We start from the raw sequence: 67,791 nt of genomic DNA on the forward strand, positions 1-67,791 counted from the left end.
CAACTTCCTGTTTATTCGTCACTCTGCCCCTTTGCAGCCTGAGTCTGCTGCATCCACAGGTATTTCTTTTTTTTTTTCCGGGGGGAGAGGGGACGGTGGTCACACCAGGTGATGCTCAGGGCTTACTCCTGGCTCTGCCCTCAGCAGGACCATAAGGGATGCTGGGGATCGAGCCTGTGTCAGCCGCGTGTAGGTACACCCTACCCGCTATGCTATCGCTCTGCTCCGGGCCCCTGCTCCTATGTATGTCCATGCATTGATTCTTTGACCCTCTCAACAACGGGGTGACTGTTTCCTCCCGTGGGAGGCTAATTGGCTCAGATTATACACCTTCGCTTTGGTTTTATTTCAGGGGAAGGGACGCCCAAGCTGTGCTCTGGGGGCCTGGGGAGGCCACTCCTGGCAACTGGAGTGATGGTTCATAGTTAGAGGGTCTCTAGGGCTAGACCCAATGGTCTGAAGGTGGGGCGTGGTACTAGGGTTCCACTGACCCCTGAGCTATCTCCCTGACCCCCACAGCGATGGAGACACTAAGTGCCTCAGAGAGGCTGGTGGCTCTTGAATCTATACAATGGAAGAGTGGGAATGATTTATTTCATGGGGAGAGGGCAGAGGTCAGGACAAACTTCAGCATAAAGAATACCTGAGGTTAGTAGCCACGAGATTAGATGTGATGTAATGTAGATGGGAGCCAATCTTGATTAACAAAATATAAACACAGAAGCTTTAACCTAGGGGCTGGAGAGACAGCACAGCGGGTAGGGCGTTTGCTTTGCATGCAGCCAACCCGGGTTCGATTCCCAGCATCCCATATGGTCCCTTGAGCACCGCCAGGAGTAACTCCTGAGTGCAGAGCCAGGAGTAACCCCTGCGCATCGCCAGGTGTGACCCAAAAAGCAAAAAAGAAAGAAAAGAAAAAAGAAGCCTTAACCTATACCATCTTGGTAATCTCTTACACAAGGACTTAATGGCTCCATGGTGACATACAACAATCTTCACTAACCTTCTTCTAAGGAAACAGTTTTTGATCATTCTTTATGCAAATTGTTGATAACAAGAAATATAAAATAAATTATTACTGAGGGCCTGCTGTGGGGGCCGGCGTAAGGGATGGTTGGGAAGATTGGAGACAATGGTGGAGGGAAGATGCGATGGTGTCGGGATTGGTGTTGGAATACTACACTGTAACACTGTCCTCCCTTTGTTCATGGAGTTGCTCGAGTGGGCCCAGTAACGTCTCCAGTGTGACATTTGTTGTTACTTTGTTTGGCATATCGAATATGTCACGGAGAGCTTGCCAGGCTTTGCTGTGCAGGTTGGAATATTGAATGCCTGTTAATAAAACATCATGAGGGGCTGGAGTGATAGTACAGCGGGTAGGGTGTTTGCCTTGCACGCGGCCAACCCGGGTTTGATTCCCAGCATCCCATATACTCCACCGAGCCCTGCCAGGAGTAATTCCTAAGTGCATGAGTCAGGAATAACCCCTGTGCATTGCCGGGTGTGACCCAAAAAGCAAAAACAAACAAATAAATAAAATAAAATAAAAATAAATCATCATGAGCAGCTTTGTAAACCACAGTGTTTATATGAACTGGAAAAGGAAAATAAAATTTAAAAAAATAATAATACCTGATTTAGGTTTGGATTTGTTATGGTTTTTATTGGGGGCCGGGGTATGGGTACTCTGCTGTGTAGGACTCAGGCCTTGTGGTGCCTTAGGTCCACCCGGATCACACCCGACAGTATTCACTGTGCCATGAGATGCCAGGAATCAAACCCAGGGCCTTGTACGACAAGACCTGTTCTCTACCACCAGAGCTACATCCTAGTCTCCCAGATTGGGTTTTGAAGGGTGAATAGGAGTCCGCTACGGGGAAAGGGAACAGGTCTTGATTTGGGTCACCTCTAAGCTGGACCTCACCTGTTGCTACAACAGTATTTCCCAAAGGCCAATAGACAGATCCTGGCAAGGATGTCACGCTGGGGGTGTAGGATGTCTTAGACAGCACCCCACTTCAGCCTGACTCACCCTGGATGAGGCAAGACGGGTCATACACTCCCCAGAACTCCAGAACTTCAGTCCCTGCGTGGGTGAGACAGCACTCCTTTCCCTGGTGCTCTGGGGACTCAGGGCTTACTCCGAAGCCACACCCCATTCCTTAGGGCAGGTGCAGACCTGGGGTGTGGCGGAGAGAGTGGGACTCCCCCAAACCCACACCAGCTAACCTCAGCCAGATTACCCGAGTCAGAAGCTCCCAGCTTTATTTGTTTTTATTATTTATTTATTATTTTTTAAAATTTGGGCCACACCTGGTGGTGTTCAGGGGTTATTGTTGGCTCTGCACTCAGGGATTATTCCCAGCAGGGCTCAGGGGACTGTATGGGGTGTCAGGGATCGAACCTGTAGGATAACATTGGTTTGTCGTTTCTTCCTGGCCGCAGGGAGCTTAGGTTTTTTGGGTTACACCATTTACAGTGGACTGGAGCAATAGCACAGTGGGCAGGGCGTTTGCCTTGCACAGGGCCGACCCAGGTTTCATTCCTCTGTCCCTCTAGGAGAGCCCGGCAAGCTACCGAGAGTATCCCACCCGTACGGCAGAGCCTGGCAAGCTCCCCATGGCATATTCGGTATGCCAAACACAGTAACAAGTCTAACAATGGAGACGTTACTGGTGCCCACTCGAGCAAACTGATGAACATGGGAGGACAGTGCTACAGTGCTACCACTCACAGTGCTCCTGAGGCATTCCCATTCCTCTGTGTTTACCTTTAACATCTCTGTGCTCTTCTTCCCCAACTGGTTAATCACCTTTATTCCCAAAGCAGCACCTGTGACTTGTAAAGTCAAATTCCTCAGAAATCTCTGGATTTCTATTTGTAAGTGAAGTATTGCTTTTCTCCTTCCCTTATGCCCTTTCGCACAGTTTACTTCGAAAGCAATGTCCTTTTTGTATAGACACAGGAAGACAGCTAATGCTATGCTTTTGTAATTTGGGAGTTAAGTGATTCCAAGTAATATTTACTGCTGGGCATCTGTTTTCTTGACTTAAGTCTCAGTTGCCCTTAATTCCTAGCACTCCAAAAGCAGGGTCCCGACGAGGGACTGGATGGACCCAGGGCAAGCTGTGAGTTACCCTGGCATCGAAACAGGCCAGGCCAAAGTGCCATAATACTTAGCTATAAGTTAAGAGCATGGTCATGGACAAATTCTGTCATGACCCAAAGAGTAACAACTGGATTAGGACCCTGCTAGGGTTAGACTAATCTGGCCTGTGCACTGTAGTCTGGGATCTATAGTGAGATGTTCCCAGGAGAACCACCCTACAAGCTTAATGTATCTCTTACTGTGTCCTTACAAAAATGACTAGACAAAAAAAGAAAAGAAAGAAAGAAAAAAAGGGGGGGGGCTGGAGCGATAGCACAGCGGGTAGGGCTTTTGCCTTGCACGCAGCTGACCTGGGTTCGATTCCCAGTATCCCATATGGTCTCCCTAAGCAATGCCAGAAGTAATTCCTGAGTGCAGAGCCAGGAGTAAACCCTGTGCACTGCCAGGTGTGAGTGTGACCCCCCGAATAAAAAGACTAGAAAGATAATTTAGAAGTAAATCTAAGATGATTGTTGGACTAAGGAAAGGAGACATGCACTCCTAGGTGGTATTTGGCCCTTGAGAGGATCTCCTGGCTGCAGGAAGTCTTTATCTTATTTTAGAAAAGCTTCCCTTGGAAGAAAGGGCTTTTATATGCTGATTTTGCTACCAGACCTAGATGTAGCTGCTAGCCCCAGTGCTTGGAGGTTGGGCACCAGACCAAGACTGAGACTGAGTGGGGAGAGACTAGCATGGGGCCAGGAGGAGACAGCAATGAGGGGCAGTGTGAGACAGGAAAGGGAGCCGAGTGAGACTGGAACGGGCATGTGAGCAGAATGGAATAAACGGCAACTGATCACCACCAGCCTGGCGGCTCTGTTCCCTCCTTCATATGTCTTGGTGGCGGCAGCAGGCCGGGGTGGGGAAGAGGCTCATGGCCACTGAATGCACATGGCAGGTAAGGGAGACCATGCCACTGCACCTGCTCACTTATTCTGTGAACATACACAGAACCCAGGCCAGCTGCGTGCAAAGCACGGGCCCTACCCACTGTACTACCCGCCCTAGCCCTTTTCATGAATTAACTTTATATTGTGTGGGTTTCGCATGCATCTAAAATAAGCAAATAAGAATGCGGTTTTGTTTCTTTATTTGGGGGTCACACCCACCACCTGGCCCCCTGGCGCCGTGTAATCCCATCAGCGGCCAAGACTCAGAGACTATAAAATCCAGATCCCGGACGAGAACAGTACAGTCTCTGCCCCCGCGCCTGGGTGTTCCTTCCCGGAGTCCCTTGGAGGGAAGCGGGTTGAGCTTTCCTCCCCGCCCCGACCAGGGCTACGGCAGCCGAAGACCTCCAGGACCAGCCACCACCATGCTGAGACCACTCTCCGCACACATGAAGGTACTGGCAGAGGGACAAAGCCACGCGGGTTCCGGGGCCGAGACCTCCAAGCCTACTCGAATTGGAGTCGAGCATCTTCTACCCAGATCCTCCAAATTCCAGTAGGCGGGGGTCACACCCACCACCTGGCCCCCTGGCGCTGTGTAATCCCATCAGCGGCCAAGACTCAGAGACTATAAAATCCAGATCCCGGAACTGCGCGGCCGCATTTGCGGCCGCGCGACATTTTATCAGAACTTTTCTTTATGACATCTTATTATCTCATTCCTACTTTGGACAAACTTGCAGGCTATCGAATGTAGCCTGCCCACAGGGCAGAGTCTGGCAAACTCCCCGTGGCGTACCAAATATGCCAAATACCAGTAACAATGATGGGTCTCATTCTCCTAAAGAGCCGTGAATATAATCTCAGGGCTAGGATGAAAGAGACGTTACTGGGGCCTGCTCGAGGCAATCGACGATTAACAGGATGATGAAATGAAATGAAATGAAAAAATTTGGGGGGCCATAACTGGCGATGCTCAGGAATTACTCCTGGCGGTGTCCAGGGATCAATCCTGGATTGGCCGAGTGCGTGAGAAGGCCTTACCCACTGTACTACCACTCGCCACTGTTTGTTTTGTTTTTGGTCGTACCCCCGAGTATGGGCTGGAGCGATAGCACAGCGGGTAGGGCGTTTGCCTTGCACGCAGCCAACATGGCCGACCTGAGTTCGATTCCTCCTCCCCTCTCGGAGAGCCCGGCAAGCTACCGAGAGTATCTCACCCGCACGGCAAAGCCTGGCAAGCTATCATGACGTATTCAATATGCTAAACCCAAACACAGTAACAACAAAGTCTCACAATGGAGACGTTACTGGACCCACTAGAGAAAATTGATGAACAACGGGAGAACAGTGACAGTGACCCCCAAGTATGGTGTGTGTGTGTGTGATACACCCCAAGTGTTAGGGGTGCACTCCAGGAGCGCTGCAGGGGATGGACAATTTGTCAGCATCACACTTTTGGGGGGGGGGTTTGGGTCACCCGGAGATGCTCAGGGGTTATTCCTGGCTCTGCACTCAGGAATCACTCCTGGCTGTGCTCAGGGGACCATATGGGATGCCAGGAATCGAAACCGGGTCGACTTCGTGCAAAGGCAAAAGCCCAACCTGCATTCCTATTGCTCCAGCTTGTTGCTGACACTCACATCCCATATTTATCTACTGCTATTTTGGTTTGGGCCCCACCCACCCTGCAAACAACCCCCCCCTCCACTTCCCCTGGACCAGCTGAGGTGTTCCAGTAGCTCAGAGGCTGCTTGGGGGATCAGGAGGTGTCAGGGGTCAAACCCGGGCCGCTTGCGTCCTCAGTGCAATGAGCTCTCTCTCTTCCCCGAGCCCCTTCAGGAGCAATCTCTGAGCACAGAGCCAGGAGTCAGCCCTGAGCACTGCCGGGCGTGTCGCAAGACCAACCAACTGGATGCCAGGAAGCTCATCTGGAAGATTCTGCGGTAGGGGAGGAGCTGGGCAAGGCCTGTCGGGGCAGCGGGCTTGGAAGCCGGGAGAGGAGCTCTGGTCTGGCCCCGGGTAACTGTGTCACTCGGTGCTGCCCCAAGCCAGGCACAGTAGCCTGGGGCCCATCCGCCAGGGCAGGCAGCAGCAGCGAGCGCCCCCTACTGGACACGAGTGCAAGGTGCGCACATGGCAGCCTCTCCCCCTCCCTGGGAGCACCAGCTGGGGTTCCTCTAAGACTCCCTCTCCCTAGGACACCAATCATTGTTTCTTTCTCCTGCCCCCCAAAGCCCTTCTCGGTCTCAGCCAGTCCCGGCTCCCACCTCTGGAGCAGTTCTCAGGTGATGAGCGCGGAGGCTGAGACTCGACCTGAAATCCTGCTCCAGTCTCTGAGCCCTGGCACGACTCAGTTCCTCCTGAGGAAACTATCGCTTAGGGCTGCTTGAAGATGAGGGTCAAAGGTGACGCGTTTCTAGCTCAACAGAGCTAGGGGTCTCGGGGCGTAGACTGCACCTACTGACTCCCCCCAGTCCACCTGGCCGCATCCCTTTTATTCGCTCACTTCTTCATCACGACTGCACCATCTGAGGGCTGACCTCACCCCCTCCTCATCTGGGAGGAAACTGAGGCAGAAGGACCAAGTGACTTGCCGCAGGCTTATGGCCTGTCCTAGGTGGTGAGGCTGGAGTTGAACCCAGGGAGATGTACTCCAGAACCCATAGTTGTTTGTTTTTTCTTTTTTTAAATCAAGTTATGCTTTTTTTTTTCCTTTTTGGGTCATACCCAGCGATGCTCAGGGGTTACTCCTGGCTCTGCACTCAGGAATTACCCCTGGCGGTGCTCGGGAGACCATATGGGATGCTGGGAATCGAACCTAGGTTGGCTGCATGCAAGGCAAACACCCTACCCGCTGTACTATTGTTCCAGCCTCAAGTTATGCTTTTTTTGCGTGGGGGGGCGGGGGGGTGAGTGAGGGTGTGCCCACACCTGGCAGTGCTCAGGTCTCAGTCCTGGTTCTACGCTCAGGGATCATTCCTGGAGGGCTTAGGGACTATGGGGTAAAGGGTCATGGGAGCAGGGAGTTGGAGTTCCGTGCCCCTCTGTGATATGGATCTGACTATGGTGTGGCCAGAAATCCTCCCTGCATCAGGACCACAGACAGGTGAGCCAAGGCCATGATGCACATGGTCTGGCATCAAGGACTGTATCTCTTGACCTTATCCAGTATTAAACCACCGATCCTTTCCTCTGGGAAAGACCCTGTTTGCTTTTTTTTGGGGGGGGGGGGGAACACACATGCAGGTGCTCAGGGCTTACTCTAGGCTCTGAGCTCAGGAATGACTCCTTTGGGTGTGGGCGAACCATCAGCAGTGCTGGGGATTGAATCCAGGCTGGCTGTGTGCAGGGCAAGTGCCCTCCCCATCAGACTATCGTGGGCAAGCCTCTACTTTTATTCATTTATTTATTTATTTATTTATTTATTTAGGCTTTCTGGGCCATACCAGCAATGCCCGCAAGAGCAAATCGATGAACAACGGGAGGACAGTGACAGTGACAGTGACCAGCAATGCTCAGGAATTACTCCTGGCGGTGCTCGGGGGACCCCATGGAATGCCGGGGATCGAACCCAGGTCGGGCGCAAGCAAAACAAACGCCCTCCCTGCTGTACTCTGGCTCCAGCCCCAAGCCCCTTACTTTCGACCACCGCATCTTTGTGGCAAGCTGGGGAAGAGGCAAGTACTGCACACCTCGGAACAGCCGGGGAAACTGAGGCTCCGAGAAGTGAAGTGACGCGTCTAGCCAATTAGATCCCACAGCTTATTAGCCCATGAGCCCCCGCCGGGCCTCACCCCTCCCCTGGCTCCTGCGTTCCTTCCTGTTCCACCGCGATAACCCCACAGGCCTGGGGGCTGCGGGTGACCCAGGAAGCCTGCAGACGCTTGCTCAGGGCTTTGAGCTACTCGGGAGGTTTCCCAGTGGCGGGCAGGGCCCCCAGGCATTCTGCCTGCCGCAGCTGGACCCGCCACCAGCTGGCCACCACCAGCTTTCGGTCTGGCTTCCAGTACTGCCGTCAAGGTTGAGGTCACAAGCTGTCACAGCCTGAGGCCCTGTGTGATTGGGGGTTCTGTTTCTGTTCAGCTGGGGCTGCTGTATGAATGACCCAGGGGGGTGACCGTGCAGCTTGCCGCCTCCGGGGGCCCAGCTCCCACCCCGGACGGATGGGGGAATCAGTCTTTGCAGGCCCCCGAGAGGAGTGGACACAGGCCCCAGCAGCTCTGCGCATGTTCAAGCCTCTTGAGTCTTGGGGGGGAGGTGAAGGCAGTGCTGGGAACTCGGGGTTCCCCGGATGATGTGCTCTCCCGAGTGCCAGACCGAGTGCCTTGGCCTCTTTGCGGGGGCCCACACCCCGTGGGGCACAGTCCTGACTCCTGGCTCTGTGCTGAGGGCTCACTCCTGGCAGAGCCCAGGAGACCATATGGGGTGTCGGGGATAGAACCTGGATCAAAGTATGCAGGGCCAGCGCCCACCCCGCTGTGCTTCCGTCGGGGCGTGGAGTAATTCCTGAGTGCAGAGCCAGGAGTAATCCCTGAGCATCGCCAGATGTGACCCAGAAAGCAAAAAGAAAATAAGGATCACTTCCTCCAGGAAGCCTTCCAGGGCGATGCTCAGAGGTTACCCCTGGTGGTGCTCAGGAGACCATATGGGATGCTGGGAATCGAACTCTGGTCGGCCACGTGCAAGGCAAATGCCCTATCTGCTGTGCTATCGCTCCAGCCCCTTGAGTGATCCTTAAGTGACGTAGAAAGAGGAATTACCTGGATTTGGGAGGCAGCAGAAAGACGCTGGTAACACACATGCTGTGGCCTGCCCTAGGCCCGTCCCAGGTCCAGGCCTGTGTGGGCAAGTGAAGTGTTTTGTTTCCAATCCCTCTTCTGTCCTTGTGCTCCTTACGGCAGCAACTGGGCCTTACAGACCGAGGGCCCTGGGCCCCTTTGCCCATGGGCGTCTGCTGACTCAGGCCAAGAGGACAGAAGCCCTGGGGAGGGTGGGCGGTGGGAGAGCCCCCGTGTGCTTGCAGCTCCTGTCAGAAAGGCCCCCGCTGTCCCCCTGCCTTCCCGGTGGCCAGCGTCTCGCCTTGGGTACCATTCCCTCCCCGCTGTCCCTCTGTTGTTCCGCTGTTCAGTGTCTGGCTCCAGTGCCATCCCCTCCCTGTTTAGCACCAGTCCTTGTGGCTTCCAAAAGATGCTAATCTCAGGTTTGCATCAACTTCCCCTGCTCTTTTTTCCTGCCCACCAAACCGCTATGTTCCACATTAGATTCCCTCCTTCAGAAACATCTGGGTTTGGGGCTGGTGCAATAGTACAGTTGGGGAGGGCACTCGCCTTGCATGTGGCCAACCTGGGTTCAATCCCCGGCATCCCATACGGTCCCCTGAAGATTGCCAGGAGTGATTGCTGAGCGCAGAGCCAGGAGTAAGCCCTGAGCATCGCTGGGTGTGGCCCCCAGATAAACACACAGAAAGAATCATCTGGGTTTTGTTTTCTTGGCTGGGTTTTATTTTCCCGATACCCTCTCTGTTCTTTGTCTAGAAAACGAGGGCTTAGGGACCAGAGAGCTAGCACATGCAAGGTGTTTGCCTTATACACAGCTAACCTGGGTTCGATCCCTAGCACCCCATGTGGTCCCCTGAGCCCGGCCAGGAGTGATTCGTATGTGCAGAGCCTGGAGAAAGCTCTGAGCACTGCCAGGTGTGACCCCCCCTCCCCAAACAAAGACAAACATAAAAAAAGGGCAACTCATTTATCCCACAGCAGGAAGCTAGTATCTACCTGTCAGCACAGATGTGAGCTGGGAACCTGGCAGAGAACAGGACTGAGAACACAGGGAGCGAGAGCAGACGTCTGCGTCACTGTCCCCCGCTGCCCGCTCCTGGGACTGTCAGCCTGTTTCTGGATGCTGGGGTTCTGGTCCTTGAGTCTTTCCCTACGAATTACCCCCCACCCTCCAGGACTGAAAGAAAAAGATTTAGGACAAATGCAAGGAAGCCTTAGTTTACACCGTGGGGAGTCGACTTAAGGGATTCATTATCCCGAGTGGTGGTAGAGTTTTTGGCTATAAATAGGTTTTTAAGAACAGGTTTAGCTAAATCCATAGAAGGCAGCGGCGCCGTGAGAAGCAGGGATGAGCAGGAGGGTAGGCTACCCCCACACGGAGGAAGGCCAAAGGGCAGAGGACGGGCAGTCACAGCATGCGAATCCGGCTCTGCTGAGCGCCAAGTGTCTGACCTTGGTCGAGTCACTTCAAGTACTCTCGGAGTGCCGTTTCCCAGTCGGGATCGTGAGAATATGGAACCTCTAGAGCGTGTTCCTTAACACAGACTGGCCGGAGAGATGGCGTGGCGGGGAGGCTCTTATAGTGCTGGCGTCCAACCCAGGCGGGACTCGGCACTGGAGAGGAATTCTCCATGGTCCCTCTTTAGAAGCATCTGGGTGTGGGGCCAGAGCGATAGAATAGCGGGTAGGGTGTTTGCCTTGCATGAGCCGACCCAGGTTCAATCTCCGGCATCCCATATGGTCCCCCAAGCCAGGAGTAATTCCTGAGTGCAGAGCCAGGACTAACCCCTGAGCATCGCTGGGTGTGACCTCCCCCCCACAAAAAAAAAAGGCAAAAAAAAAAAGGAAGAAACATCTGGGTATGGGGCTGGAGCAGAAACAGCAGGGAGGGCGTTTGCCTTGCACACGACTGACCTGGGTTTAATCTCCGGTATCCCTGGGCACCGTGAGGAGTGATCCCTGAGTGCAGAGCCCTTAGCACAGCTGAGTATGGCCCCCAAACACCAAAAAAGGAAAAAAAAAATTAAAGCAAAGCACACGTGGCCAGAGCCCCGGATGCAGCAAATGTCCGTGGGGTGACCACGTGTGACCAACCTGGTGTGAGCCCCACGGAGCTCTCCCTGAGGGTAGGGAACTTGAGGGGTTCACCTTGTCTCCAGCCATCGGGTGCCTTCAGCACAGGGAAAGGTCCCCAGATGCCCGGTGCAAGGCCCCCACTAGGGAGCAGGTGGCCTGGTTTCTACCCGTCCTCCTCACACCCCACACAGAGCCGGGACGATGGCAACTACCTCACCGGGGGTGATGAGGCCCAAATAAACGAAGGTGAAGTGTCGCGCACGGGACTGATGCTGTTTCTAGGTGTGAGATGACGCAGGGCGTGTCTCCTGGGCGCTGGCATCACATCCAACTGCTTTGTCCTCTTGGCGGGGCGACCCTGGAAAAGTCGCTTTCCCTCTCTGAACCTGGGTCCTCTGCCCTGCCTTGGGAAATGACTTTGACGACGGCTGCTTCCTTAAGATACTAGACTGTGGGGCCTGAGCTATAGTACAGTGGGGAGGGTGTGTGCCTTGCACATGGCTGACCTGGGTTCGATCTCCGGCATCCCATAAAGTCACTCCCCTGAGCACCACCAGGAATAATTCCTGAGTGCAGAGCCAGGGATAACCCCTGAAGTATCGCCAGGTGTGGCCCCCCCAAAAAACAAAACAGGGGCTGGAGCAATAGCACAGAGGGTAGGGAGTTTGCCTTGCACGAGGCCGACCCGGGTTCGATTCCCAGCATCCCATAGGGTCCCCTGAGCACCGCCAGAAGTTCTTCCTGAACCCCTGAGCATTGCCGGATGTGACCCAAAAGGCAAAAATAAAAGATTATCAGGCTACGGGGACATGTCTGGAGGAGTAAGGGGCATGTCTTCCTGCACAGGATCCTGGGGGTGACCTCTGCCCAACCCCCCCCCACCTCACAGCTTACGTCTGTGGCATGTACCCCCACCCTCACAGAAAAAGCACTGTAGCACGGTCCTCCCTTTTTCATAAATTTGCTCAAGCGGGCACCAGTAACGTCTCACAACAAATTGTGAGACTTGTTGTGACTGTGTTTGGCATATCGAATACACCACGGGGAGCTTGCCAGGCTCTGTCGTGTGGGCGAGATACTCTCGGTAGCTTGCTGGGCTCTCCAAGAGGGGTGGAGGAAATCGAATCCGGGTCGGCCGCATCCAAGGCAAATGCCCCACTCACTGTGTGCTTGCTTCGGCAGCACATATACTAGAATTGGAAAAGGAGAAAAAAAAAGGAGAAAAGGAAAAAAAAACCCAAAAAACTATGCCTTTGCTTCACTCCCTGAGGACGGCACGACTGAAGTGCCTTCTGCTCCGCTTCCCTCAACATCCTTCTGACGGGGCCCCTCACTGATTCCAGACGTCTCCCCCATCAAAGGGAGGGCGAGAGCGACACACTGCGCCCACTGGTGAGAACAGATCAGCAGTCTGAGGTCCAGCACTGGTGGCCTTGCCCGTTCATAGGGAGCTCTGCTGTGCTGGACCCCTGGGGCCAAGCTTCCCCCCCTTTCATACGCCCTATTCCCCCCAGCTCCCCTTTGGGACCTCGGGGGGGGGGCCCCTTTTCACTTTCAAGGTGAGGGGGTTACGATGTCCGTCCGCCAAGTTACCCTGTCCGCTGCCGGGCTGGGACTTGCGGAGTCGCAGTGGGGTGGGATGAGCACCCAGACCCAGTGGAGCAGATGTGGTCCGGCAGGACGCAGCCCCCTGGAGTGGCTGGGACTAGGGCCACGCAGGAAGTCCCCTGGGGAGCGTCACATGGATTGCCCCAGAGCTCCGAGGACTCAGCCCGAAGAGGAAGGGCGTTACGCCCATCCAAGGCCTCGTGGCTCCCCCTACTGAAGTGCGCTCCCAAAATAAAGGCCAGAAAACCTCCATCTGTCTCAGGTGCACACGGATTGGACAATTCCCAAGCACCTTGTGGGTGCTCTGGGGTTGCTTTAGCCCCTTCTGTTCTCTTGGCACCCGCCTTGGAGGGTCGCTCCTGGAGGTGCACTGGGTACCAGGTGATGCCTGGAGCCAGCCTGGGCCTTCCGCATGCAAAGCCCGCACTCAGCCCACGCAGTTCTCTCTTTGGTGACACCCTCTGTCATTTTGTTTTTTCTCTCTGTCTCCCTCTTTTTGGGGGTTTTGAACCACACTCAGCAGTGTTCACGCAGTGCCAGGGATCCAATCTGGGCCTTCTGCTCAGCCCACTGTGCCATCTCTGCTTTGGAGTCACACCTGGCGGTGCTCAGGGTTTACTCCTGGCTCTGCATTCAGGAATCAATCCTGGCAGGTCTGGGGGATCGAACCCAGGTCGGTGGCATGCAAGGCAAGCCCCTGACCCGCCGTCCTACCTCTCTGGGCCCTCTGTAGGGAAAGTTGCCAATCCTTCTCCAAACCTGTTTTTTCCCCCCGACCTGTCCCTCTGCTGTTGTTACACTGACCTGCATGGTCACTGGGGTCATCTGTTGACCTGGTCACATGCCTCCTGTCCTTTTGCTGTTTACTGACCTGGGTGGTGCGGGCAGAGCTCAGCACGCTTCCCCCTCCCGGTGTAATGCTGCAGTGTTCCCTGCAGTGTTCCACAAGGGCCCCCAACAGCAGAGCACGGGCAGAGGGTAACACCTGGGATGCAGCTCACGCACCTGGGAAGCAGGTGCCATTGCCACTGAACCATCCCCAAACCGGTTTTACCTTTTTTTGGATTTTGGGCCACATCTGGTGGTGCTCCTGGCGGTGCTTGGGGGACCAAAGGGGATGCTGGGGCTCGAACCCCAGGGCAGCAGTGTGCATGGTTTTTCCATTAAGGACAGTAGCTGCGACAAGGGGCAAAGCTGATACCACACCCACCAAAAAGCTGACCCGGGTCAGGGAGATGCCTTAAGGGGCAGCAAATGTTTAACATGAAGGGAACCCAACGACTCAGGTCGTTGGGTGTGGCCCAAACCCTTTCCCTCAAGGTCATATTCTGCAAGCCTGGCGTGAGTAAGCCTTTTTAAAAAAATTTTATTGAATCACCGTGAGATAGTTACAAGCTTTCATGTTTGGGTGACAATCACACAATGATCAAACATCCATCCCTCCACCAGTGCACATTCCCCACCACCAATATCCCCTCCATGGCAGACATGATTCCCCATAATCGCTCTCTACCTTGGGGCATTATGATTTGCAATGCAGGGACTGAGAAGTTTGTTCCTTCATCTACTTTGGCACACATCTCCCATCCCGACCGGTTCCTCCAGCCATCATTTTCCTAGTGATCCCTTCTGTATTCCAGCTGCCTTCTCCCCTTTGCCCATGAGGCAGACTTCCAGCTATGGAGCAATCTTCCTGAGCCGTGTATCTACCCTCCTTAGGTGTCAGCCTCATGTTATGTTGCTTCATACTCCACAAATGAGTGCAGTCCTTCTCTGTCGGTCCCTCTCTTCCTGGGAGTAAGCCTTTCAAGGACGCTGCTTTACCTTTCAACGCGGAGCAATGGTACAGCGGGAACGATCTCGCAGATCGCCGACACCCCAAGAACCTCCAGGAGTGATCCCCAAGCGCAGAGCCAGGAGTCAGCGCTGAGCATCGCCAGGTGTGGCCCAAAACGCAAGAAAAAATAAGAATAAATGTACCACCAAACAATCCTACCACCTCGCCAGCCGCGGACTACTGCAGACATGCCCAGACACCCCAGCTCCATCCAGGTGCCACGAAGCCCAAGAAGCCCCTTTATTTCACGTGACCCTGGTCCCGGCACCCGCGCCTCTCCGTGTTCTCATCCGTAGGGGGAATCCGACCTCCCCTCCTCCCGGGACAGCAAGCCTCAACGGGACTCGCTTAACCAGGAAGATTCAGAAAGAAAGAAAAAAGAACAATCCCAATGACGAGCCAGGCCCCACGACGACCCGTCGCGGTTCCTCGGGCTCCGGCCCAACGCTCCCACGCCGGCCCGAGCGGTTCCGGGAGGGGCGTGGCCAGGCCCGGAAGTCACGCCCCCGCGGGGGGCGGGCCTTCGCCGCGCCCAACCCCGCGGCCCGGGGAAAGGGACCCAGCGTGACGTCAGCGCCGCCCCCCGCCGAGGGTACTCCGCCGCGGGAGAAAGTAGTCCCCACCCCCGAGGGCGCCCCGCCGCTCCGTCCGGGCGGCAGGTGAAGCCCCCTCCTCTGCCCGCACCCGGGAGGGCCCCGAGGCCCTGGGAAGGCCTTCCGGCACGCGGGGCCCCCCGTCTTTCCCCGGGAGGGCGGCGGAAGTAGTCCCGGCCGCCGGGCGGGGCGGGGGGCGGGCGATGGGTCCCTCCGCGGCGGCGGCGGGGGGAGGATGGCGGCCTCGTCGATGCCGGAGCCGGGCGGGACGGCGGCGGCGGGAGCGTCGGGTGAGTGCCGGGGGCGGCGGCGGCGCGCCCGGGCCGTCCGGCGCGCGGGGCGCGGGCGCGGGGCGGCGCGGCGCGGCGGGGCTGCGGGCGGCGCGGGCGCGGGCGCGGGCCGGCGGGGCTGCCCGGGCGAGGGCCCCGGGGTCCCCGGGCCCTTTAGTCGCTCTCGCACTTGCCTGCGCGGAAACGGGCCCCGCCGCAAGATGGCGCCGGGCGCGGCGCGCAGGCAGCGCCGGGGGCAGCCCCGGCCCGTCAGGCCCCGGCCCCGGCGCCCGGGCGCCGCCGAGCGGGGGGCGCGGGCCGTACCACCCGCCGGGGGCCGCGGGACGGAACCACCCAGCGGGCCGGACGGCGGCGGCGGCGGGGCGCGCGCCAGGCCCGGGGCCCGGGGCCCGCCGAGTCGAGGCCGCCGCGGCGTCCAGGCTGGCCCGCGCCGGCTCTTCTCGAAGCTTCGTCGTCGCCGTCGTCGCCGGAGCGGCTTCCGGGGTGGGGGAGGGGAGCCTCAGTCTTTGCATCTGCACAATGGGCGCAAGGGCCCCGCCGCCGCCGCCGCCGCCGCCGGGTCCCGGGGGGCGGCGGCCCGTGCGTCCCAGCCCCCGTCCCCTCTTCTCGCAGCGTGAAGCCCCCAGACTCTGCTCCCCCCCGCCAGGCGGCCCCCCGCGCCCATGGAGGAGAGCGAGGTGGTGGAGAGCAGCAGCGACGCGGGGCCGGCCCCGGCGCCGTCCTCCGAGAGCGGCCTGGGCGTGGGCACCTCCGAGGCCGTGTCCGCCGACAGCAGCGACGCGGCCAGCGCGCCCGGCCCGGCCGAGGCCGACGATTCCCGCGTGGGCCAGAGCTCGGACCGCGGCCGCAGCAGCCCCCCGGTACGGAGCCGGCGACCCCCCCCTTCCGGGCCCCAGGAGTTGCTGTTGGGCACGTTGGGGCCAGACCCTGGCTGGGGGCTTCCCGCCCCGCACTCTCAGGCTGCCGGTTCTTCATTCATTCATCCGCCCATTCATTCACTCATTCATTCACTCATTCGTTCATTCTCTTTGGGAGGCCCCCGTTAGAGCCAGCGGGGCCAGGCGCCCGCTTGGGCAGGTGCTTGCTCGGGGGTTCCGCCGCCCACCCTGCCATTCACAGGCTGGCCCATGGGGGAGGGATAAGCTCCCACCTCCACGGTCTGTCTCCCGTCCTCCGGGAATGCCACCTCTGGGTGCTTCACCCCACCGAGCCTGCAGGGCCAGCGCCCCGCGGGGAAGCCCCGATCCTCGCTCTCTGCAAGGCACTTTCTGGATGTTACTCTAACTGCACCGTGTCCCCCGCCCCCAGCCCCACCTGGGGGCTCAGGGGGTTATTCATTTAGAGTGGAGGGGTCTGCTGTGGGCCGCCCTGTGTTGGCCGGGCCTCCCGCAGAAAGGCCTGAGAGAGAGAGATGTGACCCTGGCCGCAGCGGGCTGGATCACTGAGGATGGGGTGGCCCCCCTAGGACTGGCCACGGAGTCTTGTCTAATACATGGGGAGCAGTCGGTGCCGGGGAGCTGGGCAGACAGTCCCCCAGAGAACAGTGGCTCCCCCACACACACACACACACATACGCAGGGTAGGGACCGTACAAGCCCTTCTCTAGGATTTGGTTCTTTTTTTGGGGGCGGGGGTAGGGGATCTTACTCACGATGCTCAGGGGTTACTCCTGTCTCTGCACTCAGGAATTACTCCTGGCAGTGCTCAGGGGACCACATGGGATGCTGGGAATTGAACCGGGGTCAGCCGTGTGCAAGGCAAACGCCCCACCCACTGTGCTATTGCATCAGCCCCCTGGGACTTGGTTCTTGGGGGACCCTGTGGCTAGCAGCTGAGAGTGGGGTGAGCTCCCTCACCTCGTCCTTGGCCCGAGCTGACCCCTCCCCGCCTTCTGACTTTTGTCGGTCCCCTAGGAGGTGACCGAGAGCAGCTCGAGCACGGACCCCCTGCCCCAAGGCTACCTCCCCGACTCGTCCTCTGTGTCCCGGGGGCCAGAGGCCGGGGTGACCGCTGGTGCCCCCGCCCTGGTGCACTCCAGCGCCCTTCCTGACCCCAGCATGCTGGTGGCCGACTGCACGGCTTCATCCTCGGACTTGGGCTCGGCCATCGACAAGATCATCGAGTCCACCATCGGGCCTGACCTCATCCAGAGTGAGTCAGGCAGAGGGCGGCCGGAGTTGGCCCTCCCGGGGCTCCCCGCAGGGTCAGCTGGACCACCGGCAACTCGGGCATGTAGCCGACCACACTGGCTCTGTGGCCCAGAAACAGTGACCCTTGCCCCCCGTGGCTAAAGACAGCCGCCTTGAGCGCAGAATTCTCAGCGTAGTTCCTGCCGGGTGCAAAGTGCCCAGTAGGGAACCGGATGCTGGACACCTGCTTCTGCCTGGGGTGTTCTAAGCCCCTTCGTGGGTTGGCCCACTTAGTCCTCTAGTAACCCCCAAAGGCCAGAGCATCCACACCGATGAGGGTCTGTAGCCAGCGGTAGTAGGGATTTACCCTGTGTCACCAGCAAGCGGCAGGCAGAAGCTCAGTGACTGCCCCGGGTTCCTGCCCGGCCATGAGCTTCCAGGCCGGCCCCTTTACTGCACGTGGACACGCTGTGGGGTCACAGTCCACACTGAGGGTGGCGCGGCCCAGGCTCTCCAGCTCAGTGTCGGTGGGGTGGGGTGGTTCAGCGGGTGGCCAGGGCAGCTGTGAGAGCCACCGGTCATCCCCTTGGAGAGGTGGGCAGGGACGGTTCTCCTGGTCAGCTGGGAATAATCGCCCCCTTCCCCATCCACTCAGGCTGCATCACCGTGACCAGTGCCGAGGATGGTGGGGCAGAGACCACGCGCTACCTCATCCTGCAGGGCCCCGACGACGGTAAGGCCAGCCGGACGCCGGAAACTCGCTCCTGTGTCCCGCATGGGGCCTGCCCTCACAGTCTGGGTGGGTGCTGGCGGGCGGGTGGGAGGCAGCACCCACCCACCGCCCCCCCTTCTCTCGCCTCCCCCGGCCCCAGGGGCGCCCATGGCCTCGCCCATGTCCAGCTCCACCCTGGCTCACAGCCTGGCCACCATCGAGGCCCTCGCCGACGGCCCCACCTCCACGTGTCTGGAGCCCCCCGAGGAGGCGCGGGCCGGGCCAGGCTCCCCCACTCAGCTGCCGCTGGGCGCCGAGGAGCCGGACCTGCAGAGCCTGGAGGCCATGATGGAGGTGGTGGTGGTGCAGCAGTTCAAGTGCAAGACGTGCCAGTACCGCAGCGGCACCAAGGCCACGCTGCTGCGCCACATGCGGGAGCGACACTTCCGGCCCGGTGTGTCCCCCTGCCCCGGGCCGCGCCGGGGGTGTGGTGGGGCCGGGCCCAGGCCTGGCTGCGAGCTCCTCTTCCTACCACAGCGGCGGCGGCAACGGCAGCAGCGGCGGTGGCTGGCAAGAAGGGGCGTGTGCGCAAGTGGGGCCCCTCGGCCAAAGCCCAGGAGGAGGAGGGCCCGGAGGAGGAGGAGGAGGACGACATCGTGGACGCCGGTGCCATCGATGACCTGGAAGGTAGGTCCCGAGGCTCCGGGGGGGCGGCAGGGGGAGGCCGGCGGCCGGCACGTGTCCCCACACCCCTCGCTGTTCCCGCAGAGGACAGTGACTACAACCCGGCCGAGGACGAGCCCCGCAGCCGGCAGCTGCGGCCTCCGCGCCCCGCCCCCAGCACGGCGAGACCCCGGAGGAGGCCCGGCCGCCCCCGGAAGCTGCCCCGGCTGGACCCCGCGGACCTCCCGCAAGGTGAGCTGCGTCCACAGGAGGGCTGGTGCCCTGCTGGCCTCTCTGGGGCCCATGAGACTGAGAGCCCCAGTGTGGGAGCACAGTCTAGGTGGGGGACCCCCATCCCGCCCCACCCCGGCCACACCTCAGAAGCCACCCTGGGTGCTCCTTATTTTTTTTTTTTGCTTTCTGGGTCACACCCGCACAGGGGTTCCTCCTGGCTCTGCACTCAGGAATTACTCCTGGCGGTGCTCAGGAGACCACATGGGATGTTGGGAATCGAACCCAAGTAGGCCGCGTGCAAGGCAGACACCCTACCCGCTGTGCTATCTCTCCAGCCCCATATTTTTTGCTTTGCGGGTCACACCCGGCGATGCACAGGGGTTCCTCCTGGCTCATGCACTTAGAATTACTCCTGGCGGTGCTCGGGGGACCCTATGGGATGCTGGGAATCGAACCCGGGTCAGCCACGTGCAAGGCAAATGCCCTACCCGTTGTGCTAGGGCTCCAGCCCCGCCCTGGGTGCTCCTTGACGAGTCCTAGCTGTGGTCAGCTGTCACGGTTTGGGGAAGTTTGGGCCTGAAGGACTGACCCTGTAGTGGAGTTGAAAGGATGACGCCTCGGGGGCCCGACTCTGTCCTGCGCCTGCACTCCGGGCTGGGCACAGTGGGCAGTGCCCAGGCCTGGGCTCAAATGTCCCCTCCAACCCCCCTCGCTGGGTGCCTGGCTGAGTCTCCGGTTCCCAGCCACGTGAGATGGCAGGTGCCGCTGCAACTTCAGGGGGCCCAGAGACGTCCCCAGGCTGGTCCTGCGCGGGCAGGCCCCAGGGGGCTGGGGCCTGTGTCCTCTCTGAAGTCACATGACCGAGGCGGTGGTCCCTTGAGGGGTGTACACAAAGTGAGCACTCTCAGATGTTCCCTAGATGAGCACACCTGGCCAGGGGGGCCCCAAGCCTTGTCTGCATCGTTTCTAGAACCTGCTGGAATCTCGGAGTGGGCAGTGTGTTCGAGTCCTTCGGGCCTCACGCTGGTGTTCTTAGTGGTGGTGGTGGGGTGTGTGTGTGTGTGTGTGTGTGTGTGTGTGTGTGTGCGTGTGTGTGTGCGTGTGTGTGTGCGCGCGCGCGCGCTGGGGGTCCAACCCAGGTGTCCCACTTACGCCGTGCCACTGAGCTCTTCCCCCGCCTGTTGAAGGGGCTTTTACGAACCTGGCCCCTGGCCTGTCCTTCCTCCGCCCTTGGCGTCCCGCGGGATGGCCATAGCTGCCTGTGCTGCCCAGACCCTGGTCCCTGGAGGCTCTGGAGTGACCTTCGTGAGGGTTGGCTTGCGCGGCTGCCTCTCCAGAAAGGAGCCAGCCTGGCCTCTGGCGCTCCCAGCCCTCGGGCCGCTGCCCCAGACCCGCACTGGAGCCTGGGCACGGGGCAACGTGTCTGCTGCTGGAGGGGACACGGCTCCTGCGTTTGCCGGGACTGGGGACGGCGTGCGGGGCGGGTGTGAGGCCAGCTCATCTTTCCCAGGTGCCGGGGAGGAGCCTCTCGTGAGTTCCCAGAGCACACAGCCCCCTCCGGAGCCCCAGGATCCCGAAGCGCCCAGTTCATCTGCCCCAGGACAGCTGACGGCGCCGAGCCCAGCCGCGCGGGCCCCCGCGGAACCTGGCGTGAGCCAGTCGGAGGCCAATGGCGCTGCCCCGGCCGGCCAGGAGGAGGCCGACATGCCACCCCGCAGGCGCGGGCGGCCGTCCCGCCGCTTCCTGGGCAAGAAATACCGCAAGTACGTGGGGCGGGGGTGGGGCGGGGTGGGGACCCGGAGACAGCGAGACCCCGGGCCTCCCCAGACGCCTGCTCCCCCTCGGGCAGGTACTACTACAAGTCCCCCAAGCCCCTGCTGAGACCCTTCCTCTGCCGCATCTGCGGCTCCCGCTTCCTGTCCCACGAGGACCTGCGCTTCCATGTCAGCTCCCACGAGCCCGGCGACCCGCAGCTCTTCAAGTGCCTGCAGTGCAGCTACCGCTCCCGCCGCTGGTCTTCGCTAAAGGTGCGGGGCGCTGGCGGGCGGGCGGGCGGGCAGCCGGGGGAGGGGGGTCTGGCACACGGGGGCACACGCCCCTGTCCCTGGGAGGTGTCTCCGGGACACGGTTCACCTGGGGCATCTGGGGCATCATCAGCCGGTGACGCCCGGCCAGGCGTTGGGCCCCTGGCAGGAAAGCTGGTTTTGTCCACTGCAGTCCCGAAGGCTTCCAGCAGGGGGCAGTCACGGGTCTCCAGGAAGGGGTAGCAGCTTCTCCTTCCCCCCCCCCCTTTTTTTTTTTTTTGCTTTTTGGGTCACACCCGGCGATGCACAGGGGTTACTCCTGGTTCATGCACTCACTCAGGAATTGCTCCTGGCGGTGCTCGGGGGACCATATGGAATGCTGGGAGTCGAACCTGGGTTGGCCATGTTGGCTGCGTGCAAGGCAAACGCCCTACCCGCTGTGCTATCGCTCCAGCCCCGCTATGTTGGTTTTTATATCCACAAATGAGTTTGATAATTTCGTGTCCATCCCTGTCCCTCTGACTCATCTTCGCTTAGCGTGACATTCTCCATGTCCATCCATGGCACCATAGCCCTGTCCTCCCGTCATTCATCGATGTGCTCGAGCGACCCCAGTAATGTCTCATTGTGAGACTTGTTACTGTGTTTGGTGTATGTGTCACGGGCAGCTTGCCAGGCTTTGCTGTGCGGGCGAGACACTCTTGGTAGCTGGCTGGGCTCTCTAAGAGGGGCGGAGGAATCGAACCTGTGTCAGCTGGGTCAGCTGCATGCAAGAAAAACGCCCTACCCTCTGGGCTATCACTCCAGCCCCTATCCATCCATATATATGCAAGTTTCACAGCTTCATTTTTCTTTATGACTGTGTAGTATTTCATTGAATAGGTGTACTAGTTTCTTTATTCACTCATCTGTTAGAGCCCTCTAGGGGTTGGTCTCAGTCCCCCTCAGCACTGAGGGAGAGCCCTGAGCCCTGAGTGTGTGTGTGTGTGTGTGTATACACATGTATGGCATGCGTGCAGGGGGCTCATGTCCAGCCCTGAGGGGGAGCCCTGAGTGTGGGGCTCAGTGCAGCCACCCTGCGGGACTCAGTGGACCCAGCTGGCCCCCTCAGAGCATGTTTCTGCCTCTGTCCAGTGAAGGCTGGCTGCCTGCTCGGGGTGGGGGAGGTGCCCACCAGCCTTCCAGCACACCCCGGGTGTGCCAGCCCACACTGCAGCGGCTCCAAGGCCAAGGCACGGTGGGTCAGCGTTGGGGAGTCCAGGTCTTGGCACACTTGACCACCCTTTGCCTGTCCAGGAGCACATGTTCAACCACGTGGGCAGCAAGCCGTACAAGTGTGATGAGTGCAGCTACACCAGTGTGTACCGGAAGGACGTCATCCGTCACGCCGCCGTGCACAGCCGGGACCGGTCAGTGGGAGCGGGGGACGCTCTGGGCCGCCCCTACAGCTCTTGAGAGATGGTCGAGCGGGGCCCTGCCCCAAGGAGTCAGGGACAGCAGCGGCCCTTCCCCGCGACAATCACTACTGGGGCTGTGGGAGACCATGTGAGCGGGCGGCGAGACCTGGGCCCCGGGCCCTCGTTCCATACTCTGAGGAACCAGTCTTGGAAGACTGATATTCCGGGCTCTGGGGGCGCCCCCGGTCCCATGCCACTTTAAGGAGACCCCTTCTCGGGTTCAGGGCTGGGAGCACAGCTGGGGGGACAGTGGCTCTCAAACTGAATGTGGGGGAGAGCCAGTTTTCTATTAGAAAGGGGGAGTCCTGTGTGTGAGATTAGGGACCCCCATAGGCTGAACCCCCAATTCTTTCCTGCAGGACTTCTCAGGGCCTTTAGTGTGTGACTCTGCCAGGATAGAACAGCTGTTGGCTGTGCCTGCAGCATCATCCCCAGCCCACCCTGCCAGGGAGACCCTTCCCCAGGAGAAGGGGGCTTGGGTGGGCAGTGGGGGTGCTCCGAGCTGAGACGGGGCTGGGGCAGGGGTGATCTGACGCCTGTGCCTCTCTCCCCAGGAAGAAGAGACCAGATCCCGTGAGTCTGGTGGGGGGACAGCCGGGGGTGGGAGGGTGGGGGGTGCTTTCGGGTGGCCAGAGGGAGGCCCCAGTGTGCAGGATCCCCGCCCCCATGCAGCCTTGTCCCCCCGCAGAGCCCCAAGCTGAGCTCCTTCCCCTGCCCCGTGTGCGGCCGCGTGTACCCCATGCAGAAGAGGCTCACGCAGCACATGAAGACGCACAGCACCGAGAAGCCCCACATGTGTGACAAGGTGGCCAGGCTGGACGTTTGGCGGGGGAGGGGGGACAGGGCCTCCACTGCGGGGGGTGAGGGGCCCATAGTCACTCTCCCCCCCCCATCCTCTCCCAGTGTGGAAAGTCCTTTAAGAAGCGCTACACCTTCAAGATGCACCTGCTCACACACATCCAGGCGGTGGCCAACCGCAGGTATGTCCTGAGGGGGTCCCCAGAGGACCCTGGGCCAGCGCCCCGCCTCCAGCTCCACCCACCTCGCAGTCCAGCCCCGCCCACAGCCACCAGCCCCGCCCACATGTCCAAGCCCCGCCCACGGGACCGCCCCTCCCCTATGCCCTGCGGAGTCCCGGCCCAGAGCTGCCCCCCCGGCCACCCCCAGGTTCAAGTGTGAGTTCTGCGAGTTTGTCTGCGAGGACAAGAAGGCGCTGCTGAACCACCAGCTGTCCCACGTCAGCGACAAGCCCTTCAAGTGCAGCTTCTGCCCCTACCGCACCTTCCGGGAGGACTTCCTGCTTTCCCACGTGGCCGTGAAGCACACAGGTCCGACCCTGTCCCGCCAGACTCTCGCCCTGCCCTGCCCTCCCCTGCGGCTCCTTCCGCTGTTATGAGAGTTGGGCTTGGGGGTCACTGCTCCCCACCCCAGCGCCCGCCCGCCCACCCAGCCGCTGCCCCCTTTGTGGCCCCCTCTGCCCTCCTGGGACCCCTCTCCACTCAGCAGTGCCTGGCCGGGAGGTGGGTGCGGCCTGGAGTGGGTGCTGCCCCTGAGCTGGCATCTGCTGGCTGGGACCCCGGGCGCTCCTCTCCGAGCCTCTGCTGTGCCCGCAGGTGCCAAGCCCTTCGCCTGCGAGTACTGCCACTTCAGCACCCGCCACAAGAAGAACTTGCGTCTGCACGTGCGCTGCCGACATGCCAGCAGCTTTGAGGAGTGGGGGCGGCGCCACCCCGAGGAGCCCCCCTCCCGCCGGCGCCCCTTCTTCTCTCTGCAGCAGATCGAGGAACTGAAGCAGCAGCACAGCACGGCCCCCGGGCCACCCCCCAGCTCCCTGGCGCCGCCCGAGGTAAGCCCCTCCTGGGGCCGTGGCTGACGGAAGGGCGGGCCAGGACCGTACGGGGCAGCGACGTCTCTGCCGGCCCTGCCACTGCGTGGTGGTCAGGGGTTCACCCCAGCCCTCTTAAGCCAGGGCCGTGGTGGTTGCCTCGTGGCGCAGCATAGCTGCAGGAGCTCCAGCCTTCCAAGCCACCTTTCAGGGAAAATGCCGGAAGACGAGGTGGGCAGGGGGAAAGCTGGTCACTTCGCATGTATCTGTTTTCCCTGTGGACTTTGCTGGAGCCTCAGCGTAGCCGTCTGGACCACTTTGCGTTGCCACTGGGGAGGCTGAGGAACAGGCCCGTGGCTGAGGTGTTGCCCGCCGACCCTGCCAAGCTCTGGGCCTGTGTGTGCCGAGAGAGTCCTGGCCGTGGGGTGGGTCCAGGGAATGTCTGACCCAGCAGGGACTCGGTCCGATGGCCCCGTCAGGCACAGTCGTGTCCCCTCCCCAGGACCCCCCCGAGGCAACTCCTTTCCAGTCAGCGGAGACGCCCCAGCTGCTGTGCTCGGACCCCCTGGGGGGCGCCACCGTCATCTACCAGCAAGGTGAGCCGAGGAGGGGCCGGGAAGTGGGGCAGGGGTCATGGCGCTCACCGGGGGCCCGTCTGCCCACCCTTGGTAAAGCTCAGGTCCCCTCCACCCAGGCGCTGAGGAGTCCACCGCAATGGCCACACAGACAGCCCTGGACCTGCTGCTGAACATGAGCGCCCAGCGGGAGCTGGCGGGCGCCGCCCTGCAGGTGGGGGACACACTCGGCTGTGCCCGGGGTCAGGGTCCCGGAGCTCAGCCGTGCGTCTGGGGCACTGCTCTGGCCAGCAGCCCCTCCCCAGGGTCACCATCTCTGCTCCCCCCAGAGCTAGAGAGTTTTTCCGCTGCGGCCACGCGGCCCGAGACTCGGCAGCGCCAGCGGTGTTCCTGGGCGGGCCCCCCTGCTGCGGGGCTGGGCCCAGGACACGCCTGGGGAACCGGGAAGGGCTGGCCAGGAAGGACCGGGGTCCTCGGGTATGAAGGGGACACCAGCGTCCACCTTGCGTCGGTTTTGTCCTCGGTGTTGTCCCTGGAGACGCCTTCCCCCGCCTCCACCGTGAGCCTTCGTTGTTGGTCCCGTTTCTTCTTGGGGTTTTCACTCCTTACACTCGAACCTCGCCTGCTCCTGGGATTTCTGCTCCGTGTACACGGGAAGGCAGGGCCTGACTCGGTTCCCATGACGGCTGTCTGGGGCCGAGCGTGTGTCGAATCTGTGACTGCTCCACACGGGCCCCCTTTCTTTGAGGGGGCCTGCTCCAGACCAGAGGCCCTGATGTACCAGGTCTGCCAGGCGGCCTGACGTGCCCAGCCGTGGAAGAAAACCAAAACTGATCTTTGAGAGGGCCTTGGAGCGGGGCTTCTTGAACTGCTCCCACTCTCAAGCCCCTGTTTTTTTGTTTTGTTTTGTATTTTGGCCACACTAGAGCAGTGCTCAGGGCTTAACTCCTGGCTCTGTGCTCAGGGATCACTCCTGGCGGGCTCAGGGGGACCATCTGGGGTGCCAAGGCTCGGACCCAGGCCAGCAGCATACAAGACAAGTACCCTCCTGCTGAGCTGTCACTCCAGCCCCTCCATCTCTTTTTGCCCAAGAAACTTTCTTTTACTTTTTTTTTTTGCTTTTTGGGTCACACCTGGCGATGCACAGGGATTACTCCTGGCTCTACACTCAGGAATTACTCCTGGCAGTACTTCAGGGGACCATATGGGATGCTGGGAATCGAACCTGGGTCAGCTGTGTGCAAGGCAAAAGCCCTACCTGCTATTATCGCTCCAGCCCCAAGAAATTTTCTTTCACTGAAAATTTTTTACTAAAAAGCAACCCTTGGGAGCCACGTCAGCAATGCGCACGGCTTCCTCTAGCTCTGTGCTCGGAAATCACTCCTGGCACTGGTGGGGGCGGCCGTAGGTGGTGCCGTAACCCCCGTGCTTTCTCCGGACCCTCGCCTGAGAAGTACCAGGCAGCCCTGGGTGGAGAGCTGTATACAGAAGGCATGTCGCGTGGCCCACGTTGGCCTGGGCCCGTGGTAGAAGCAGCTGATTACAGACACGAGGGCCTTTGATCAGACAGGTGGTGGTCGCTGCAGGGAGCCCCAAGCCCTCTTATTCCTGAAACCCTGGGAGCATACTCTGAACATGCCCACCTGCCTTTCCTTCTCAGCTGCCAGCACGGCTGAGTGTGGCTACCCTGCCCCCAGGGTCCTTCAGGCCAGCTCAGGGCAGGGCCTCCGACACGCACACCCACGCACATTTGAACAGCATCAGCACAATAGCAATAGCACAGCCAGGAGGGCATGGGTTGGCACACAGCCAACTCGGTTCGATTCCCCAGCCCCCCACAGGGTCAGTAATAAGCCCTGAGTACCGCCGGGGATGGCCCCAAAACAAACACCATCAGCCTGGAAGTCCAGGTGGGGGTAGGGGCAGACGCGTCTGGCCTCCTGGTTTGTGTGGGCGCCCCTCGAGGTGGTCCCTGCCCTGCCCTGGCCTCTGCGACCCCAGGGCCTCACGGCATCGTTACCAACTGGGGGTCAGCTTGGAGTCCTCTCTCCACACTCTGGCCTTGACTCTGCCCGGCCACCTTCCCCTCCCCGGGAGCAGTGTCACCCCTGCTGCCTCTGCGCCCACCCACCAGGGGGCACCCACCCTCTGCTGTGGCTTTTAGCATCTCCATCTGTTGCCGTTCGGTGATAAAATGACACATCCGCTGTGTTTTCCTTAGAAATACTTAGAGCTTTATTCCCTTTAGCCTCCCGTTAGACATGGTGCTTCCCACATACGGTTTCCTGCTTGTGACTCGGCCCTGGATGTCGCAGCCTTGAATTTGGGGGTAATCTGGCGAGGGTCGGTTGGGGGGGGCACCTGTTCTTTGTTCTGGGAGATGCTTGGCAGCATCCTCCCTTGGACCCCTCCATGTGAGTGGTCGTGACGTAAACATCCGCAGTTTCTGCCGGTGGCCTACTCCGGCCTTACCACCTGCGGCCTCTCGCTGCCACCGGGATTTGGGGAGCCAAGTGGGTCTCAGGAGGAGCACGTGTCCGGGGGACAGAGGGTCTGCCACAACACGGAAGAAACCTGGGGCGCTGAGGCAGGGTGGGCCCTGAGCACCTCCCGCTGCCGCTGTCCTTGCAGGTGGCCGTGGTGAAGTCGGAGGATGTGGGTGCAGAGTTGGCCCCCGCGGGCCGACAGCCGTCCTCAGTGGGAGCTGCCCCACAAGTGGTGACGCTGCACGTGGCAGAGCCGGGGGGCAGTGTGACCGCTGAGAGCCCGCTGGGGGCCCCAGACCTGCAGCAGATCACCCTGGCCCCGGGGGCGTTTGGCGGGACTGGCTACAGCGTCATCACGGCCCCCCCCATGGAGGAGGGGACTTCCGCTCCCGGCACCCCCTACAGGTGAGCCCAGGCAGGCCTGGGGGGTGTGGGCGGACAGGGCTCCCCTGCATCCACAGGCCTGCCGTGGTGTCCACGTGTCACCTACCTCTTCTGATTTTGGTCCAACCCTGCAGAGCTGGTGCTGGAGCCCAGGGCGCCTTCCGCCAAAGCCTGTGCCCAACCCCTGGGGCCCTTGCCCCTCCTTTACCCCCGGAGACAGGCCCGGGGCACAGCCCACGGCACCGTGTTCTGGGCCCTCGGGTGCCTTGCAGGCAGTGGGCTTGGCGATCTACCCGTGAGTCCCGGTGGGGCCAGCTGCGAGCTCGGAGATCCAAGATCACTTTCCCACTGACCCCTTCGCACTTCTGTGTGGGGGGAGGGGCTCACTGCATCCCCAGTGGTCTCAGGGACCCCCGAGTCCCAAGAGCCCTCGCCCCTGCTCACCTGCCCCAGTGCTGGGGGGGGGCGGGGGCCACCCAAGCGCCCCGACCTCAATGTGAAGGGCAGAGCCGGACTCACCCCGCAGGCACCCCATCGTCATCTCCTGGGTGGGGGGAGGACCCCGGGGGTGCTGGGCCGCCCCAGATCCCGGCTCACCGCCCCCCCCCCCCCCCCCCCGTGTCTCTGGGCCACAGTGAGGAGCCCCCCGGGGAGGCAGCCCAGGCTGTGGTGGTGAGCGAGCCCCTGAAGGATGGTGGCACCCACTACATCATGACGACCGATGGGACCCAGCTGCACCACATAGAGGTGAGGCTCATCCCCCCCGCCCGCCCCCCCCACCTCCCACCTCTCCGCCCCCCTCAGACTCCCCTGCTCCTCTGTCCCCGCAGCTGACTCCGGACGGCTCCATCTCCTTCCCGAGCCCGGACGTCCTGACCTCCGGAGCCAAGTGGCCCCTGCTACAGCCTGCGGGGCTGCCCAGAGATAGCACTGAGCCCCCGTCTCCATCCCGGACCCCCCGGGTGGCGGACCCCCAGGCCTCTGCTTCCCCCCCTCCTGCAGCCAGTCGAACCGTGGGCCTGGCGGTGCCCCCCTCGCCCCCGACGGCAGCCTCCTCCAAGAAGTTTTCCTGCAAGATCTGTGCCGAGGCCTTTGCGGGCCGGGCGGAGATGGAGAGTCACAAACGGGCCCACGCTGGGCCTAGTGCCTTCAAGTGCCCCGACTGCCCCTTCAGTGCCTGCCAGTGGCCAGAGGTCCGGGTAGGTGCCGCCCAGCACTGCTGGGCCCCTCAGGTGTTGCCGGTGTGCATGCATGCCTGCGTGCACGTGTGTGTGTGCGCGCGCGTGTCCTCGTGTGCACCTGCGTGCCGCTGCAGGCGTGACCTGCCCTTTCCAGGCGCACATGGCCCAGCACTCCAGCCTGCGGCCGCACCAGTGCAGCCAGTGCAGCTTCGCGTCCAAGAACAAGAAGGACCTGCGGCGGCACGTGCTGACCCACACCAACGAGAAGCCTTTCGCCTGCCACCTCTGCGGGCAGCGGTGAGGCCAGGGCCGTGGGCGCGGGGTGGGGCAGGGCGGAGCGGAGGGGGGGTGGGGGGAGGGGCGCGCCTGAGCCCTTTGCCTCCCCCGCAGCTTCAACCGCAACGGGCACCTCAAGTTCCACATCCAGCGGCTGCACAGCCCCGACGGGCGGAAGACGGGGACCCCTACGTCCCGGGCCCCCGCCCGGACCCCCACCCAGACCATCATCCTCAACAGCGACGACGAGACCCTGGCCACTCTCCACAGTGAGCCGCCGGGGAGCGCGGGGGTGGGGGGGGTCGGGGCTCCCCCGAGCCCGGACTAGCCGCTGTCCTCTCTGCCAGCCGCCCTCCAGTCCGGTCACGGGGTGCTGGGCCCGGACCGGCTCCAGCAGGCCTTGGGCCAGGAACACATCATCGTGGCCCAGGAGCAGACGGTGACCAATCAGGTGGGAGCCCGCGGGGCTGGGGGCGGGGCCGGGCCGGGGCGGGGCGGGGCTAAGGCCGGAGCTCCCCTGCAGGAAGAAGCGACCTACATCCAGGAAATCACGGCCGACGGCCAGACCGTGCAGCACCTGGTGACTTCTGACAACCAGGTGAGCCGCGCTTGCCGCTCTGGGCTCCCCTGGGCCCAGCTCGCAGCTCTCCCGGAGGGGGTGGGGGGTGTGGAGCGGGCCTGTCTGCCTCCCCCAGGTCTCACGAGGGGTCCCGCACCCACCCGCCTGCTCCCCACCACGCAGGTGCAGTACATCATCTCCCAGGACGGAGTCCAGCACCTGCTCCCCCAGGAATACGTCGTGGTCCCCGAGGGCCATCACATCCAGGTAGGCTGGGAGCGGAGGCGGGGCAGGGGCGTGCGGGGAGGGCCCGCGCTCCCCTTCACGGGTGGCTCCCTGCCAGGTCCAGGAGGGCCGGATCACGCACATCCAGTACGAACAAGGAACCCCGTTTCTGCAGGAGTCCCAGGTAGGTGCCTGGGACCAGGGCCGCCCCACACGCCCCCCGCGCCCCCCCCCAGCTGCCTCTGACCCATGTCTCCCTGCAGATCCAGTATGTGCCCGTGTCACCAGGCCAGCAGCTCGTCACTCAGGCCCAGCTGGAGGCCGCCGCGCACTCGGCCGTCACAGGTACTGGGTGCTGGCCTGCAGGGGCCTGGGCCAGAGCGTGCCCCCAGGCCTTGGCTCACCCACCTTTCCCTCCCCTGGCAGCAGTGGCCGATGCTGCCATGGCCCAGGCCCAGGGCCTGTTTGGCACCGAGGAGACAGTGCCCGAACACATCCAGCAGCTGCAGCACCAGGGCATCGAGTACGACGTCATCACCCTGACTGATGACTGAGCCCAGGCCCAGCCAGCACACACCGTGGAACCAGGCTCGGCCCTGAGCCGGGGAGGCCCCCGGGACAGCTCCCTCGTACCCCGGGGGCTCCGGGCTCAGGCCAGCCGAGACCCTCCCGCTCGAGGAGCTGGTCCCGCTCCACCGGGTCCAGGGGCCGGTGGCAGGCTTCTGCGCCCAGACGTGCTGGGGGCCCCAGCCTGCAGGCGGGCTTTGGGAGAGAAATTTATTTTTGTTTGGATGGACCCTCAGTCTCTATAATAAAGGGCCTGGAGTCCAGCTCTGGCCAGCTTGCTTCGTCCCCCTTGCCACACCCCACGCCAGGCAAGGACCTGGGAGAAGAGGCCCCAGAGGGCGGGAGAGGGTGCCGCCTGGCACCCCTGCCGTCTCTGTAAGTACAGGCAGGCCTGACGTAGGAAGGACCCTGGTGGGGGACCCAGCCGGGTACCTCAGCCTTGGAGGGCAGCCCCTCCGGCTCCCTGCTGCCCCCTGCCGTGGGAGGGTGTGGACAGGAGCCTGGAGGGGGGTTGGGGGTGGGGGGACAAACAGGCTCCCGCTTCCTCAGCCCGCTCCACCTGTAAGACCCTCACGCGTTCCGGAGAGGGCGTCTGTATTTTCCTTTACAAATGAAACGGGTGGCGGGAGGAGGGGCAGGCAGCGAGCCTATGTACAGGGGTCTTGGAGTGAGTCTGAGGTGGGAGCTGGGGGTGGGGGCAGGGAGGGGAGCCCAGGCTGCGCCATCGTCTTGCTGTGTCCCTGGTGGCCCAGGGGCGGGCCCCGACAGTCCACACGAGCACGCGGGGGCTCCTCCTCCCTGCAGGCTCTGTTAGGTGGGGTGAGCGTCCCGGCTGGGGCCCTGCTCCCGGCCCGAGTCCCGGTCCTTGGCCTCCGAGGAGGAGGAGGAGGAGGAGGAGGAAGAGGAGCTGTGGCTGCGGCCCGACTGCCGGTAGGCGGTGGTCAGCTCCTGCAGCCGCTCGGGCGTCGGCCCCCACTTGGCAAAGCCCGGCTCGTTCTGCAGGAAGAGCAGCACGGTGCTGTGCACGGCCTTGTAGAGCATCTCCTCCCTGCGGACAGGGGCAAAGGCAGCTGCTCAGGGCGCCCCGGCCACCCGCCCCGCCCCCGCCCCCGCTGCCTCCCCCAGCACCCACTTCTTGCAGATGTGCTGGGAGCCGCTGCGGTACTCGTGCTCGAAGGCGGGCAGGACCAGCTGGTGGCGTTTGAAGCGGCTCTGCTCCATGCGGGTGAGCGCCTGGGTGGGGGGGTCCCGCCACTCGGGGATGAACACGATGAAGGACAGCGGCTCCGTCGAGCTCTCCAGCAGCCTCTGGGGGAGGGGAGAGGACGGGGGGGCCGGGGCCAGTGAGGGCCGCCCCAAGCTCCGCTCCCAGCTGCCCACCCCGGCACCAGCCCCTACCTCGAAGTGAGACACCATGGCATCCATGAGCTCCTCGCAGAAGGGGGGGTTGGCCTCGAAGGAGCCGCTCAGCGGCGAGAAGTCCAGACAGGGCCTGAGGACAGAGGTGCGCTCAGCCCCACCGGCCAGCCGCGTCCGCCCTTCTGGCCCCCATTTCTTGGGGGGGCCGCCCCCGGTGACGCTCAGGCGTTAGTCCTGGTGGGCTTGGGGAAACCATACACGATGCCAGGGGCCCGGCCCAGGCCAGCCACACGCAAGGCACGTGCCCTGCTACCGGCTCTAGTTTCAGGGTGGTCCGGCCGGCCACGCCGGACCAGGGCCATGCATGAGGCCCAGATGCCGCAGACCCTTGAGCCTGCTGGTGGCGGACCCTGCGGCCACCCAGGAAGCCCCGCTGGGGTGACATGTCCGAGAGTGGCGGCGGGGGGGGAAGACAGGGTCACACCAAGCCCGGGACGAGCAGCGGCCGCCCAGGGGGGGGACAGGGTGGACGCTCACCCTCGGGAGCCGAAGTAGCCGTCGGTGTCGGGGAAGGCAGAGCAGTACTGGCGGAAGTAGCAGTTGAGTGGCGAGGCAAAGCACTCGAAGCTGACCCCAAAGAGCCGGTGGAGGGTCTCGAAGATGTGCACGGGCAGCGAGCCCTGCAGGCCCGTGCCCTCGTAGAGGCCCACGCCGAACATCATCTGCGGGGTGGCACGGTCAGCCCCCCGCCCTGGGCACGCCTCCCCGCATCCCCCGGGGGAGCCCGCGCCGGCCGCCCGGGGCCCTGTACCTGGTACCGCCGGAGAAGACACCAGACCCGGGGCAGGAACCTCTCCCAGGCGGAGTCGTCAATGCAGCTGTAGCGGTAAAGGAGCCACTGGGGAGAGAGAGCGGTGGCTGCGGGCGCCTCCCCACCCCCGGCGCCGGGACTGGTCCCCGCCCCGGCCCCCGCGCTCACCAGCTTGCTGAAGTAGTTGCGGCTGACCTTGACCATCTCGCCCTTGTACCGGATGCAGACCACGTTGTTCTCCATGTGCATCTCCACGCTGGGCATGGGGGGCGCGGGCACAGCCAGCCGGACCGGGTAGCAGTACACCAGGCGGGGGTCCACCTCGGGCGCCTCCACCTCCTCTGTGGGCAGACGCGCAGTGAGGGGCCTAAAGACCCCCTCCCGTGTCCTCCGTGCTAGGGTGCGGAGCTCAGCTGGGCCAGCCGGACCCCTGTGGGCCTGCTGTCGGAGTGCCAGGGCTACGCCACCCCCATCCCTAGCTCGAGCACTCTGGGGGTGAACCCTGGGTTTGGGGAGAGAGGCCAGTGGCAGGGGGCTCAAACAGCAGCCACTGGGCGCGTGAGGGTGCCCACCTGAGATGTTGTTTTCCTTGAGGACGGCCAAGTGCTTCTCTCGGATCCGTTTGACGTACTCCAGGGAGATGTGGTAGATCTTACTGCAGATGCCCTCCACGGAGTCCTTGGCTGCGGCCGAGACGTGTGGGCCGCACTGCTTCCGCAGGTGCTCCAGACGGTCCTGAGGCGACACCGGGTCAGGGCTGCTGTGCCTCACCCGGTCCCGGGCATCTCGGACTCGCCGAGGCCTGGCCCTCCTGCTCACGGCCGGGCCTGCCGGCCAGGAGCAACCAACCCTCGGACCCCGTGTCCGGACGGCGGAGGAGACAGGTGGCACTGTGCCCGCTGAGGGGGTATCTGCAGGGTACTGGGGGGAAGGCCAGGACCAAAGAGTGTCCCTTGGGGGGCGGCTGCGGTCACCTGTGACCTGGCCCTGTCGTGGGTGAGGGTGAGGGGGAAGCAAGTTGCTCTGGCCACCATGGGCACTTGCCCCCGTCGCGCTGGCCCTGCAGTGGCGTCTGACTGAGGAGACGGGGTTCTGAGGAGGAAGGCCAGCAGAGGTGCTGACGGAGAGTGGTCAGGAACCAGGGTGGTTCTAGACACACGAGGAGGGTGTCCAGCGTGGTGCGGGGCAGTGCCACCCCCAAGGACAGTGTCGTTCTCTTCCCTGGTGACTAGCTAAGGACGGGGCACAGGAGCACACCATGGGCCCACTGTGACGGCAGAGCAGGCTGCTGTGGGGCCCTGCCCGAGCTGGCTGGCAGGCAGGCAGAGTGGGCTTCCTGGAGGAAGGGGCCTCAGCCTGGCCCCAGGCCCCAGGCCCCCCGTCCACTCACCATGTAGTCCTCCTTGGAGGCCGAATGGTCCTTTCGGAGCCAGCTGAAGGTGTCCTCCACGTTCCACTTGACCACCTTTCTGCTGTCGGGGGACGCACTCCTGCAGGCAGGGCAGAGTCAGTCGGCCACTGGTACCGGCCTACAGGCCCCCGCCCACCCCTGCGCTGCTCAGGGCGGGAGAGCCAAACCTGGACTCAATGAGCCTCCGGGCCGCCTCTGCGTACTTGAAGAGCAGCCGCTTGGCTTCTTCCCGGAACTTAATTCGGGATAACCTGGACAGGGGGACAGCGCGGCAGCCTTAGGGTCCTCAGGTGTCTTAGCCCAGGGGTGGCCGCAGGCCTGGGCAGGGGTCGGGGTGGGGGGGTGGGGAGTTGTACCTGATGGGAATGTCATTCATGATTTCGCGAAACATGGACGGCGACACGACCGGTTCGCAGTCGCTGGGCAGCAGGGGGTCGGAGCCCTTGTCCACGACCTTGCGCTCCAGCATCCAGCGGTTGAAGGATTCCCGAGGGGGCTCGATGCCTGCATGACAGTAGGGGACTGCCTGGGTATGCTGGCCAACAACGGGCCAGAGCAGGCAAGGCCTGCAGGAAAGACCTGGGGTGCATCTGCCGGGGCCGGGCCCCAGCAGAGCCGGGTTCAAGCAGGGCCCAAAAGAGCTTTTTTCATTAACGGGGCTGGGGATGCCCCCAACAGAACCGAGCGGCCTGTGCGCTGGCTCACAGAGGCAGCACCTCACGGACTCCTGGGGGTGCAAGTCTTTAGCGCCTGGGAAGTGCGGACCATTCCTCCTGTGTTTCTGACCCTCCCCCCACAGCCCTGTCACTGTCCCTCTTGCAGAAGGAAGCCAGAGTGTAGCCAGCAGTGATGCGCCCGGCCACGGGCACCCCCCCCCCCCGCACACATGCCCTGCCCGCCCTGCAGGGTCCCTGGCGGCCCGTTACCCTCCCGCTGCTGGCACAGCTCCCGGTAGTGCTGTCGGAGCTTCAAGATGAGGTGGGAGCGCAGCAGCTCCACGTCGGGGTGCGGGGGCAGCGCCTCCGAGGGGCCCCGGTGCTTGATGACGGCGTTGGTCTGGATGTCCAGGTCCCAGTACACTCTGGGGCAGGGACAGAGCCGTGAGCGGGGCGGGGCGCCCAGCCTGCCGCCACCCACTGAGCCCCCCACCCCACTTCCCACCCCGGACCCGGGACTCACTCTGTGGGCCGGAGGAGCGCCGCCTGCTGCTTGTCCTCGGGAGACGCCCCCCAGATCTTCAGAGTCGGGGTTCCCGGGATGCTGGGGGAGCTGGGCACCGACGGGGCCGTGGGTGTCACGGGCATTTCGATCTGGAACGAGACGTCCGAAGGCATCAGGTCCGGGGAGCGCGCGCCTTGCTCCGCTGGGTCCCGGCAACCCCCACCACACCCCTCGGTGGCCACCGCCGCGGCGACCATTCGCCAGCTGTGCACACCCGCAGTCACTCACCTTGGGCTTCTTCACACCGTTGCCGCTTGGCTGCTCTTCTGAGAGCTGCCGCTTGCGGGTCTTGTTCTCAGCTGGGGGGGTTTCCACCAAGCTCGACTCTTGGGGTAATGGGGTCGCATTCAGTCCCAAAGGGTCCGACTGGTGAAGGGAGACCGGTAGAGCTGCAGCCAGGGCCGGGGGGCCCCGGGTCCCTGCACCACAGAACACTGCCATCCCCCGCGCCCAGCTCCCCTGGCTACTTCCGGGGAGGAGCAGCGGGCACTGGGGTGCTCAGAGCGCTTGGGGTTCCACTGCCCCCGGGGACTGAGGGCCACATGCCCTCAGGTCAGCTTCCCACCCAGCTGAGCCCCCCTCCCCAGAGCGGATTTAGTGGGCCGAGGAGTCTTGGTTCCCCCACAACCAGCACGAGGTTCCCTGCTCAGTACGCGCTACTTAAGAACTAGCATGAGGGGCTGGAATGAGAGCACAGTGGGGAGGGCGTTTGCCTTGCACGCAGCCGACCCGGGTTCGACTCCCAGCATCCCATAGGCTCCTCCAAGCACCACCAGGAGTAATTCCTGAGTGTGCAGAGCCAGGAGGAACCCCTGAGCATTGCCGGGTGTGACCCAAAAAGCAAAAAAAAAGCAACTAGCATGAAAGTCGGGAATAAAAACAAAACTCAATAAGTGATTTTTTTTTTTTAAAGCAGGGCCCTGTGACTGGAACTGTGATGCTACAAAGCGGTGAACCGGACAGCAGAGAGCGTGGCCATCAGCCCTGCTCTGCCTAGCCTGGCCTCAGTCACCTGCCCTCTCCGAGCCTCGGTGTTCTCATCTGCAAAACGGAACTGTCTCTACAACCGAGGAGAAAAAGCCCATGCCCCCCCCACCGCATCCCCTCCGCCATGGTCTGCTCGATCCTTCCATCCTTCCCGCCACGACCGCACGGACACTTCAGCTCCCAGAATGCACTTCTCCACCCTCTTATCACTCCTCGGTACAAATTCAGAGCCGGCTCCCTGGCCCCGGGGCCCTAAGGTGCCGCATGCAATAGCCCTGCAGGACACGACTGTGTCCATCTTGGTTCCAGCCGCCCCCAGCCCCCCTGGCGCTCAGGCCAACGCCAGTCACCCACACCTGGGTGTCACGGCCTTCTTTGTCCCTGCATGCCTGGGTTCCTCCCCACCCCCCCCCCCGGACACCCGCAGGGAGCCCTGGCACTCACAAACACGTCGTGTTGGCCCAGCACGGGCATCTCCCACAGGGACTGGTTGGTGAAGCGGTTGAAGTAGTAGGGACGGTTCTCCCTCCTGCTCCAGCACTTCTCCCAGCCCGCGTGCACCAGCTCCTCTGCAAACAAGCACGGCCAGCCCAGGTCAGGGCCGCTCTGAGGCCCGGCCTGCCCTGCCACCCCGACCGACCGACCAACCGACCGACCGCCCCTTGCCAGTACCTGGGAGGTCCTGCACCTGGCGGCCGGGCTTTGGAGAACAGGGCTGGCTCTGGTGGGAGGTGCCTGGGGAATGAGTCAGCAGGGACGCTTCCTCCCGGGGGCTGCCGTGATTCTCATTGGCCATCTCAGCACCCACACCGGACCTGCCACACAGAGGACCAGAGGGTGTCAGAGCCTGCCGGTCGTGGCGCTCGGCACCGCCACCCGCCCCACACCCATGTACGACCCACTGAGGGCCCATCACGCCCGCAGGTGTGCAGAGACCACTCGAGGCCTCTCCTGGGGGGTGCTTGGAAAGGTGATGATGGATGCAGGAGCCCTGGGAGTCAAGCTGCAGTTCCCTCGACGGCCAGTTGGGTGCGCTCTTGCTGTTGCCGCTGCCTCCACTGCTCCCTGCCTGGACTCTCGCTGGGCTCATTCCCACCAGGAAGCCCTGACTCTCCCTCCCTGCCCTACACCCAGGAGGTCACAGCCCGCAGGGCCACGAGCCCCTCTACTGCTGCAGTCAAGCCTTCTAACAGTGGGGTTTGTCTTTCCACTGTTCTGCCAGGTCCCAGCGCTAAGAAATGGGTCCACGGCACCCAGACCCAACAGTTCTATTCGTGCTCCAAGTATTTACACTGCAGCACGATCGGCACCTAACAGGACCTGCCCTTGGAAACGGAGAAGGGACAGTGAGTCCTCTCCTGCTCCTTCTCCCGCAGCACCTGGACAGGGTCCTGGCGCCCAAATGCCTTGGCCCGCATGGCTGGGCTGAAAGTTGGGGACTCCTTGCGGGACTGGGTGCTATGCCCGCCATCACAGGCTTCGACAGCACTGTCGGGTAGCACGGTGGCAATCTCTCCCTCGACCCCCGCCCCCATCAACAAATCAAGAAATCAAGGCCCCCGGGAGACTCAGGCGGATCCTCTAAGTGAATCCTCAGACTTCCTGGGTGAAACACAACAGTTCAGCTCCTCTCAATTTCCATTCCCCATCCCACTCCACCCCGAAACGCCAACAACAGAAGCCGCCAGGGCCAAAGTGGTTCCCAAGGGGTGGGGGTGGGGCCGCTAAGACTCCGGGAGGGAGGGCCGGGCCGTGATCCGGATTGGTGAGGCTATAGTTGTTTTTCCACGTGACACCAACACCCCAAGGAAATCAAACATTTACTCACAAAGAGACCACAAAGGCGCGTTTAAACATCGATTATCTTTGCTTGCTGAAATTTTTATCAATTCATTGTGGTCACACTGATTATCTCATGCTGATCGGAAGCTCTGATTGGTTGTTGACAACATCATAGGAATCATTGGGACAGAGATTTTATTGTACATTCAATCATAAATGTCTTTGTTAATTTGGAAAGGGAAAAATCAATGGTTACTTCATTGGTACAATCTGACAGGTAAAAAAATTGCAAGGAGCAAGAGGACATATATACAACAGAGTGGGGGAGGGGGGCCAAGGCAACAGAGAGATTTGGAACCTCTGGCCCAGGAGAGAGAAAGCTGGAGCTGCCTTGATTCTCTAGGGAGGAGGGATTCTCAGTGCCTTGGGGGGGCCGAGCCCATAGGTGTCAAGGCAGAACGAGGTCCCTCTTTTTCTCACCCTCTGGGGTCTGCAACGCAAGCATGAGAGGGTTTCTTCTCCAGCCGGCTGGACCCCCCCACGTCACAGGGTCCCACTGAGGCAAGAGGGAGCCCGCGGGAAGGCGCGGCACAGGCGGGTGGGCTTGTCAGCAGTCGACTGGACAGGGGCCCAGGGGACTCCTTGCGTCAGCAGCTGCAGAGCAAACAGAGAGAAGAGTTTCAGACCTGGGGAAACTGCAGCTCGGAGACCACAGCAGGACACGCCGAGTGCCCCGGGGCAGGGCAGGACACATAGGCGAGGCCCGGGGGCTCAGACAGAAGACTGTCCTCCTCCAGCTCTCCAACCGACAGGCTCCCCTTCGTGGCCTTGCGACCTGCACAGTCACAGGGGAGCACTCGGGTTGGATGCTCTGCCCTGGGTCTTGATAGTACAGACACAGATTTGCAACACCACGGATGGAACTCGGGGTCCCATACAGGCAGGTACGGTTCTACCAGGAGCTCTATCTCTGGCCAGAGTTTCCCCCACAGTGGTGATGAGTCCAGGGCCTCACACATGCAAGGCACATGCTCTGCCTCTGAGCCATCTGCCCAGCTGTCTCCAGAAATTGTGAATGATTTTTAATAAACGGACCATACTTTTGTCTTGAAAAATGAAGCTTTTTTTTTTTTTTGCTTTTTGGGTCACACCCGGAGTAACACAGGGGTTCCTCCTGGCTCATACACGCAGGAATTATTCCTGGCAGTGCTCAGGGGACCATATGGGATGCTGGGAATCGAACCTGGGTTGGCTGCGTGCAAGGCCCTACCCGCTGTGCTATTGCTCCAGTCCTGAAAAATGAAGCATTTTATAGTTTGACATTTTGTCCTCTCTCTCTCTCTCTCTCTCTGGATACCCAGGGTGCTCAGGGCTTACTCCTGGCTCTACACCCAGCATCACTCCTGACGGGACTCAAGGCACCATACGTGCCCGTGATCAAACCCAGGCTGGCCACCTGTAAGGCAAATGCCCTCCCTGCCACCTGTCATATTGCTGCAGCACCAATATAGATGGATTTTCAACCAAAGTAACCCCGATGAGAGGAAAGTGAACAAACATACAATATCACAGATCTGGGGGTACGATCGCAAGGTGTCCACAAGTGAAGCACACTCCTTGATTCCGGTCTTTAAAAGGAGCAGACATACAAACGCATTACATAGCAAACACATCGTGTTCGTCTTTATCGAAGGCGGCAGCACAGCTGAATGACACCCAGCGGGAACTCTGCAGATGCCTTCTTTTAAAAAATTCGTATTACAGACCCTCACTCTACATCTCAGCCACCAGAAATGCAGAGGAAGGTACACAGAATTCACATTTTGTATTTGTTAATAATAATTTGTTTCGAGCCATACCCAGCTATGCTCAGGGGTTACTCCTGGCAGTACTCGAGAAAACCACATGGAATGCCAGGGATGGAACCGGGCTGAGGCCGCGTGCAAGGCAAGTAAGTGCCCGACCCACTGCACTGTCTCTCCGGCCCCCAATTTGTGTTTTTAAATGTGAGCGCGGAGAATCAGTTATTTTTTTTCCCACTTTACATGATTTAAACCTTTACCAATATTTACGATGACAAGAAAAATAATTTTTAGCTTTCCAGGTGACCTGGAACACAGGCGGTCAGGTCTGGTCCTGGCCTTTCGGCCGCTTTTTATCTACACCGGCATGACTCGGCCTCACTAAGAAGGAACTTTTTTTTTTTTTTTCTTTTTGGGTTACACCGGGCGATGCTCAGGAATCACTCTTGGCAGTGCTCAGGGGACTCTATGGGATGCTGGGAATCGAACCCGGGTCGGCCGCGTGCAAGGCAAACGCCCTCCCTGCTGTGCTATCGCTCCAGCCCCGAGAAGGTGCAAAAGGGCCGCGCCGGGGAACCTGCGCCACCGGGGCCGAGGCAAAGCCCCGATTGGAGGAGGACGGGGCGGGAGCGTGGCTCCGCGGCGCCAATCAGGAGCCGCCTGCGCAGCGGGGCGGAGTGCGCAGGCGCGGGCAGGCGCAGGCCCGGGCGCGCGCACAGGCGGGCGCGGGGCGGGGCGGGGCAGGGCGGGGCGGGCGGCCCCGGGCGCGCGCGCGCCCTCCCGCCTCCCCCGGGCCCGGCGAGGGCGGGCTGCGAGGCGCGCGCGCGCCGGCCCCTGAGCCGGGCTCCGCCCCCCGCCCCGCCGCGCGCTCCCGCCCCCGGGCTGAGGCGACTCAGAGTCGGAGCCCGACACAAAGGCGGTGGCGGCGGCGGCGGCGCAGGGGCCCTGGCGGCCGCTCCGCCCGCGCTCGCCGGGCCCGGCTCCCGCAGCCCGGCCCCGGGCCCCGCCGCCCACCCGCGGGCCTAAGATGGCGGCGGCGGCTGCGACGGAGCGAGCGGTGGCCGCGAGCGGGAAGCGCCGGAGGGGCCGCCGCCGCGCGGCTTCGGAGCCCCGGACCCTGGCGCGGCTCGAAGCGGGACCGTGACTTCCTGGGGCGCTTACCTGCCCGGAGCGGACTCGGGGGGACGCGGCTACACGTCGTGTTCGACTGCCCGTTTTGCCGCCTCCGCCTCGCCCTCCCCAGCGCCGCTGCCGCCATCTTGTGTCCCGGGCCGGGACTCCGCGCCGCGCATGCGCGGGCACCGCCTCTGAGGGACCTCGCCGCCGCCGCGCCGCCATCTTGAGTGTGGCGGGCCGGGCCGGCGCCTGGGACCCCCTGCTGGCTTTCGGGCGCCCACCTCCCCCTTCCTCCCCTCCCCTTCTTCCTCCTCCTTCCCTGCCGGTCCCCGTGCGTGGAAGGAGGGGAGGGGGGGCCGCTTTTCCGGGCCCTCCGGTGTGGGTCGGGGGAGAAGACCCCCCCTTTCTTCGCAGGCCCGTCCCTTGCCTCAGTTTACCCCGCCGGCCCGGTCACGGCGGCGGCCGGAGGACTCGGGTGGGCGGTGCGTCGGCAGGACGGGTCTGAGTGTGCGCGCCAGGGGGCGCGGGCGTGCAGGGAACCTTCGGGGGCTCGGCTGAGCCGCCGGCCCGGGGGGCGGAGTCCCGATGACGTGGACCCCGGAGGCCGCGGGGAGCTGGGCCCGAACCCCGGCGTGGCCTCCCCGGCCCCCGCCCAGGTGCACCTGGGGCCCGGGACGTGGGTTTTGGCCCAGTGGAGTCGGGCCGGCCGGCGCGGAGACCCGTGACCACCCCGGTGCGCCCGGCAGGGGACTGGCAGCTGCTGGGCGCCGGCCCGGCTGCCTGCGGGAGGGACCCTCTGACGTGGCCGGGCCGGACTCCCTCCCTGACAGGCTGGACCCCCACTGTCCTGCTGCGTCCCCGGTGGTCCCCTCCAGATGCCCGTGCCCGTGCCAATGTGCCTTGCTGGGACCCGGCTTGGAGGGGTCACATGCGCCTTGCTGGGACCCGGCCTGGGGGGCTGCCCGGCGCGTGGGCGACGGTGACACCCACGGACAGAACCCCTGCGCGGCCCGCCCGCCAGGCCGGGCCTGCCACCCGTGGACCATACCGTCCGCCTACCTGGTGCAGGTGCCGTGAGGGGCCGGTGGCGAGCTGCGTGCGAGCAAGCGGGAGGTTCGATTCCCCCGGCCCGGCAAGAAACAAGAACCCCCTCCCCAAAAAAAATCCCATTCACGCCCGCTAAAGTACCTGGCACTTAATAACTTGGATCTCACCTGTCAGGACTCTCAGGTGGACTTCCCCTGCACCCCCCCCAACAAGCCGGCCCTGGGCAGGTACAGCAGCTGACCCCACTCTGCTCTCTGCAGGCAGGCGGGCCAGCCGTGGGCCTGGTGGGAAACGGGTGGACCTGCGCCCTGCTTGGCCCCGGACAGGCTTGGTCTGACCGCGGCCACTGCACGATGAAGGCTGCACCAGGAACTGGGGTTGGTTCTCCACGGAACCTTCTTTTTCAAGGGCGGGATGCTTAGGGGTGACTCCATGCTCCGGGACCACCATATGGTGCAGGGGTGGGGGGGCGTTGAGCCAGCCTCCCTCCTGCAGGGCGCCTGCTCACCCCTTTGAGCCAACTCCCCAACTCCCGGGCCTCTGCGGAATTGTTGGCGCTTCTGCCTCACCTCTGGGGCAGGCTGTGTTGCTAAAGACCTGTTTATCCCCGCCAGTCAAAAGGTGAAAAACAGCTAACGGATGTCCCGGTTGCATGACCCACTTCACCAAGAGCCTGTCGGCTTGGCACCCCCCCCCCCTTCCAAATCACGAGCTTCAGGGTTGGAGTGATAGAACAGCGGGTAGGGCATCGGCTGACCCAGGTTCTATCCCCAGCATCCCATATGCCCCCCCCCCCCCCAGCACCGCCAGGAGAGATTCCTGAGTGCAGAGGCAGAGCCAGGAGTAACCCCTGTGCACTGTGAGGTGCAACCCAAAAAGCAAGAAACAAAAAACAAAAACAAATCATGAGCTTCAGCAGGACGCCACAAGACTGACCACTCCACCCGGCACGCTTGCTGTCCTGCCTACTTCCTCCACAGGCATTTCATAAACCTCAGGCTCCAGCCTGAAAGGCAGATGTCTCTGGGGGAGCAACTCTGTGACCTCGGCGGCACACCCCAACCAACAGCAGGGAAGACAAGAGGGCAAAAGGTTCTTTTTAATTAGAAAATATATATATTTGTTGTTTGTTTGGCTTTTTGGGTCACACCCGGCAATGCACAGGGGTTACTCCTGGCTCTTGCACTCAGGAATTACTCCTGGCGGTGCTTTGGGGGATCATATGGGATGCTGAGAATCAAACCCGAGTCGGCCGCGTGCAAGGGAAATGCCCTATCTGCTGTGCTATTGCTCCAGCCCATATATATATATATATATTTTTTTTTTTTTTTAAATTTTCAAAGCTCCCCGGCTACCTCCTTACAGTGGCGCTTAAAGCCCAACACCTAGCGCTTCTCTGTTCCTGTTTTTCTGTTTTCCAAACAGATTTTCTTTGCTGAAGTCCCCTTACTAGTAACCGTCAGCACGAAGCACCCCAAGTCCCCTTTTGCCCCTCAGTCCTTCCACTAACCCTCTGCAGGAAACCTGGGGTAGGTATCGCTTCCTTCCTTGCACTCGGGGAGACAGACTGGGTCTGGGGGAGGTGAGAGCTTACCTAGATGCACACAGCAGGGAGTCTGTGAGTGGGTGTTTGTTTTGTTGTGTTTACTAGTTTTGTTTGGGGGGGTACTGGGGGTGGTGTTCAGGGGCTATTCTCGACTGTGCTCAGGAGTGACCTCTGGTGGTGCTCGGGATTGTATGTGGTTCCAGGCACAGCAGGTTGACCTGGGGCAAGGCAATTAATTAATCTGTTAATCTGCCCCATAAAATGATGAGTTTTTGTTTTTGTTTTTTTGGCCACATCTGGTGGTGCTCAAGGCTAACTCCTAGCTCTGGCTTCGGCAAGCGCCTTAGCCACTGTACTGTCTCTCCAGCCCGCAGAATGGGCTTTGAAACTCACAGTCTCCAACATGAAAGCCCAAGACAGGTTCCATCAGCCTTCTCAAACTCTGGTGGAGAGGGAGCTCTGAGCCCAAACATTCCCGCTTCAGCCTTTCTTTTTCCTTCTTTTTTTTTCTTTCTTTTTGGGTCACACCCAGCGATGCACAGGAGTTATCCTGGCTCTGCACTCAAAAGTTACTCCTGGCAGTGCTCGGGGAACTATGTGGGATGCTGGGAATCGAACCCAGGCCAGGCAAGGCCAGTGCAAGGCAAACACCCTACCCACTGTGCTATCACTCCAGCCCCGCCACTTCAGCCTTTCGTGGGTTCTCTCCCTCAGAGGGTTCAACACGGCTCTTCACCCTCCTTGTCTACCTCGGATCTTGTCCCCGGGCCTCTAGAGTCTTCACTGCCCTCCTCACTTTCCACACAGAATCGATCTCTGCCCTCCTTAGAACGAGCCCCATTGCTTTTTCAACCTTTTTCCTGGGGAAGAGGGCGTTGGCCACACCAGGTGATGCTCGGGGTCTATTTCTGCCTCTCCTCAGGGTTGACAACCCTGGCGGTGCTCAGGGATCAGTCTGTGTCCTTCCTGATTGGGGCAGCATGCAAGGAACATGTCTTGATGCCTTGACTATCTAGCTTCTTTTATTTTTTAATTTTATTTATTTTTTAGCATTTGGGTCACACCTGATGGCTCAGGAGTTATTTCTGGCTCTGTGCTCCGGAGAGCACTTCTAGCGGTGCTCTGGGGACCATTTGGAATGCTGGGAATCGAACCTGGGTCAGCCGCGTGTAAGACAAACACCCTCTCCTCTGTACCGTCACTGGCTCTGGCTCCTCTTGAACATTTTGGTTGGTTTTGTTTTTGTCACGCCTGGAAATGCTCAGAGGTCACTCCTGGCTCTGCACTCAGGAATTACCCCTGGCGGTGCGCAGGGGACCATATGGGATGCGGAGTTGAACCCAGTCAACTACAGGCCAGGCAAGCACCCTTCCTACTATACCTCTCTCCCCCTCTTTCAAACATTTTTATACTTAAGAATAGCAGACTGGTGGGCTAGAAAGATAGGACGCTGTAGGGCAATTGCCTTGCACGAGACCGATCTGGGTTCGATTCCTGGCACCCCATATGGTCCTCTGAACCCTGCCAGGAGTGATCCCTGAGGACCTCTGGGTGTGCCTCCCCACAAGAAAATTCAACTAGGAGCCAAGGAGATGACCCAAAAGACAGAAGTGCATGCTTGTGGGCAGAAACTCGAATATGATCCCCAGCACTCACTGCCTGGCCCGCCAAGCACCTCTATGAGTGACCCTGGAACACAGAGGAAGAAATCCCTGAACACCACCATGGGCCAAGAGAGAGAAAGAAAAGGCAAACACAACAGAGCTCAGGGCTTACTCCGAGTTCTAGGCTTAGGGGTCACTCCTGCTGGTGCTCACCGTATCACTGTATCACTGCCATCCCATTGTTCATTGATTTCCTCGAGCAGGCACCAGTAATGTCTCCATTCATCCTAGCCCTGAGATTTTAGCAAGTGCCACAGGGTCAGGGGAATGAGACCCATCATTGTTACTGGGTTTTGGCATATCGAATACGCCACGGGGAGCTTGCCGGACTCTGCCGTGCGGGCAGGATACACTCGATAGCCTGTCGGGTTCTCCAAGAGTGAGAACTAGACAATAGATATGGAGTACCAGGGATTGAACCCAGGTTGAATACATGCAGGGCAAGTGCCCTACCCTCTGTACTATTGCTCCAGCCCCCCAAAAGGCAAACTGGACTGGGGAAATATGACTCAAAGGCTGTAGTGCATTATTTGCACGTGGGAACCGCAGGCTCAACCCCTGACACTGCACAGTCCCCCAAGTGTCACTGGGAATGGCCAAAACCTAACAGGCGTAGGGCCGGGGGTGTGGCTGAGTGGTAGAGTGCATCCCTTGCATGCAGAGGGACTGGGTTCAAACCGAAACCCACAGGGGCTGGGGCGATAGCACAGCAGGTAAGGCGTTTGCCTTGCACGCGACCGACCTGGGTTTGATTTCCAGCATCACATATGCCCCCTGAGCACCGCCAGGAGTAATTCCTGAGTGTGCAGAGCCAGGAGTGACCCCTAGTGTATCGTTGGGTGTGACCCAGAAAGGAAAAAAAAACAAAAAACCACAAACACAAATTTAGATTTACAGGAAAGTGAAAAAGGTAAAAAATTGAGAAACAATCTGTCACGTCACACAAAGAGTGACCATCAGGATCCCCATCGTGAAGCCCAGCAGGGTGACTGTCGCTCGCCTCTCTGTGAAAGTCGCCTCCCTCTCTCCGCGGGAAAGGCTTGCCGTTCCCCCCAGCACAGGCCTCTCTGTTCCAACTTGCCTCTGCTCCGTCTTGCCCAAACGGGAATCACCCGATGCTGATTCGTGTCTGCTTCCCTTGCCCCGAATGACCCTCGCCGGACGCCCCTGGCCAGACGCGGCGGGTGGGCGCGTTGATGCTTGCAGCTCGAGGCACTGTCCTGGCCTCGTCCTCCAAGCCCCACCCAGCATTTTACCTCTGTGCTGTTGAGGGGCATCGGGGGGCCCCCACTTGGTTTCCTCTTTTCAGAAATGTCACACTTTCTTCTGTTCCTCTCCTACTCCTCAGGCTGCCTGGCGGTCCTACGGAGGCCAAAGTCTGTTCGGCTGCTGCCGGCTTCCTGCCTGGTTCTAAGGAGGTCAAAGTCTGCTCGGCTGCTCCCGGCTTCCACCCTCCGCTGCTGGCGGGACCTAGGGCACCCCCTTTCACGAGAGAGGTACCTGGCAGAGCTGGCACTAGCCGTTTGCCAGGCGCATGTCACCCATCGGACAGACTCATCATGGAGCCGGAGAGAGAGTCCAGCGGGGAGGGCGTTTGCCTTGCATGCGGCCAACCCACTTCAGTCCCTGGCATCCCAGATGGTCCCCTGAGCACCACCAGGAGTAATTTCTGAGTGCAGAGCCACTAAGTAACCCCTGAGCACCGACCGGTGTGGCCCCAAAACAAACAGCTGTTCATGATCCGACCTTCAGATGCTCGTCCCTGCCTCATCAGTGTCCTGCTGCCAGATCAAGGCACTTGTAATTTCCCTAAAAAGTGCCAGGCTAAGGGCTGGAGCGAAAGCATAGTGGGTAGGGTGTTTGCCTTGCACGCGGCCGACACGGGTTCGATTCCCAGCATCCCATATGGTCCCCTGTGCACCACCATGAGTTAATTCCTGAGTGCAGAGCCATGAATAACCCCTGAGCATCACCGGGTGTGATCCTCAAAAGCAAAAAAAAAAAAAAAAGTGCCAGGCTAGGGCTGCCGAGATCACATGGTGGGTTAGAGCCTTGCCTTGCACACAGCTGACCCGGTTCAAGCCCCGCACGACATCGGGTTTCAGCCCTCCCAGAGTGATTCCTGAGTATGGCCAGGTGTGGTCCCCAAACAAAGTGTACTGCCCGGCTCTCTCCCTTGGGCCCTGTGCCTTGCCTCTACCATTTGCTCTCACTCCTCCTCCCCCCTTTGCCTAGCTCAAACCCCAAGTCTTTGCTTAGATGTGACCTCCACCAGGCAGCCCTCCCTGAACCCACCTTCACCCAGAATAGACCAGGTGGGCTCGTCTGTACCTTCAGAGGCCTGAGCTCAGTGTCCACCCACTGTCCTCCCTCCCCGGAGGTGCTCAACCTCCCAGGCCCAGCTCTGTTCCCTAACGCTCTGCAAATAACGGCTGGCCGCAGACAGGCCTCCGGGGGTTGGCTTACTCGGGCGTCCCCGTTCCTATTTCAGGCTCTGGTTTCTGTGGTGGGAATACCAGGGCAGCGCCCGTCAGGGTGCCAAGAAAGGCGTGAGCTGTCCATCCGGCCAGGGGCTTCGCCAGCAGCAGCCTGGGGGGCCCTGCAGTCCACACAGAGAGAAACAGGAAGGGCAGAGGTTCTGGAGTTTGGTTTTGTTTTTTGGGTTTTTTTTTTTTTTTTGGTTTATGGGTTACACCAGGCGATGTGCAGGGGTTCCTCCTGGCTCTGCACTCAGGAATTACTCCTGGCGGTGCTCAGGGGACCCTGTGGGATACTGGGAATCGAACCCGGGTCAGCCGCGTGCAAAGCAAATGCCCTCCCCGCGGTGCTATCGCTCCAGCCCCAAGTTCTGGAACTTTGGGGGCGTGCAGTAAGCTACTCAGACTGAGAAGGTGGAGGCAGGACGGAGGGGCAGGAAGTAGCTGGCCGCATAGCCTCTGGGGCCCCCCTGTCTCCAATGCCTGCTGGCCAGGCCCAGCTGACCACACACCTTACCCCTTGCTTTCCCCCGAGGAGAGGGGGAAGGGAAGCTCCCCAGTGATTCTCCTCAGGTGACCCCACCCAGGCCTAGCCCATCCGCCCAGGGACCTGGTCTGTAGTTGAAATAGCACCAAGTCATCCTCCAAGGCTAATGGACCAGCCGCAGGAAAGTTCTGGAAGGGATGCTTCCCCTCCCAGTCTGTGGTTTCCACAGGGAGCTGCTCCCTGGTCAGTCTGGGGCCAGATGGGAGAAGTTCCTTCGGCCACAAAGTGGAGGGGCCCGGGGTGTCGCCTCTGCATGCCGGCTCTGTGTGGTCTCAGGTGACCATTCTAGAACCCTGAGAACCAGTGAGAACAAACACAGGTTCCTTGTCCTCAGGGAACCCACCGAGAAGCGGGGAGAGGTCAGCGCACACAGAAACCCTCTGCTACGGGGGAGATAAGGACCCCCTTATCTGGTGCATAGGCGGGGAGCTCCTAATGGGAGAGCAACAAGGAGCAAAATATCTTGTCTGGATTCTGTAAGGAGGGCAAAGGAAGGGCCTGGCCAACGCCAAGGCCTGGAGGGGCGAAGAATTAAGGAACTGGGAGGCTGGGAGGATAGTACAGCAGGTAGGGCATTTGCCTTGCACGCAGCCGACCTGGGTTCGATTCCCAGCATCCCATAGGGTCCCCGAAGCACAGTCAGGAGTAATTCCTGAGAGCAGAGCCAGGGTAACCCCTGAGCATCACTGGGTGTGACCCAAAAAGAAAAAAAAAAAAGAATGCCCATCAATGGGGGCTGGAGTGATAACACAGCAGGTAGGGTGTTTGCCTTGCATGCGGCCAACCCGGGTTTGATTCCCAGCATCCCATATGGTTCCCCGAGCACCACCAGGAATAATTCCTGAGTGCATGAGCCAGGAGTAGCACTAGGCGAACCCCTGTGCATCACTGGCTATGACCCCCCCCAAAAAAAGAATTAAGAGACACTGGACCAACCCCCCGCACATGCAGAGTGGGGGTCATCCCACGCAGAGTTCCTGAGTGCATGAGCCAGGAGTAACACTGGAGGAACTCCTGTGCATCACTGGCTATGACCCCTCCCCCCAAAAAAGAATTAAGAGACACTGGACCAACCCCCCCGCACAGAGTGGGGGTCATCCCGCGCAGAGCCAACCAGACTGGGAACCCCAGGTGGGGTCTGAGGCATCCCAGGATGTGGGGGGCCTCTGGGGCACCACCATCGCCTCCACCTCCCACCCCTTCCCGTTTTCCTTCTCGGAGGGAGCCAGGCTGTTTACACCCACAGGAGCTGCGTCTGCAAGATGCACCCCAGACTTCTCCAAAAGGGCAGGGCGGGCAGCTGCACTGAGGAAGCCCGAGGCCGAGGGACCTTTGGCCTGCAGAGGCGGCGGGCTCAGCTTCCGACCTGGAGACTTCAGAGGCTGGGCGCCGTCTCCCTTCCCCTTCCTCCCCTTTGTTGTTGCTGCCTGGACTCTCTCCTCACTCATCTTGACTTTCTTCTTTTCTTTGTTTGAATTCATTCTTTTAAACGTAGGCACCATCTGTGGATAATGGAGTTTCAGGCTTTCCTGTTCCAACTTCAAAGGCGTCTGGGTTGACATCCCTCCACCACCAGTGACCCACGGGCCCCTTTCTTTCCCACCCACTTCTTTTTTTTTTGGGGGGGAGGTCACACCCAACAATGCTCAGGGGTCACTCCTGGCTCTGCACTCAGGAATTACCCGCTATACTATCGCTCCGGCCCTCCCACCCACTTCTTTACCATTTTTTTTTTTGCTTTTTGGGTCACACCCAGCGATGCACAGGGGTTACTCCTGGCTCTTCACTCAGGAATTATTTCTGGCGGTGCTCAGGGGACCATATGGGATGCTGGGAATCGAACCTGCGTTGGTCGCGTGCAAGGCAAGTGCCCTACCCGCTGTGTTATCACTCCAGCCCCCATTCAAGGGCATTCTTTTTTTTTTTGAGGGGTCACACCCAGCAACCCCAGAGCTACTCCTGGTTCTGCACTCAGGAATTACTCATGGCGGTGCTTTGGGGACCATATGGGATGCTGGGAATAGAACCCAGGTTGGCTGCGTGCAAGGCAAGCACCCTACCTGCTGTGCTAACACTCCAGCCCCGATGGGCATTCTTATGCTCCACTCCTTGCTAGGCATTCTTATTTCTAGAACCCAGGGCTAAGAGGTTGCCATTGTTTGATACCTTCCACTCCCTTGTCTCATTACTCTGTGTACCACAAGTAAGTGAGAACATCTGGTATTTGCCCCCTTCTTCCTGACTTAATTCACTTAACATAATCCCCTCCACTTTCTTTTAGGTTAAGGCAAACTTCATACTTTCCTCATTTCTATAGCTGCATAGTATTCCATTGTGTAGCTAGACCACAACTTCTTTATCCATTCATCTGTTATTGAACACTTGGGTTGTTTTTATATCCTGGCTATTGTGCTCAGTGCTACAACGAACATAGGTATACTCAAATAACTCTGTGTGTGTGTGTGTTGGTGGTGGTAGATGCAAGAAATGAAATCACTGGGTCATATAGGAGGTCTCATATGACTTTACTTTTTTTGTTGTTTTTTTTTGGGGGGAGGCCACACCTGGCGATGCTCGGGGGTTATTCCTGGCTTGCATTCATGAATCACTCACTCCTGTCGGTGCTCAGGGAACCATATGGGATGCCAGAAATCGAACCTGGGTCAGTCATGTGCAAGGCAAGTGCCTTGCCCGCTGTTCTATTGCTCTGGCCCCTCTCGTCTGAGTTTCCTGAGGAATCACCACACTTTGCCATAGGGGGGGACCAGACATCAGTCCCCCAGCAGTAAGTGGGGGTTCCTAGCTCACCACGGCCCCACCAGCATTGGTTGTTCTGTTTTCTCACTGATGTCACACTACTACACTGCAGTGCTCACCGGGAATCACACGCCTTAGTGGGGGTACTCATACACACCTAGCTAAGCATCACCGCATTCTCTTAGGGTGCCAGGGGTGGGGTTCTGGTCCAGATCCAAGGGGACCGGGCTTAGAGCCTATGGATGACATCAGGAATTGAACTCATGGGCTCACGTTTGCGAAGCGGGTCCTTTTAGCTGGTGAGCCACCCCTAGGCCCAGGAAGAACTTATTGGCCCGGTGAGGAGTCGCTGCCTTTGGTTTTCTGTTTTGTTTTGGGGCCACACCCGGTGATTCAGCTCAGGGGTTACCCCGGACTCTGTGTTCAGGAATCACTCCTGGCAGTACTGTTGGGACACGGAGGACTGAACCCGGGGAGGTCGGGTGCAAGGCAACTGCCCTCCCGGTTGGTCTGTTGCTCCAGTCTTCTTTGTTGAGAGAATGGATGGAATCATTGAGTGAGAGTTCCAGTCTCTGCATCCTTGCTAATAACTTAAATTATCAACAATTTTTTTAACCTTTTTTTTTAAAGTGCTTTTTTTTTTCTTTTTGGGTCACACCCAGCGATGCACAGGGGTTACTCCTGGGTCTGCACTCAGGAGTTACTCCTGGCGGTGCTCAGGGGATCATATGGGATGCTGGGAATCGAACCCAGGTCGGCCATGTGCAAGGCAAACGCCCTACCCACTGTGCTATCTCTGCAGTCCCTAAGGTGCTTTTAAATTTAAAACAACAACTGAAAAAGACTCACTGCCCACTGCCAGGCCAGAGAACTAGATCAATGGACAGGAACTTACATATAGGAGCCCTGGGTTTGAAATAACATCTCAGAGTTCCCACACAGGACCCTGAGCACTGAGCAAGGAGTAGCAACCCCTAAGTACTACTGAGTGTGGCCTAAGAACAACCAAAAAGGAAAACAGGGTGAATCTTTATAAATATCCACAGTGCAATACTATTCAGCCTTTTTGAAACGATGAAAGACTTGAGGCCAGAGAGATGGTACATACAGCGGACATGGCGTTCGCCTGGCATCTGGCTGATGAAGGTCCGATCCCCAGCATCCCAGATGGTCCTCCAAGTATTGCCAGGAGTGAACACAGAGTCAGAAGTAAGTCTTGAGCCCTACCAGATATGGCCCAAATCCCCCCCAAAGCTGAAATTCTGCCATCTGTAGCAAAATGGAAGGAACACAGGATTATGCAGAGCAAAATAAGTTGGGATAAAAAGATAAGTGTTGGATTACCTCATTCTTATGAGCAATACACTGTATCACTGTATCACTGTCATCCTGTTGTTCATCGATTTGCTCGAGCGGGTGCCAGTAACATCTCCATTCATCCCAGCCCTGAGATTTCAGCAACCTCTTCTTACTCGTCCTACCCAATGGTGCCATATTGGAGGCTCTTTCAGGGTCAGGGGAATGAGACCCGTTATCTCATCTCACGGGTCTCATGAGCAATACAAGGAGATAAAATTGATGAAGAGACAAAATCAAATGAAAAATTAACCAGTAGCTACTTGACAACAAACTGATCTTACTTGAGGAGACACAGCGGAGGCAGGAGAAAGAGGGGAATTAAGAAGTGGGGGGCAAGGGGGGCTGGAGCAATAGTGCAGCGGGGAGGGCGTTTGCCTTGCTCTCAGCCAACCCAGGTTCCATTCCCAGCATCCCATATGGTCCCCCAAGCACCGCCAGGAGTAATTCCTGAGTGCAGAGCCAGGAGTAACACCTGTGCATCGTGGGTGTGACCCGATCACGATCACGATAATCCTGTTGTTCGTCGATTGCCTTGAGCAGGCACCAGTAACGTCTCCTTCGTCTTAGCCCTGAGATTTTAAAAAGTGCCACATTCAAGGCTCTTTCAGGGTTAGGAGAATGAGACCCATCATTGTTACTGGTATTTGGCATATTGAGTACGCCACGGGGAGTTTGCCAGACTCTGCCGTGTGGGCAGGTTACATTCAGTAGCCTGCCAGGTTGTCCAAAGTAAGAATGAGATAAGAGTTGCGTGGCCACAAATGTGGCCGTGCGCTTCCAGGAGCTGAGTTTTATAGTCTCTGGGTCTTGACCGTTCATGGGATTACCTGGCATTGGGGGGGGGGGCGGGGGGCAGGGGGGTCAGTTGGTGGGTGTGACCCCTGCCTACTGGAAGATGGAGGATCTGGGTGGAGGATGCTCAGCCCCGATCCAAGCAGGCTTAGAGATCTCAGCCCTGGGACCCGCATGCCTTTGTTCCTCTGCCGGTACCTTCATGCGTGTGGAGAGTGGTCTCAGCATGGTTGTGGCTGGGTCTGGTGTGACCCAAAAAGGAAAAAAAAAAAAAGAAGTGGTCCGGGGCATCCGGGGCGTCAGTGTACCCCCCTTCTAGAGCATCGCTTTGTGTGTGTGAGGTCCATGCAAAGGGCTCAGGAACCAGGAGTAGCAGCCTCTTCCTCTCCGGGGAAATAAATGGGTTCTGATGCGGGAACCAGGACATCCCCCCCACCCCCCTAGGAAGGCACATGTAGGGGCCCCGAACAGAGGTGCTTGTTGGAACGTGAGGGGAAGGGGCTGGCTCCTCCCAGGACCCCCCACCTGGAGTCGTGCTTGGCCTGTGCAGAAATTAGGAGCTGTGCCCTGCCTGGTTGGAGACTGGCAGGGTCTCGGTGGTGCTGGAGGAAGCAGAAGGCGCTTAAAGGCTCAGGGGGATTAGGCAGGACCACACACCCTGTGCCAGACACCCCCGCTCTGCAGGGGTCTTGCGACCAATCACCACCCACACTCCGTGTATCAGACCCTGAGTGGGTGCTGGCGTGCGGCCAGGAATTAGTCTCAGGCTTCTAACCCTGTGAACGTCCAGTCACTGGGAGACACCGCTAATGACACTTTTTTTTTTCTTTTTCCAAAAACAGAGGACCAGAAACTGATCACAAAAGGCTGAGAGCAGGTTTTGCACGCAGGAGGCCCCCGGGACGTGCCTAGCACCATTCAGTTCCCCAAGGATCACCACCAGCAACACCAAAGTCTCAAGCAGAGAAATAATAACTCCAGCACTGTCTCGCTCTGTGTGTGTGTCTCTCTCTCTCTCTCTCTGTTTGTGTCTGTGTCTATCTCTCTCTGTATTTCTCTCTGTCTCTGTCTCATTCTCTGTCTGTCTGTCTGTCTGTCTCTCTGTCTCTCTCTCTCTCTCTCACACACACACACACACACACACACACTGAGGATGTGGCTCAGTAATATGCACAGCACTGGCCTAGCATGTGTGAAGACTTGGGATCCATACCCAGCACTAAAAAACAAAACAGGAACCGGAATGATAGCACAGCAGGTAGGGCGTTTGCCTTGCACACAGCCAACCCGAGTTCGATTCCCAGCATCCCATATGGTCCCCCAAGCACCGCCAGGAGTAATTCCTGAGTGCAGAGCCAGGAGTAACCCCTGAGCATCACCGGGTATGACCCCAAAAGCAATAATAATCATAATAATAATAATAATAAACACAAACAAAACAAAAATCAATCAAATAAGACAAAAAAACGAAACAAACAAACAATAATCCAAGAAGGGAGGGAGAGAGTAAAGGGATTAAGGCATTGGCCTTGTGAGTGACTGACCCACCCAGGTAGAGCCTCATCATCACATACAGTTCCCTGACCCCTGAGCACCGCCAGGAATGATCGCTGAGCCCAGAATCGGGAACCCGAAGCTTACCGGGTCATAGCCCAATGCCATTCCCTTTCCAAAATAAACAAATAAATAAAAACCAAAGTAAAAAAAAACCTGCTGTGTACACCGGAAGCCAAGTTCCCCCAGCACCACAAAGAGCAACTCCCAAGTACTGAGTTGTGAAGCAGCTTCTGAACACCGTCAGGTGGGGTTCTCCAAAACAAAAAACCCAGCAAAACAAAAATGCACACACAATTCGAAGCTGGGAGGCTGTGGGGGTGGGGGGTTGTCGGAGGACTAGTACAGTAGTTGAGGCATTTGCCTTGCACGTGGCTGACCCGGCTATGATTCCCCGGCAACCCATATGGTCCCCCTCGGATGCCAGGAGTAATTCCTGAGTGCAGAGCCAGGAGTAACCCCTGAGCACCATCATGTGTGGCCCAAAAAAACAAAACAAAAGAAAAACAACAAACGGGTCTGAGTGATAGGACAACGGAGAGGCCATTTGCCTTGCACGTGGCCAACCTAGGTTCAACGCCAGTATTCCATATGGTCTCCCGAGCACCACCAGGAGTAATTCCTGCGTGCAGAGACAGGAGTAACGCCTGAGCATCTGTGGGTGTGGCTCAAAAAAAGGCAAAAAATAAAATAAAATAAAAACAACAACAACTAAACATAGAAGCTGGGAAGTCTTTGCTGAGTGACTCCTGGAAGGCGATGGGGCTCCTTCGAGGGCCTTAAGTCAGTGGTCCCAGGACTAGCCGGGGAGCAGCTGTGCAGACAGACGGAGATGACGGGAGCGAGCTGGGACTTGGTGGAGCTCGGGACTGTGCTAGAACTGGGCGCGTTGCAAAGGTCCGGAGCAGGGAAGTGGCTCGGGGAAGGAGAGCCCTCCAGAGTCTTCCTGGTGGTGGTGGTGGCGGGGAACCCAGGACCTTTCTGGGGATCTACACCCCAAACCAGCTTTCCGCCTAGGTTCCGTTCCTTGGAGTTCCGCTTGAGGACCTTAGGGGACTTGGTGCCTGACTCCTGGCCAGGAAAAGGATCAAAAGAAATAAGAATAAGTGGGCTGGAGCCATAGCACAGCAGGGAGGGCGTTTGCCTTGCTGCGGCCAACCCGGGTTCGATTCCCAGCATCCCATAGGGTCCCCTGAGCACACCAACAGGAGTAATTCCTGAGTGCAGAGCCAGGGGTAGCCCCTGTGCATCACCAGGTGTGACCCAAAAAGAAAAAAATAAATAAATAAATAAGAATGAAGGAAGAAAAAAGAAGCAAGCAAAGGGCTAGAGAGATTGAACAGGGGGGAGGGCATTTGCCTGGCTCATGGCTGACCCTTGGTCTATCCCCAGCATCCCATACGGTCCCCAAGCCCCACCAGGAGTGATCCCTGAGTGCAAGCCAGGAGGAAGCCCTGAGCATTATCAGGAGTGGCTCAATGACCTAAAAGATGCCAAGTGAAGAAAAAAAAAAAGAAGAAGAGAAGGAAAAGATCGGGGAATGATTCAAAAGGCTGTGACCCAAAAAAGGACAGGTTTCCAGGCAAAAGAGAAAAAGTCTAGAGGCTGGAGCGATAGCACAGCGAGGAGAGCGTGCGCCTTGCATGTGGCCAACCCAGGTTCGATTTCCAGCATCCCATAGGATCCCCTGAGCACTGCCAGGGGGTAATTCCTGAGTGCAGAGCCAGGAGTAACCCCTATGCATTTCCTTTCCAAAAAGGGGGAAAAAAAGAAAGAGAGAGAGAGAGAGAGAGAGAGAGAGAGAGAGAGAGAGAGAGAGAGAGAGAGAGAGAGAAAGGCTATCCACTGTCCCGTCCATCTGTCCTGGAGCCAGCTGGGCATTTCCTGCCTTTGCTCCCCTTTGCTCCAGCGTCCGGCTCTCCTGGAACTCTGGGACCGGAGTGGGGTCCAGCAGCCATTTCAGCCTGTCGGGGGAGAGGCACTGGGGTCTCCTGCTCTGGCCCCCTCCCCCCTCACACTGTCGTCTCCTGACGTCCCAGGCACGCCCAGTGCTCAGGGCCCAGGCAGGAGCCGCAGGGGCGTTACTTCCCGAGCACAGCTTGGGTGGGCATGGGCAGTGAGGAGAGAATGTCAGGGGGGTGGGGGGCTGACGCAGCTTCTCCAAGCCAAGCAAGGATCCAAAGCAAACACAGCTGGACGTGAGCGGCTGGGAACGGACGTAACCGTGGATGTCTTGGGCAGAAATCCAGCTCGGTAACCTGTGGTCCCTGGAGCAGGGGCTCACTAGCAAGGACCAGTCGCTTTCTCTATATCTCGGTTTGTCCATCTGCAACACAGGGGTGATAATAGCCACCTCAGGGGCTAGGGGCTCAGAGAGCACTTGCCTTGCACGCAGCTGATCCAGGTTTGATCGCTGCACCGCACCCCGTATGGTCTCTGAGCACCACCAGGAGTGACCCCTGAATGCAGAGCCAGGAGTAATCCCCCAAGAGCAGGGTGTGGCCCCCCCAAGAAAAACAAAAGAAAACAAAATAATAATAGCTGTCTCGGAGGATGCAGTCACATCCCTGTAACTGGGATCAGGAGACAAGAGAGACGATAGGAAGCTGTGGGCTCCGAAACCAACTGATCTGTTAATTGCGTCTCTTCTCTGAGCCTCAGTTTTCTCATCTGTGAAATGGAAATAATGACTATTCGTTTCAACTAGGGGTGCGGGAGCCTCACGCAGTGATGCTTGGGGGACAATGCATTGCTGGAGATCCAAGGACTCCTGCCTATCAACTGAGTACTCCAGGGCCAGAGATATAGTAGACCTAGTACACGGCTGAAGCACTTGCAGTTGAACTTGGTTCAAATCTCTGGGACCACATAACACCTCTAGGAGTCACTGCTGAGCACAGAGCCAGGAATAACCCCTGAACAGCCTGGGGTGTGGTCCAAACTCTTTCCTCACCCCCAAGGTCAGGGTTGATAAAACAAAATCAAAGTGAGCATTCAGTCCTTTGCACCATCTTCCCAACCCGAGAGTAACTATCTTAGAGATGATCAGGTTTGAGTTAATATTTGGTTTTTTGTTTGTTTGGGGGCCACACCCAGCGGTAATCGAACCTGGATCAGCTGGGGAAAGGCAAACACCCTACCTGTGATACTATAACGTCAGCCTCCAAGACAATGCACTTATTGTCTGTTAGACAATGAGCTGATACTGATAACAAAAGACACTGATGGCATCTTTGAAGCATCAGGAAATAGGCGCATCTGCCTTTATCACATTCAGGTCTTACTCTCACCAAAGGAACTTGCAAAGTACTTATTTATCCCCATTTTACAAATGTGAAAGCAAAGACTTATAAAAAGATTTCATCTGTGTGTGTGTACCATAAATTAAACTGCCGTCCTTATACATACAAAGTGTGCTATGCCACTGAACTATATATCCTTGGACATTAAAAAAAATATTTTTGGTGTCTGGACATATAGTACAATGGATAGGATACTTGCCTTGCATGCAGCTGAACTGGGTTCAGTCTCCAGCACCCCAAATGGTCCCCTGAACCACTCCAGAAATGATTTCTAAATGCAGAGGCACGAGTAAGTCCTAAGCACAGCTGGGACTTAATTTTTTTTTTCTTTTTGGGTCACACTAAATGATGCTCAGGGGTTACTCCTGGCTCTGTCACTGTCACTGTCCTCCCGTTGTTCATCGATTTGCTCGAGCGGGCCCAGTAACGTCTCCATTCTGAGACTTGTTGTTACTGTGTTTGGCATGTTGAATACGTCACGGGTAGCTTGCCAGGCTTTGCCGCTCTCAGTAGCTTGCTGGGCTCTCCGAGAGGGACAGAGGAATCAAACCCGGCTCGGCCGGGCTGGCTGTGCGCAAGGCAAACGCTCTACCACTGTGCTATGGCTCCTGGCTCTGTACTCAGGAATTACTCCTGGCAGTGCTGGGGGACCACATGGGATGCTGGGGATCAAACCCGGGTCAGCTGGGGGCTGGAGCGTTAGCACAGCGGGTAGGGCATTTGCCTTGCACGCAGCTGACCCAGGTTCGATCCCCAGCATCCCATATGGTCCCCTGAGCACTGCCAGGAGTAATTCTTGAGGGCAGAGCCAGGAGTAACCCCTGTGCATCGCTGGGAGTGACCCAAAAAGCCAAAAAACAACAACAAAAATACCCTGGGTCAGCTGCGTTCAAGGCAAACACCTTACCTGCTATACTATCACTCTGGCCCAAAAGACCTTAATTTTTTTAGGGCCACATCCAGCAATGCTAAGGGGTTACTCCTGGCTCTACGCTTGAAAATCAACTATTGGTGGTGCTCGGGAAACCACGTGGGATGCCAGAGATCTAATCTGGGTCGGCCACATGCAAGGCAAGCGCCCCTACGTATTGCAGTATCTCTCTGGCCCCAGGTATTTATTTTTTTAATGGAAACACCTGTGCTAGAATGATCTACTCAGGTGTGCAGCCCTGAGGTTCAATACCCGCGCCCCCATCATACCCTTCTATATTCCACCCCGGCTCTCTCTCTTCCCTTCTGGAGGCCACAGATTACAGGCCAAATGCTGACTACTGTTTCCTTTAGCTCGTCTGTTTTCTCTCTGCCCCACAGCCGAGTGAAGTCAGATGGTGTCTGTCTTCCTCCATCTGGCTCATGTGACTGCATGTAACCACTCTTGTGGTTTCATCACGAAGAGCTGGTGGTAGGAGTTCATGCTTCTTTACAGCTGAATAGTATTCCACATCTGCTTGATGCATTCAGCAGTCATGGACATGCTGATTGTTTCCAGGTCTTACGGTCTTACCTGTTGTAAATAATGGTGCAGAACACGGTTGCTTCTCAAGCCCTTGTGTGTTCTCCCTTGAACGCATAAATCCGTTTGCTTGTCTCTATGTATCTTTACTTTTTCTACTCTGGAGAAGCCTGTGTTCTCTTGAAAACAGGCACTTCTCTCTCTCCTCTTTTGTCTTTCTAAGTTTCAACAAAAATGACCTTGCTTCACAAAAAAATGTTTTTTGCGAAACACACAAGACAAAAAATGTCATCAACTGACATTTTCATATTTTGGGGGTAAAAACATAAAGTATGATAACCAGATGATACTGAATTTCTTTTTCTTTATTTTCAATTGTGAGGGGGATGATGGGGGACCCACAGCCAGCAGTTCTTAGGGCTTACTTCAGCCTCTGAAGAACCATGTAGGATGCAGGGGATTGAACCCGGGTCCACCACATACAAGACAAGTGCCTCAACTGCTGTGCTACCCACCCCTCTCCTTTTACTTATTTGTAGGGCTTTCAAACACTTAACTCTTTTGTTTTGTTTTATTTTGTTTTGTTTGGGGGGAGGCAACATCCTGCAGTGCTCAGAGCTTACTCCTGGTTCTGTGCTCCGGGATCACTCCTGGCAGGGCAGGGCTTGGGAATTGTATGTGGTGCCGAGAATCAACCCGGGTTGGTCATGTGCAAGGCAAGTGCCCTACCCTCTGTAACGTCTCTCTGGTCCCAAACAACATCTTGTTCTGGTTTGTTTCATGTTTTGGGGCTACGCCCAGTGGTGCTCAAGGCTTACTCTTGGCTCTGCTTAACTCTTAGCTACTGCTGGCTTTTGGCACAGAGCCAAGGGTACAGTTTGTTCAATAGAGGCCTTTCTGTATTTGTTTGGGTTTTTAGAAAGAGAAGTGAAAGTGGAAAGGGAGGCGCTGGAGAGACAGCACAGCAGGTGGACACTTGCCTTGCATGTGGCCAACCTGGGTTCAATCACCCCATATGGTCCCTAAGCCAGATCAAAATAAGCCCTGAGCTCCTCTGGGTATGGCCCCAAAAGTGAAGAACAGAAGGAAAGCGGGAAGGGATGGGATTTGGGGATTCTGCGGGTTCCTTTTTTCTTTCAGTTTGTTGTTTACTTTTTGGTTTGGGGGCCACACCCAGCAGCGCTTTGTGGTTGCTCTTGGCTGGGCGCCCCAAGTCTGAACAGGCCAAGAGCTCGCTCAGTCTGTCACTGCACCATCTGCGGGAGGCTGACCGCCCCTGTCCCTCCAGCAGAGCGGAGAGGACTCTGAGACTGCTAAATACCCTTCTGGGTGGCACATCGGCCAACAGCACTCCGGAGTGAGGGTTGAGGGCACAGTTCTCAAGAGAGGGAACCCCAGGGGAGGGAGGAGGGTGCGCTGAGCCTTGACATCTGTCACTTTCCTGTGTCCTGGCAGAGGCCACGGGGTGCAAGGGTTGATCAAGAACCTGGGCTGGGAGGCTGGAGAGATAGCACAGCAGACAGGGCCGACCCGGGTTCGATTCCCAGCATCCCATATGGTCCCCTGAGCACTGCCAGGGATAATTCCTGAGTGCAGAGGCAGGAGTAATTCCTGTGCATCGCTGGGTGTGACCAAAAAGAAAAAAAGAATACAAAAAAAGAACCTGGGCTGGGCTGAGGGTATCACGTATGCATGAGACTCGGGTTAGACTCCCAACAGTGCAAATAAAATTCTGGGGTGCTACAGGCACTACCTGCTCCCCGGGGATATTAGTATTACTACTTGGTTTGTTGCTTCCTACACCCAGGGGTGCTCATGGGCAACTCCCAGTGAGGTGCTGGGGTTTGCTCCTGACAGTGCTCAGGGGACCTGCAGAGATCAAACCCACGCCTTCTTCCTTGTTTGCTCTTTTTTGTGTTATTTGGGCCACATCCAGCTGTGCTCACGGCTTACTCCTGATTCTGTGCTCCAGGATCACTCCGGGTAGGCTTCGGGGACCATATGAGATGCTGGGGATGGAACCTGGGTAAGCCACATGCAACACAAGCACCTGTGTGGACAGTGGATCACGTGCTGCACGGACAGTGGATTGTATGCTGTGTGGACAGTGGTGAATTGTGTGGTGTATGGAGAATGGATTGCATGCTGTGTGGACAGTGGACTGCATGGAGTGTGGACAGTAGATTGCGTACAGTGTGGAAGCAGATTGTATGTTGTGTGTACAGTGGATCATGTGCCGTGGAGACAGTGAGTTGTTTGCCATGTGGACAGTGGGCTGTATGCTGTGTGGACAGTGGATTGTGTGTTGTATGGACAGTGGATTGTGTGCTGTGTGGATCGCGTACTGTGTACACAGTGGGTTATACTCTGTGTGGACGGATTGTATGCCATGTGGACAGTGTATTGTATGCTGTGTGGACAGTGAGTTGCTTGCTGTGTGGAGAGTGGATTTTGTCTTGTATGAACAGTGTATTGTGTGTTGTATGGACAGTAGATTGCGTGTTGTATGGACAGTAGATTGCATGCGGTGTGGACATTGGTTTGTATGCTGTGTGAACAGTGTATTGTGTGTTGTGTGGACAGTGGATTGTGTGTTGTTGGACAGTGGATTGTGTGTTGTATGGACAGTAGATTGCACGCTGTGTGGACATTGGATTGCATGCTGTGTGGACAGAGGATTGAATGCTGTGTGGATGCAGGGACTAGAACCTCTGGGCCAAGCCTTCTTATGCTTCTTCCACTTGTGACCCCCTTTCCACCTTAGAATTTTTGTTTTGAGGTTTTGGGGCCACAACAGGAGGTGTTCAGGAGCTACTTGTGAGTGCTCAGGGTAACTCACAGTGGTGCCTGTGCTCAAGGGACCATGTGACCCTAGGGATGGAGCTGGAGTCAGTGACTTAAACTATGTACTGACCTTACCTTAGAATATTTTTTTGGTTTTGGGACCACACTTATCTGTGCTCGGGGGTTACTCCTGGCTCTGTGCTCAGGGATCACACTTGGCAGAGCTTGGGGGAGCATATGGGGTTCCAGTGACTGAATTGAGGTGTGCAGAGTCAATTCCCTATCCATTCTACTATCTCTCTGGCCACCCCGCCCTCTGGAAAAATATACATTTTTTTAACACATATGACCCCTGGGACCAGAGTGATAGTACAGAGGGTAGGGTATTTGCCTTACATCTGACTGACCTGGGTTTGATCCTCAGCATCCCATATGGCCTCCTGAGCACTGCCAGGAGTAATTCCTGAGCATCACTGGGTGTGGCCCCAAAACAAAAAGTGGTGAGAAAAGCAACCATTTTCTTTGAGACCAGAGAGGCAGTACAGTGGGTAAGGTGCTTGCCTTGAACTCAACCAGCCTGGATTTAATCCTTGTCATCCCATATGTTGTTACTGTGTCTGGCATATCGAATACTCTCGGTAGCTTGCCGGGCTCTCCGAGAGGGGCGAAGGAATCGAACTCGGGTCGGCCATGTTGGCTGCGTGCAAGGCAGACGCCCTACCCGCTATGCTATAGCACAGCGGTAGGGCGTTCGCCTTACAAGCGGCCAACATGGCCGACCCGAGTTCGATTCCTCCGCCCCTCTCGGAGAGCCCGGCAAGCTACCGAGAGTATTCGATATGCCAGACACAGTAACAACAAAGTCTCCAATGGAGACGTTACTGGGCCTGCTCGAGCAAATCCCATATGAGCCCTCAAGCACCGCCAGGAGTGATTCCTGAACACAGAGCCAGGAATGAATCCCTGAGCATCACTGGCTGTGACTTATCCTCCTGCCAAAAAAAAGTTACATGACCCCATAAGCCACAGCTTAAGAAGTGAGGCTGGAGCGATTGCACAGCGGGTAGGGCGTTTTTCTTGCATGTGGCCGACCAGAGTTCAATCCCCGGCATCCCAATGGTCCCCTGAGCACTGCCAGGAGTAGTTCCTGAGTGCAGAGCTAGGAGTAACCACTGTGCATTGCTGGGTGTGACCAAAAAAAAAAAAAAAAAAGAAGGGAGGCTGTAGAAACTTGTGTTTCAATTAAGGGGAGTGAAAAAGCACAGCCCTGGGTTTCTTGCGGGAGCCAGAGAGCACGTTACTCCGTTCAAAGGCACACAGGCGACCCTCTCATTCCGTTCCTTCCTGCCTTCTGACTGCCTTGTTTGCATGTGTTTTGTACCCTTACAACATTCTGTGCCCCTTTAATCAAGTAACTGGTACATTCTGTCTCCCATTTTGTAATTTTGGGGTCACACCCTGTGGTGCGCAGGACTTCGACCTGGCTCTGTGGTCAGGGATCCCCCCTGGCAGCTCTCAGAGGATCACATACCGCGCCTGGGATCCAACCGGGGTTGGCCACATGCAAGACAAGTTCTTTCCTTGCTTTCCTATCTCTTTGGCCCCGTTTAATTTGTTCTTGGAATCACCTTCAATTGTTTCCGTGTTAGGAACAGGGAAGGGTGTCAAAGGGCAGGAGTTCTGGGGCCAGGGAGATAGCACAGTGGGTAGGGCACTTGCCTTATATATGGCTGACCTGGGTTTGATCCATACAGTACCCTGTATGATTCCTTAAGTCCTGTCAGGAGGGATCACAGAGCCAGGAGTAAGTCCTGAGCTTGGGGGCTGAAGCAATAGCACAGCGGGGAGGGCGTTTGCCTTGCACGGCGGCCGACCCGGGTTTGATTCCCAGCATCCCATTTGGTCCCCCGAGCACCACAATCATGCACTAATTCCTGAGTGCATGGGCCAGGAGTAACCCCTGTGCATCGCTGGGTGTGACCCCCCCCAAAAAAAATCCTGAGCTTGACCCAAACCAGCCCAAACTGAGTACACCCAGTCCAGGTATGGCCCCCAAGCCCCCAGATTAAAGCGTTAAAGTTCAGGCTTGCACATGGGAGCCAGAATTTCCATCCCTAGCACTGCATGGTCAGCAGGTCTTCTGGGTAGTGTTGGAGTGTGGCCCTTCCAGAAGACGGTCTCTGGCTGTCATTGAGACTCAGTGCTGCTCAGGTAAGGAGTCCCGCATATGGACAATCTAGAATCTGAACCGACATGGCCCGCTTCCTTCGAGGAATGGTCAGTTCTCGGCGGCCACCTGTCGGTCTTTGCCTCTGGCTTCCTGGTGAAGAGACTTGATCATAGCACCAACCTCGTAAGACTTGGCAAAGGTTACATTAGTTCATGTGGGGGTTGGGACAACAGCTCAAAGCCCTAGCGTAGCTGCTTTGCATGGGGGAAGCCTGGGTTTACCCCTAGGACCTCCCAGTCCCCCTTGATCACCAATAAAGGAACAAATGAGTTCCTCTAACCATCCTGGAAGTCTGACGTGGGGGCCCTGCAAAAGGGAGTCATTCCGTTTGAAAAACGGGAAAGTCTTGCGCAAAGTGGACCAGTTGGTCTTGCCCGAGAGAGTGCTTGGTGCTCAGAACGTGTTCACAGCATAGCCATTCTGGATTCTTCTTCCACATCTGCGTGATGACAGGAGTGAGGACCTTCTCTGGCCCCGACCTGTTCCCACAGCTGGCCTCCAGACCTACAGCTGGGCTCAGGAAATAGTTGCTTCCCCCCGCCTCCCCTTTTGTAGTTTTTGGGCCACACCTGGCAGTGCTCAGGGTTTACTCCTGGCTCTGTGCTCAGGGTTTACTCCCGGCTGTGCTCAGGGGACTGTTGGGGATTACATTGGGGTTGGCAGCATGCAAGGCAAGTGCCCTTTGATATTTCTGGTCCCCAGAAGGTAGCTTAAAGGGCTGTTTTGCATGCAGGAGGCCTGGGTTTAATCCCAGGCACCACATGGTCCCCTGAGCATTGCTGAGAAGCCACCCCTAAACACGGAGCAAGCCCTTGAACACCACGGGGTGTACTTCCCAAACAAAACAAAAATAAGAAAATAAAAAAAGCTCCACAAGTCCGTGTGGACGCCCCACACCTCATTCTGGGGTCCAAGTGTAGGGAGGTAGCCCGGTCCCTAAGGTCCTGTTCCCCAGGCTGTGACAGAGGCCGTCTCTGGAAAGGGGGCGGCCAGAACAAACCTTGGCGGGAGACGTCTTGATTGGGGTGCAAGGGGAAGGAACAGGGGCCTGGGCGCGGCTTTGTGGGTCCCTGCGGGTCCCTTTGTGGGCCGCGGTCTCACGCACACTGCCCGGCCTGAGGACACACCGCAGGCCGGTAAGTGACCCCAGGATCCTGCGGGAACACACGGGCCCTGGGGATCTGCAGCCAGGGGCCAGGGCGGCCGGCACTGCCCCCGCGCCGGGCTCGGGTCCCCCCACTCGTCTTGACAGCGGCCCGCCTGGTCACGGGGCTCGGGGACGGCCCGCTCCACCCGCCCGGCGGCCAGCGACCCGCCCCGTCCGTCCCAGCCCCCGGGGGAGGAGGGGAGAAGGGGAGAGGGGAGGGGGGTCGGGGAGGCCGGCTCTATAAAGGCGGCGGGGCGCGCCGCCGCTCAGTCCCCGCCGCCGGATCCCCAGCGCGCGCCGGCCCCCAGCGCCCCCGCAGTGAGTCGCAGCCCCCAGCCCCCCGGCGGCCGGCCGGGGTGCAGGGCGCGGAGAGTGGGGGGTGGGGGGCGGGCTGGGGGAGGACCAGGCGGGATCCCCACGGCTGCGACTTTAGGACCCGGGAGTACGGGGGCGCGCCCGCGGCTCGTTTCCTCCGGCGCGAGACCTGGGAGACCGTGTGCCACCCCCCAGGAATGCGCGTGCGGCCGTAGCCATGGTAACGGGGCAGCCTCGCGCGCCCTCCGCGGAAGGGGAGGAAGGGGGGTTCCTCGTCCCCCGGAGGGCCACCCGAGCGTCACATGATGCTTGCACGAGGGAATCAAGGCTGCAGCCCCTCCCTCGCGCGCGCGCCCCAGAGCCGCCGCGAGCCCGAGTCCGAGGCGGCTCCCCCCTCCCTGAGCCTCAGTTTTCGCATCGGCCCCTTGGAAGCACTGGCGCGGGGTGCCACCTCCCCGGAGTCCCCCTCTGCTGCTGGCTAACACCCGAGGCGTGGGTGCGAGCGGCCGGATGACCCCGCGGCGCCCCCCCACCCCCAGGCCGGCTCGCCATGGCCCTCTTCGCGACCCTCCTCCTAGCGCTGCTGGCGGGCGCTCGCGCCGAGCTCCCCGGCTGCAAGATCCGCATCACGTCCCAGGCGCTGGAGCTGGGTAAAGCCGGGCGGCGGGCTCGGGGCGTGGCGGGGGGCGCCCGGCCGTGGGCGCGGGAGTTACGGGTCTCGCTGCTGCCCTAGTGAAGCAGGAGGGGCTGCGCTTTCTGGAGCAAGAGCTGGAGACCATCACCATCCCCGACCTGCGGGGCCGAGAGGGACACTTCTACTACAACATCTCCGAGTAAGGGGCGGGGCTCGAGGGCGCGGAGGGGCGGGGCCAACCTCAGGGGGTGGGGCTCGAGAGCGCCATGGGGGCGTGGCCAAGGCCAGCAGGCGGGTCTCGAGAGGCGGGTGGGGCGTGGCCTACCTCAGGGGCGGAGCTCTAGAGCGAGGCGAGGCGTGGCCAACCTCGGCGGGTGGGGCTCGAGAGCGGTAGGGGTGTGGCCAAAATCAGGGGGTGGGGCTCGAGAGCGGTAGGGGCGTGGCCAAAATCAGGGGGTGGGGCTAGAGGGCGTGATGGGGCGTCGCCAATCCCTGGGGAGGAGCTCAAGAGTGTGGTGTGGGTGTGGCCAAGATCTGGGGGTGGAGCTCCAGAGGTGGTGGGGGCGTGGCCAAGCCTAGGGATGGGGCTAGAGAACGTAATGGGCGTGGCCAAAATCAGGGGGTGGGGCTAGGGGGCGTGATGGGGCGTCGCCAATCCCGGGGCTGGGGCTCGAGAGTGCGGCGTGGGTGTGGCCAAGATCAGGGGGTGGAGCTCCAGAGGTGGTGGGGGCGTGGCCAAGACTAGGGATGGGCTAGAGAACGTAATGGGCGTGGCCAAAATCAGGGGGTGGGGCTAGGGGGCGTGATGGGGCGTCACCAATCCCGGGGGTGGGGCTCGAGAGTGCGGCGTGGGTGTGGCCAAGATCAGGGGGTGGAGCTCCAGAGGTGGTGGGGGCGTGGCCAAGACTAGGGATGGGCTAGAGAACGTAATGGGCGTGGCCAATTGCGGGGGTGGGGCTCAAGAATGCGATGGGGGTTTGGCCAAGGTCAGGGGATGGAGCGCAGAGCGTGGTGGGGGCGTGGTCAAACCTAGGGGTGGGGCTAGAGATGATCCGGGCGTGGCCAATCCCGGGGGTGGGCCTCGAGAGCGCGGTGGGGCGTGGCGAAGGGCGGGGGCGGGGCTAAGGGCGGAGGGTAGCCCAGACTGTGTCCACTTCCTAAGGGCTCCGTGGGC

General features: G+C 59.2%; 3 protein-coding genes across 4 annotated transcripts in view; 2 read left to right on the plus strand and 1 right to left on the minus strand.

The window, feature by feature from the left end:
• The first annotated feature begins 15,126 nt into the window (after positions 1 to 15,126).
• ZNF335 (zinc finger protein 335) lies at positions 15,127 to 30,783 on the plus strand. Its single transcript, XM_056121220.1, has 28 exons — positions 15,127 to 15,223; positions 15,836 to 16,083; positions 17,140 to 17,374; positions 18,008 to 18,085; positions 18,225 to 18,518; positions 18,602 to 18,751; positions 18,833 to 18,979; positions 20,472 to 20,724; positions 20,811 to 20,988; positions 22,282 to 22,394; positions 22,997 to 23,015; positions 23,131 to 23,247; positions 23,346 to 23,422; positions 23,610 to 23,770; positions 24,056 to 24,288; positions 24,770 to 24,863; positions 24,962 to 25,056; positions 27,474 to 27,733; positions 28,348 to 28,459; positions 28,543 to 28,911; positions 29,048 to 29,190; positions 29,284 to 29,438; positions 29,517 to 29,620; positions 29,693 to 29,767; positions 29,912 to 29,995; positions 30,072 to 30,137; positions 30,217 to 30,298; positions 30,380 to 30,783. Exons 2-28 carry the CDS (start codon positions 15,886 to 15,888, stop codon positions 30,505 to 30,507), a joined length of 4,020 nt encoding a protein of 1,339 aa, XP_055977195.1. The 5' UTR covers positions 15,127 to 15,223; positions 15,836 to 15,885; the 3' UTR covers positions 30,508 to 30,783.
• A 488-nt stretch (positions 30,784 to 31,271) lies between these two features.
• Positions 31,272 to 41,298, minus strand: PCIF1 (phosphorylated CTD interacting factor 1). Its single transcript, XM_056121224.1, has 17 exons — positions 41,055 to 41,298; positions 38,572 to 38,745; positions 36,982 to 37,124; positions 36,754 to 36,878; positions 35,551 to 35,688; positions 35,281 to 35,411; positions 35,028 to 35,182; positions 34,458 to 34,605; positions 34,269 to 34,352; positions 34,081 to 34,180; positions 33,263 to 33,425; positions 32,859 to 33,031; positions 32,691 to 32,777; positions 32,417 to 32,601; positions 31,919 to 32,012; positions 31,653 to 31,828; positions 31,272 to 31,568 (listed from the first exon to the last, which is right to left on the minus strand). Exons 3-17 carry the CDS (start codon positions 37,103 to 37,105, stop codon positions 31,331 to 31,333), a joined length of 2,121 nt encoding a protein of 706 aa, XP_055977199.1. The 5' UTR covers positions 37,106 to 37,124; positions 38,572 to 38,745; positions 41,055 to 41,298; the 3' UTR covers positions 31,272 to 31,330.
• Positions 41,299 to 66,083: 24,785 nt separating this feature from the next.
• Positions 66,084 to 67,791, plus strand: part of PLTP (phospholipid transfer protein) — a 14,664-nt gene continuing 12,956 nt past the window's right edge. The window contains exons 1-2 of one of the 2 annotated variants that reach the window (XM_056121228.1): positions 66,085 to 66,633; positions 66,717 to 66,816. In XM_056121228.1, coding sequence (XP_055977203.1) covers positions 66,534 to 66,633; positions 66,717 to 66,816 — 200 coding nt within the window. In that variant the 5' untranslated portion in view covers positions 66,085 to 66,533. Of the gene's footprint in view, positions 66,634 to 66,716; positions 66,817 to 67,791 lie in introns of both variants that reach the window. The other variant, XM_056121229.1, reaches the window with a different exon arrangement.

This window comes from Sorex fumeus, unplaced genomic scaffold (assembly GCF_029834395.1).
Source record: "Sorex fumeus unplaced genomic scaffold, SorFum_2.1 ptg000044l, whole genome shotgun sequence".
NCBI lineage: Eukaryota > Metazoa > Chordata > Mammalia > Eulipotyphla > Soricidae > Sorex > Sorex fumeus.

What these genes read in the sequence shown, in the direction of transcription:
- ZNF335 (XM_056121220.1), top strand. Translation starts at nt 15,886, where the DNA reads ATGGAGGAGAGCGAGGTGGTGGAGAGCAGCAGCGACGCGGGGCCGGCC. An exon ending in CCTGCAGGGCCCCGACGACG is followed by an intron (nt 18,086 to 18,224) that starts GTAAGGCCAGCC and finishes CCCCGGCCCCAG; the next exon opens with GGGCGCCCATGGCCTCGCCC. An exon ending in AGCAGACGGTGACCAATCAG is followed by an intron (nt 29,621 to 29,692) that starts GTGGGAGCCCGC and finishes GCTCCCCTGCAG; the next exon opens with GAAGAAGCGACCTACATCCA.
- PCIF1 (XM_056121224.1), bottom strand. Translation starts at nt 37,105, where the DNA reads ATGGCCAATGAGAATCACGGCAGCCCCCGGGAGGAAGCGTCCCTGCTG. An exon ending in TGGGCCAACACGACGTGTTT is followed by an intron (nt 35,689 to 36,753) that starts GTGAGTGCCAGG and finishes TCCCTTCACCAG; the next exon opens with TCGGACCCTTTGGGACTGAA. An exon ending in ACGGTGTGAAGAAGCCCAAG is followed by an intron (nt 35,412 to 35,550) that starts GTGAGTGACTGC and finishes GTCTCGTTCCAG; the next exon opens with ATCGAAATGCCCGTGACACC.